General features: G+C 36.7%; 4 long non-coding RNA genes across 4 annotated transcripts; 2 read left to right on the top strand and 2 right to left on the bottom strand.

The window, feature by feature from the left end:
- Nucleotides 1-12282: 12282 nt before the first annotated feature.
- LOC110923579 lies at nucleotides 12283-14158 on the top strand. Its single transcript, XR_002584164.2, has 3 exons — nucleotides 12283-12369; nucleotides 12882-12948; nucleotides 13900-14158. It is a non-coding gene; the product is annotated as an uncharacterized LOC110923579 (long non-coding RNA).
- A 5105-nt stretch (nucleotides 14159-19263) lies between these two features.
- LOC110923649 lies at nucleotides 19264-21139 on the top strand. The gene is made up of 3 exons (XR_002584192.2): nucleotides 19264-19350; nucleotides 19863-19929; nucleotides 20881-21139. It is a non-coding gene; the product is annotated as an uncharacterized LOC110923649 (long non-coding RNA).
- A 7592-nt stretch (nucleotides 21140-28731) lies between these two features.
- Nucleotides 28732-39885, bottom strand: LOC110923166. The gene is made up of 3 exons (XR_002583778.2): nucleotides 39799-39885; nucleotides 39220-39286; nucleotides 28732-28990 (listed from the first exon to the last, which is right to left on the bottom strand). It is a non-coding gene; the product is annotated as an uncharacterized LOC110923166 (long non-coding RNA).
- Nucleotides 39886-42711: 2826 nt separating this feature from the next.
- Nucleotides 42712-51581, bottom strand: LOC110922503. Its single transcript, XR_002583210.2, has 6 exons — nucleotides 51075-51581; nucleotides 50263-50353; nucleotides 48001-48163; nucleotides 45288-45421; nucleotides 44475-44565; nucleotides 42712-42926 (listed from the first exon to the last, which is right to left on the bottom strand). It is a non-coding gene; the product is annotated as an uncharacterized LOC110922503 (long non-coding RNA).
- Between the last annotated feature and the right edge of the window lie 20508 nt (nucleotides 51582-72089).

The following is a 72089-nucleotide window of genomic DNA, read 5'->3' as shown; positions in this document are numbered from 1 at the left end:
GCAGCACGAGGTCGAGCGAATCGAATCGGATTTTGTATCCTTAGTTATGAAGAACCTCGATTGTCAAGCGTATCTTACTACGTTCAACACGTTGTCTCGTTTAGTACCTTACTTGGTGACCCCAGAGCCGCGTAGGATTGCTCGATTTATTGGGGGTCTGGCACCGGAGATAAAGGCGAGTGTTAAAGCTTCAAGACCTACTACATTTAGATCCGTAGCAGATCTATCCCTCTCCCTCACTCAGGACGTGGTTAGATTGAGAGCCATGAAGAGCTCTGAGGAGAACAAACGGAAACGTGAGGATGACACCTCGCGAAGATCTGAAAAGCGACATAGAGGGAACAACGACCACAGGAAAGGGTCGGGGTCTAGGAAAAGTGATCATCAGTCGGGTGAGAAACCCAGATGCAAGATCTGCAGGAGGCACCACTTTGGGAGGTGTCGGTTAGAAACAAAATCCCAGTCTTCGGAGAAACGATGTGGAATCTGCAAGTCCACAGATCATAAAGCTGTGGATTGCAAGAAAATGAAGGATGCAACCTGTTTTGGTTGCAACGAGAAGGGGCATATTCGGCCCAACTGCCCAAAGAACGCGAAGAAAGCAGATGATGGGAAGAAGACTAATGCGAGAGTCTTCAGAATGGACGCTAAGGAAGCAGTCCTTGACGACAACGTCATTACCGGTACGTTTCTTGTAAATGATGTTTTTGCTAGAGTCTTGTTTGATTCAGGAGCTGATAAGTCGTTTGTAGATGATAAGTTTTGTAAACTGTTGAACCTTCCTGTTAAAACCTTAAGTGTGAAATATGAGGTGGAATTAGCCGATGGAACCTTAGAAACCGCCTCGACTGTTCTAGATGGATGTGTTATATCCATTAGGAATCATTCTTTCCCGTTATCCTTGCTTCCCTTTAAGTTAGCTGGATTCGACATAGTAATAGGCATGGATTGGTTGTCGAGTAACCAAGCCCAGATTCTGTGCAATAGAAAGCAGGTGATAGTGAAGACTCCGTCTGGTGAGTCACTTACTATTCAAGGAGATACCCAGCATGGATTGCCGGAGCAAGTGTCCATGCTCAAGGCATCCAGGTGCATGCAGAAAGGATGTGTCATTTATATGGCACAGGTTACCATTGATGAGCCGAAGCCGAAGATTGAAGATATCCCTGTTATCTCGGAATATCCTGAAGTGTTTCCTGAAGAACTACCCGGTTTGCCACCGGATAGGCAAGTAGAGTTTCGGATAGATATCATTCCAGGCGCTGCACCTGTAGCAAGAGCACCATACAGATTGGCACCAACGGAGATGAAGGAGTTGAGGACGCAGTTGGATGAGCTTTTGGCCAAAGGTTTTATTAGACCTAGCTCGTCTCCTTGGGGAGCGCCAATCTTGTTCGTTAAAAAGAAGGATGGGTCGATGCGTCTATGCATCGATTATCGTGAGCTTAACAAGGTCACTATCAAGAATAGATATCCGTTACCCAGGATCGACGATCTGTTCGATCAGTTGCAAGGAGCAAGCTACTTCTCCAAGATTGACCTGAGGTCAGGTTATCATCAGTTGAAGGTCAAGGATGAAGACGTACACAAGACAGCGTTTAGGACTCGTTATGGACATTACGAGTTCCTAGTGATGCCGTTTGGGCTCACTAACGCACCAGCCGCGTTCATGGATCTCATGAATCGCGTCTGCAAACCCTATTTAGATAAGTTCGTCATCGTCTTCATTGATGACATTCTTATCTACTCGAAGAGCCAAGCTGGCCATGAGAAACACCTTCGTTGTATTCTCAAACTTCTGAATCAAGAGAAGCTTTATGCCAAATTTTCGAAGTGTGAATTTTGGCTTCGAGAAGTCCAATTCCTTAGACATGTAGTAAGCGAGCGTGGTATCCAGGTAGATCCCGCTAAAGTAGAAGCAGTCATGAACTGGCAGGAGCCGAAGACTCCTACTGAGATTCGCAGTTTCCTCGGATTGGCAGGATATTATAAGAGATTTATCGAGAACTTCTCAAGAATTGCTGCGCCCCTAACTTCATTGACTCGTAAGAAGATTAAGTTTGATTGGGGCCCTAAGCAGCAGGAATCCTTCGACATTCTAAAGAAGAAGTTAAGCAATGCTCCAGTGTTGACATTGCCCGATGGTATAGATGAATTTGTGGTGTATTGTGATGCATCACATACTGGCATGGGTTGTGTACTCATGCAGAAAGGCAAAGTCATTGCCTACGCTTCTCGACAACTCAAAGTGCATGAGAAGAACTACACCACCCACGACTTGGAATTGGGTGCAGTTGTATTTGCTTTGAAGCTATGGAGACACTACTTGTATGGAACCAAGTGTATAATTTATTCGGATCACAAGAGTCTTCAGCATCTGTTCAATCAGAAGGAATTGAACATGCGTCAAAGGCGATGAATGGAAACTCTCAATGATTATGACTGTGAGATAAGATACCATCCAGGCAAGGCAAATGTGGTTGCCGACGCCTTAAGCAGAAAAGAAAGGGTTAAACCGATCAGAATCAATGCCAAGCGCATTGAAATAAGGAATAATTTGAATGAAAGGGTGTTAGCTGCACAGAAGGAAGCTGTGCTGGAAGCTAACTATCCTGCAGAAAAGTTGGGAGTAACTGAGGAGCAGTTATCCCACGACAAGGATGGAATGTTACGACTAAACGGACGAATATGGGTTCCAGTATATGGAGGACTTCGGGATGTTATCCTCCAGGAAGCCCACAGCTCTAAATATTCCGTTCATCCTGGAGCTGATAAGATGTACCAGGATTTGAAATCAAACTACTGGTGGATTGGTTTGAAAAAGTCCTTGGCCGAGCATGTGGCCAAATGTTTGACTTGTGCGCAAGTCAAGGCCGAGCATCAGAAGCCGTCAGGTTTGCTCCAACAACCTGAAATTCCCAAATGGAAATGGGAAATGGTGACAATGGATTTTATCACCAAGTTACCAAAGACGAAAAAGGGAAATGATACCATATGGGTCATAGTAGACAGACTGACTAAGTCAGCTCATTTTCTACCCATCAAAGAGACGTATAGCTCAGATATGTTGGCTCAATTATACGTCGATAAGATAGTAGCACTACATGGTATACCTATATCTATTATCTCTGATAGAGATACTAGATATACGTCGCATTTTTGGAAGAGTTTCCAACAGTCGTTGGGCACTCGTTTGAATTTTAGTACGGCTTATCATCCTCAGACTGATGGTCAGAGCGAGCGTACTATTCAAACCTTGGAAGACATGCTTCGAGCATGTGCGATCGACTTAGGTGGTAGTTGGGATAAGAACCTACCACTGATTGAATTCTCCTACAACAATAGCTACCATTCCAGCATAAAGGCTGCGCCTTTTGAGGCCCTATACGGTAGAAAGTGTAGATCGCCCATTTGTTGGGCAGAAGTTGGAGATGTCCAGTTGTCTGGACCAGATATCGTCTTTGAGACGACAGACAAGATCGTTCAGATCCGTGATCGTTTGAAAGCTGCCAGGGATAGGCAGAAAAGTTATGCGGATCCTAAGCGCAAAGATTTTCACTTTGATGTGGGTGAAAAAGTGTTGCTTAAGGTATCACCTTGGAAAGGTGTAATGCGATTTGGAAAGAAAGGCAAGCTAAGCCCGAGATATATAGGACCTTTCGAGATAATCGAACGTGTCGGGGCAGTCGCTTACAAGTTAAACTTGCCTGAAGAGCTTAGTGCCATTCATAATGTGTTTCACATCTGTAATTTGAAGAAGTGTTTCGCTGACGATTCACTGGTTATATCGCATACAGATATACACATAGACGAAAGTCTAAAATTTGTGGAAAAACCTTTGTCGATTGAGGATCGACAGGTAAAGAAGCTTCGACGGAAGCACGTGCCTATTGTTAAGGTCAAGTGGGATGCCCGTAGAGGTCCCGAATACACGTGGGAAGTGGAATCCACGATGAAAGATAAATATCCCCATTTGTTTGAATAAATCTCGGGGTCGAGATTTCTTTTAAGGGGGTGAGGATGTGACACCTCGAAAAATTCCGTCCAATAATGTCTTGACACGTGTCATAAGGTTCCGTTATGTGAAAACATACTTTAGAGGGACTAAAAGTGACAAACAGTGAAAACTATGGAACGTAAGGGTCCAAAGTGTCAACAACGGATAAATAGACTCTATGATAACCCTACATAATGTTCATAACCTTTAACGGATGGTTCATGGATCATACGACGCGGGAATTGCACAAAAGTGAAGTATTTCAAACTATAGGGGCCAAAAGTGTCAACATGTTTAATTTATACCTCTGAGTGAACTTTTGGCAGACCCGAAGCTTTGTATAGCTAAAATATACTCACTAGAATATGTGGTAAAAATTTCATGAAGTTTCGTCAACGTATGAGAAAGTTATGGCCAAAACCGTACTTAAGGGACTAAAAGCGTCAACGTCGAATTTCATGGCTTTTCGGTTGAGCGCAAAGTTATCCGAGGACATTACCATGTTGGTAAAAGTCCTAAGGTTCTTAAAAACCAAGTTTGGGGGTTTACGGGTCGAGAAAAGTGGCCGAAACATCGCGTACAAGCTCAGGGACCATTTCTGCCAAAACTGAAGCAAGTTTGGCTGAACCAGGGTCAGGCGACCCGCCTGGTAAAGCCCAAGCGGGCCGCGTGGGGCTGCCAGCGACAGGAAGTTCGGATTTGGGTCGAATTGGGTCCGATTTTGAGTGGAATCCAGTTGTTCTTGCCTCCAAATGCTCCAATTAGAAGCCATGCATGGCTATGACTACAGTAAACCTCAAAATTACAGCTTTAAATCCGAATTCATCTCATTCTTGAGCATTTACAATTGTGAACAAGAGCTCTCAAGACTTACAAAGGTTCTCAAGACTTCCTGGAGCTAATCTGATCAACAAGGCCGACTTCTAGTGTTCATTAAACACCTATAGGACTCTTGTAAGCTTTCAATTCAATCTTTAATCTGTTATTACCTTGATTATTGCTAAAAGTCAAACTGGGTGTTCATAAGCTTTGACTTTCTGATTAAACGGGTTTCTTTCAGTCATTTCTCGAATTGAAACCTGTTATATGTTGGTAATATTATGGGAAACAAACCCTCTAAAGGGTACTCTCTGATTCCCACTACATGCATGCTAAATGTCGAGTCAAACCTATTTCTAAAAAGTCAACAGAAGCGATTTTTGTGAAAAATGACATGAATAATGATATAGATGACATGCAATCTGATTGATCATCATAAATAACTTGTAATACATATAAGAATGTGTTTTAATCATCATCAACTCGACAATCTATAGTATAGACACGAATCGGAACCGAAAGTCTTGTAAAACGATTATTTCGTAGACTATCGATTCGGATTCGTACATGCATGTTCGAGATCTGTATTGGAAAGTATTTTTGACTATTTTTATTTTAGTTAAACTTTCTGGAATTTTCTTTGATTGAGTCTATGCTTAGCCGATTCGAATGCATGCTTCCGATTTATGCATAAAGTTGACTATTTTGCCCTTTTCGATTTAAAACGGGATTTTTGGAAAAGTGAAAGGATAGAAATCTTTATTTCTAATATATGAACTTGCACCGAAAATTTCGGATCAGTTGGTGGTCCAGATTGTGAGTTATGGCCATTAGCGTAAAACTATATTATAAATTTACATAAACGGTCCTTTTCGCGTAGAACCCGTTTCTGGCCACGTTTTGATACGAAACTCTTTACCAACAGAAGTAATATAATATTCTGGGAATTTTGATGATTTTTAATTAATTTTTGGCTGAACGGATCCTAGATCGCCTAGTCATTTCGGCTTATGTCGGTTTTGACCGTTTTAGCCATAAAATGAGTTTTACACATCCTTTTGACCCGAAACCTTTTTCTACTGATTTCATATGACGAATAAATTATTTTAAGTATTCTGGAAATATAAAAATCTCAGATTTAATTTGAAAACCCGAAAACGCCCTTAAATCGCATATTTAGCGTTTTAAGCGCATAGTGAGCGTTATACTTGTTTTAAATATATAAGACCTATACCTACTGATGTGTTTAGCATATTTTCATATAAAAACAGTAAGTATAAGTATATGAACTCAGACTTCCAGTTTTGGCACTTTTAGCCCTTGCGAAATTACTAAAATACCCCTACGGTGCATAGTTTGGTTTTAAATGATAAATTTGGTATATGGGTCATACCCTACTGATATAATATGTTATATTAAGTATATTTACGGTATGAACCAGACCCGAAATTCAGATTTCTAATTTTACTCTTTTATTATCTTTTAAATGACCAAAATGCCCTTCTAAGGCATAAATTGGGTTTAAAAGTATTCCGGGCAATATAGAACATAACTTACTGATATAATATCATATTTTAAGCATGTTATCTCAGGGAACTTGCATTTGAATCATTGGTCTACCCGTATCGCCCTTTTCGCGTTCGGTTCGGTTTACGTAACTAGTTTGCGTAAATCGACCGAAACGGGTCAAACGATATCATTTTTATTTCAAAATCCAGAATGTATTTAGTATACCCATATTATACAAGTATTCAAACTTGTCGGGTCTAAATCACATTCTATCCGGTCTTTCGCTTAATCGTGCGTAAACCGTATCATTCCTAAAAGTAACCGGTCAAAGCTTAAGCTTAAATAAAAGGCCGTTAGGAATCTAATAGGTTAATTATAAACCTTTGTTCCAGATTAGGAGGCCCGGTAAAAGCTACCAACACTTATCATTTGTGACTTATACTTGCTCAGGTAAATACATTTTGACTTATTTTCCCTATACGGGCTTGGGGTACGGTATTTAAAATACCGCTTGATCGGGCGCACAAGTCCTGCGCCTTATAGGTGTACAGTCTTGAATAGCTTGTGCGACTTCGTTTAAACAGTTTTGTCTTACTTAAAGGCTTTGGGGGGTTATTGACCGTGTCCCGGATATCCTTGGCATTATCTTACGAGATGGCCACGACCAGAGCACGGGGTGTAGGCGTACACCCGACGTGTATAACTCTTTAATGTGGTGTGTCATTTAATCTCTAGCCCGGACAGCAGATCCCGGGCCACCAGAGATATAAGTGCATGTAATTCGTTCACAAGTTTATATTATATAATTATCCCAAGTTAATAAAAATATTTATGCCTTGTGCATTTAAATCAATTTTCAATCATTTTCAAAATGAGTCAGTCGATTTGTATTTACCAGTGTAAACTGACGTATTTTTCCCAAAAGGTTAAGTGCAGGTACTATACGGAAATAGGCTGGTTGTTTCCTAAGAGCGTCCACTAGGTCTCGCAAACTCGGACGACGTTATATCTGTTGAACTATTTTTATCTTATTTTTATTTGATCCGCCTGTGGATCCATTTCAACTACTGTGATATTTATTATTGCACTTTATTTAAAGTTGAAATGTCTCTATTCTGCTTCCGTTGTGCATTATTATATTGTGTTGATTGTCTATGACGATGCCAACTACGTCACTGTACCCCACACCGGGCCCACCGGTGACACGTGGAAATCGGGGTGTGACACTCATAAAACCCCGCAATGCGCGGCTATGCTTAATTATGGGAATTTTTAATGTCGGCCAGAATTAGGATATAAGTGGATCACATTCATTATTCTAAAGGCACTTTTCATATTATTATTGATTATTCAGCCGACATAGGCATATCATCACACAAAAAAGGGATTTCTTGAATAAAATTGTGAACATCACATGCAAGGAGGGGGTGGGCCGATATCTTGGACTCTTAGAGGATTTTTATTGGGCTGACTTTTGACACCCTTGTGGAACAAAAGGAAATCACGTGAAAGAATAATGGACACGCAATACATTGATTGGGCCGCTATATTCAAAAGGAGAATTTTATTTTGATAAGGGGATATATCATCCAACACTTTGACGGCTGAAGAGGGAGCACGCACGGAGAAGGCAGCTGCCTTCGGGCGGCTGTACATGGTTTAAGGCATGACCGTTTAGGTGGCTTTCTCCAAGCGTATGGTTTATAGGGTTTGATACTTTTCTTAATTTTATTCATGATTGGATTTGTTTTTTTACGTTGACAACGTTGTTAAACAATTTGATATGTTGGTTTCTTTGAACTATTTTTATGTGTTTTGAGTTCTTACTTTACAACTTGCTCGGTTGATGACAAAACTTTGTAGCTCGTTGGGTGACATAGAGTAGTTTGACTCACACTAGTAAATAGGGTAATTGAACTGTAAAAGATCTGATGACAAAGACCTATTTTTGATTACCACTTAAATTAACCAACTTTTCAGCACCATGTCTATGTGGTGTCCAATTAATGATTAAATTAAGTTTTGTGTAAACCTAGAATCTGAAACTTGGAGGACATTACCTTTATCTTTTTGCTTGTGGCTTCTGCCCGGATGAACAATTACTTTGTTTTTCATTAAACTTTGTTCACGGATTCTTTTTAACTGGTAAAGCTTGACCACTTGTGTTGAATTCTTGGTAAACGGTTTTTATATTTGAATTATTTGTCGTTTATCAAGCATATTGGCGATATACTTGCATCGTTAGCGGGTTGGTAAATTGGTGGGTAGTTGATATAAATAAACGGATTATTAGGTTGTATGGTGAATCTTAAAAACTATCCTTAATAATTAATCAAATTCATTAATTCCGAGGCCATGTCTATGTGGTGTTATGAATCTGTAAACAGGTTTTTGTGTTAAACTTGCAATCGGGATTCTGGGTGGAGGTTGCTTTTCTTTAATATATAATAAATCTCTAGTTAAACACTAACCACAAATTCCCCGTGGATACGATACCCTACTTACGCTATCTACGTAGTTTAATTAGGTTTTTGATTGACTCTGACGACAGTCATCAGGGTCCAAACTCTTTGATCCCCTCATAAGTTAAACTACTATTAAAACTTTAACCCGGCTACTTAGGACTGTATCCATGCTGACTCAGCCTACTTAGCCGAGGGTAACATCACCTTCAAAAGAGGGGCCTACCATATTATGCATTAATAACTTAATTAATTATCTTTCAATAATCCGACCCTTTAGGATTGTATCCTTGCTGACTCAAACTACTGGGTTGAGGGTAACGTCACCTTCAAAAGAGGGGCCTACTACAATAACTAAGATAATCTCTTAAACAGTGCAAAAGTGCCGAAATAATCAAAGGTTACACTACACACGAGTCAGATCCAAGTGATTCATCTTGTCTATCTGTTTTTATTTTTATTTTATTTTTCAGCATTTTAGTTAGTTTTATTTTTCTAGTTTAAAAACCTTTTTCTAACTTTTTGATTTGATTAGACGTTGAGGATAAACCGGTACTAAAAGCTCTTGTGTCCTTGGACGACCTCGGTATCTTACCAACACTGTACTACGCCCATATGTGTGTTTAGTGTTAGTAAATATCGTGTTTTATAAATTTAAAACTTGGCTAAAAAGTGTAAAAGGGCTTAAAATATACACCTAAAATATATTACACTACACACGCATTAATGTTCTAAAAAAATATACCTTGCACTTAATGGATGTTATATACACGTGATCTTCTTCTGCGCGTTCAGGACCAGGAGAAATCGCCAAGGAATCAGAAACATTAATTTGAGCGTTTTTGTCGGACATAATACTAATCTGTATCGAACTAAAAATCAATGATCGATGCTGGATAATGAATGGCCTGGATAAAAATATTATGCAAGTTTGTTGATATGAAAGAAGATGATGAAAGTCGATTGAATTGAATATGGACGTGGGTTTGATTTTTTGTTTGAACGATGCTAGGGAACCTACAATTCTGATGTTTTGATTGCAAGAATGTAGGGGTGGTTAGGATTTATATGGTAACTGTTATTGATTATGTATATTAAATTTAAATAATAAAATAGAGTTTAAATATCTAATTACAATCCTACCCTTATAATATTTAAACAAGATCAAGGGCCAAGATGAGTTCGTTTTGTTCATAAATAGGATTTGGTTCACAAATGAACCTAACCTATATATATATACATATATATATATACATATATACATATATATACATATATACACATATATATATATATATATATATATATATATATATATAGGGCTGAGTTCTTTTCAGAACTCTAAATAACTACAGAACTTTCAGAACTCCTAATAAACAATCATTTTATATATAAGTTTTTGTATTTAGGATCTTTTTATCATCTATTATATGTATTTCTTTGATTACATACATGTTAAAACTAGTTTACATATGTTTAATTGCCAAAATTATATATATGTGTCATAACTAATTACATATATGTAAAAAAAAAACTAGTTTACATATGTGTAATTATAAAATTACATATAAAACTGATAAAATTACTTTTAACATGTATGTAATCGTAAAATCACACATAATAAATGATAAAATTATCCTAAACCTAAAAATATATAAATAAAAAGATTGTTTATTAGGAGTTCTACGAGTTCTGTAAATATTTATGATTGTGAAATGATCCTAGCCCTAAATATATAAAGAGTGAATTGCAAGTTTTGTCCTTTATCTTTAGGCCATTTTGCAAGTTTTGTCCTTTATGTTTAAATTTGACGAGTTTTGTCCTTTATGTTTAAAAATCAAACATGTTTTACCCTTTGGGCCTTAAAAATCAAGCATGTTTTGTCCTTTATGTTTAAAAATCAAGCACGTTTTGTCCTTTATGTTTAAAAAATCAAGCACGTTTTGTCCTTAAAAATCAAGCACGTTTTGCCCCAAAGGGTAAAACGTGCTTGATTTTCAAACATAAAGGACAAAACTCGTCAAATTTAAACATAAAGGACAAAACTTGCAAAATGGCCTAAAGATAAAGGACAAAACTTGCAATTCACTCATATATATATATATATATATGTATGTATGTATAGAGAGAGGAAGGTTAACGTATATTACGGCTTAACGTACGTCACGTACGACAGGTAATTACGCATGTTCATTTTAAAATCACGCACGTTATAACACAAAAATCCAAAATCACGCATATTGAAACACAATAATCACGCATGTTATAGAACAAATCACGCACATTGTTGTACGTGAAATACGTTAAGCCGTAATGTACGATATACTTTTTCTATATATATATATATATATATATATATATATATATATTTTATTAAGTTATACCAATATTTTAGGTATTAGATATGTTAATCATTCCCAAAAAAATTGTTATTATTTCAAATATATCTTTAATTTATAATTAATGATGATAATGATATTTTTGAATTAAATCATACCAAAAGTAGATTTTTATGAATTTCTTTTTAGATTTACAATGATACGTAAAACTTTATTGTTCTTTAATGACATGTAAAACTTTATAATTGATGCAAATATGCAATGTAACAATTCTTTGATGTATTTGATGAAAATTATTTCATTACTTAATTGGCTAATGATGTAAAAAAAAGAAACTTCCTAAGTAATTGGTGACTCCAACGAGAGCTCTTAAGCGCTTTAGAACCCGGTTGGGTGTTGATTATTATGAGCAACATATTAAAAACTTGTAATATGATTATCGAGCTTACCTATTTGTCTTATTGTCTTATGCCAGAGCTCGCTCTTAGAGGAGCTAAATTGAGTTGTTGCTTTAGGCCTCCCATGTTTCAGGGCCTCCAATTTTCATTTAGGGTTTTTATAGTTTTGATAATATTTTATGCAAAGAAGAGGAAGAAAGAACAATATGGTTCTATATTTTCCGATTCATCTCTACTTTATGTAGTTTTGAATTTTTTTAAAGCTACTTCTAGATAGTAATGTATGTAAAGTTTGAGACGGTAATGGTAGCTTGTGATTTCTTTTATCATCTTCGGTAATAAACTGAACAAGGGATTTTTAGGGTTGATGTAATTTTATGTTTAATTCGTAGGATGAAGTGAGAAGAGGGGTTTTTGTAGAGGTATGGCTGAAGAAATAAAGGATGTTGATGTGTGAAGAAGGCTCTTTGTAACATCCCGAAATTTAAAAACTATATACTAGAATTATAAAATACATAATAAACAAGAATAAGCTAACTAGGATAAATAACCTAGTTAGTTAAAAATCTTGTAGTAACATTTGAATGAGTTAAAAGGGCCAAAAATATAAACTAGATAAGAGTGGAGGGACTAAAGTTGTTAAATATGAAACTCTAATTACTAAGTAGTAAGAAATCAAACCAAACACCTCAAAATTGAGGTTCTGGTCGATCAACAACAGAGAGGGGCGACACCCACACCTCCAAACCCTAACATCAACAAAAACTCTAAATTGAAGGCTCAAATCACGTTGTAATCAAAATCTGAACATAGAATTGTGATCTCCTCGTCAAGAAGGTCATAAGGTATGTCAAATTAGGTTATTTTGATACAAATCAAATTCTTACATGAGATTGAAATCGAAGGTTGAGCTTGATTATGTGTTGTAAAACATGAAATTGGAAGTAATGTGAAGTCTAGGGACAAACCCTAGATGTTTCTTGTTAAAAATCTTGCATGTTAGTTGTAGAAATCAAAATCACTATAGTGGGTGATTAGTAAGTTGGTAGAACTTGATAAACACTAGGATTAAGACTCTTGTTCTAGTGAAAATTGAAATTGTGAGATAATCTCTGAAATTGTTGATGTTAAAATATGTGTATAATGTTTAATTGAAGTTAATTTGAGTGATAAATTCAAGTTATGAACTTGGTTTAGATCATGTAAAAATCTGACCCGCAAGGTGTTTGATAAAACGCCTAAATGAGGATTTAAAATGTTAAAGATTGTTAAAAACGCAGATTTACATATGTAATGAATGAATGCGTTAAAGCTTATGAAAAAGAGTTCTAATCTTTAATGAATTGGACTCTTTTAGGCAAGGAATCCGGGACGTCGAGTGGACACGCCGGAGGTGATACCCGCGGAAAAGGTGCGCTTTGAAGGTACGCGACTTTAGTCTCGTCAAATTAAGTTTATTTACTTTGGTTTGAAATGTAATTGATGATGTAGAGTAAAGGATGCGTTTGATGTGTCGCTAAGTGCCGAAGTGCACTCGACTATCAAACGGGTCAAAACAAGAACTCGGTATTTAGTTGGGTTAGTCATTGAAGTGATGGTTTTCACTAAATGGCAAAACGGGTCAAAATGATGTTTTAAAATAGTCACGGAAGTAGCGACTTGAAAGTCTCATATCTAGATAAATGATAAATTGCACCATGCTAATGATTTGGTGATAGTGAATCTAAGTATAAGAACCCGGGATATGGGTCGAACAATGATGTTAAAGGAAAAAGGATTGTTGAAACGGAATGCTTGAATTCCGAACAATCAAGTAATAGTTTTAGAGGAAATGCAAAGCCAGGGAATTGGCATGAAAACACCAAGTATGTGAGCCCGGGTAGTTGGGTAAATATGTTGAAAAGGTTTTAAGAATGAAAAGAGATGCTATGCACTCATACTATTGGGTCGAATAACGGAAATAAGGAAATTTGGGAACCAAATTGTGGGTATCTCGGTTTCCGCAATGTAAAATTTACATGATTAAGTCCGAGGTTTTATTACGGACTCATAGCAAGAAGAATCGGTTAAATCGGATAAGCGAGTAAAAAGTTACGAACTTGTAAAGTTGAAAAATAGCAAAAGAGTAAATGTGCAGAGCCCACCGTAAATTACGGTTCCACCGTAATTTACGGTGGAGCTCAAACTGTTACGGTGAGAACCTCCTGAGTTACGGTAGAACCATAATCATTCCAGGTCCACCGTAAGTTACGGTGACACCGTAATTTACGGTGGAACCCAGGAAAAACTTGTATTTTAGGGCCACTCGTGTTGTCAAACTTGTTTATACATTATATATTAAGTCGAAACTAACGGTTTTTAGTGTTTGACTCTAGGTACAAATAAATCTCTCTCGGATGATGATCAAGCACCTTGTCAAGAACCGAACACGCAAACTGAAGCTTCCGCATGAATATAATTTTGTCTAAACTTTAAACATGTCATAAATACTTTTGGTTGATGGTGTTTTGAATCCTTTAGCTAGTTGTTAGCTGATTAGTAGGGATGGCTCTTAAATGAATTTTGTACCATCTTAAACATGTTTGGGAAATTACACTAGTATGTATGTTTTAAAACAGTAAATCCTTTTGTAAACTCTGATTTTATAAAGTATCATGAAACAATTCGATATATTATGTTAAATTATTAAGGGTGTTACAAGTTGGTTATCAGAGCTTAAGGTTGTCAACAAAAGTGTTCGGTTCAAGCTTGATCGATCGTCCGGTAAGAATTAACTTATTATGTTAACAAATTATGTCTTATATATGAATGGGAAGGAAATTAAAGTGCATGGGAAAAGTGTGTTAACACACTTAAACCCGGGAGGTGCACTAAATTTAAACAGTTAAAGCAAGTTGAGAACTTGACTAAACCAAAATAAAAGAAGCAATGTTATAAACGAAATGTTTAACGTTTAAATGTAAACATTTCAGTTTCAAAGATGACGGATAAAGGAAATGACGAAGCGGTGCCAAGAGTCACCGAACAAATGAGAGAAGTGATTGCTGAAGAGGTAGGAAAAGCAATCGAGAACAGTTTGTCGGGTTTCATCGATAAAATCCAAACCACGGTGTTATCAGTGGTGGATGAAAGGATAAAGAAATTGGAGGATAATGCAAGTTCAAACAAGGAGAAATTGGTAGAGCGTAAGGGTTGCTCGTACAAAGAATTTATGGCATGCAAACCACCACTCTACAACGGAGAAGTGGATCCGATAGTGTGTCAAAGGTGGTTAAGTGATATAGAGGGGGTATTTGAGAGAACCCACTGTGACGCAAATGACTTCGTGGCGTATGGCACGGGTCAACTGAGAGGACAAGCAAAAGACTGGTGGGATAATAAGAAAAAGGAAATCGGTAGTGAAGAAGCGAAAGCGATGACATGGGATGAGTTTAAGGTACCCTTCCTTAAACATCACAGTCCCAAGGCGGTTATTAATCGAATCAAAGAGGAATTTATCCAGCTTAGGCAGAAGGGCGAGTCCATTGATAAAATCACGGGAACTTTTCTTGACAAATTAAGGTTCTGTGATGAATTGGTGACGACCGAAGAGCAGAAGGTGTATTATTATTATAATATGCTAAGCGCGGAGTATCGGGAGTTCATGACTCCCTCAAAATACGAAACCCTCACCGAAATCATCAACGCCGCTCGGGAAAGAGAGATAGAGTTGAAGAAACAAATAGAGAGGGGTGAAAGAAGGACGCAAGTGGTTAATCCAAGTCCCACGAAAAAGGCACGCGTGAGTGACTCGTCAAAGAAGCAAGAAGGAAAGAGTAGCACGCCAAGCTGTAAAGTGTGTGGGAAAGGGCACAAGGGTGAGTGCCGGTTTAAGGACAAGCCGTGTCCTATATGCGGGAAGATAGGGCACACGGCTGTATTGTGCCCGGGGAAAGTTTCGGTATGCTACAAATGCTATCAGCCGGGTCACAAGAAATCCGAGTGTCCGGAATTGTCCGGAAAGAAGGAAGACAAGGGTGCGCACACTGAAGCACCAAAAGCAAAAGCTAGATCTTTCCAGCTAACGGCAGTGGAGGCGAAAACGGAACCTGATGTGGTCTCAGGTATATTTGCCATAAATTCAATTCCTGCTCATGTGCTATTTGACACGGGTGCGAATAAGTCCTTTATTTCACATGGACTTATTCGACATCCTTCCTTTGTACTAACAAAATTACCTATGCCTTTAGAGGTAGAAATAGGTGACAACAAAAGTTTCCTTGTATGTGATATATGTCGAGATTGTAAGATAAGCATAGATGATGAGGAATACCCGATAGATTTAATTCCTATGTCCATGGGAGAGTTCCAAGTAGTGGTCGGAATGGATTGGCTATCCCGACATAATGCGAAAGTCATGTGTTTCCGCAAGGAGATAAAACTAAAATCTCCAAGTGGAAAATCGATTATCATACGTGGTGAGAAGGAAGGAAAACCGGTTATGTGCTCGATGATAAAAGCTTACAAGCTCATGAAGCACGGATGTAGAGCATTCATGATATACGCGAATGAACCAAATAAAGGATCGTTAAGGATTGAAGACATGCCTGTAGTGCGCGAATACGCCGATGTGTTCCCGGAAGACCTACCGGGAGTACCACCGAAACGGGAGATAGAGTTCGGGATCGAATTGATTCCGGGCGCGAAACCCGTGGCCAAGGCACCGTATCGGCTCGCACCCTCCGAATTGCAAGAGTTAATGTCTCAAATTCAAGATCTTCTCGACAAAGGCTTTATTCGCCCGAGTGTGTCACCGTGGGGCGCGCCGGTGTTGTTCGTTAAGAAAAAGGATGGGAGTATGCGTATGTGCATCGATTACCGCGAGTTGAACAAACTCACGGTGAAAAATCGATATCCACTTCCAAGGATTGACGATTTATTCGATCAATTACAAGGTGCTAAATGGTTCTCCAAAATCGACCTTAGATCGGGGTACCACCAGTTGAGAGTCAAGGAGGAAGATATACCGAAGACGGCATTCCGTACACGATATGGACATTACGAATTCCTGGTGATGTCCTTTGGGTTAACAAATGCGCCCGCGGCCTTCATGGACCTCATGAACCGGGTCTGCAAGTCCATGTTAGATAAGTCGGTAATAGTTTTTATTGACGACATTTTAATATACTCAAAGGACGAAGCGGAACACGCAAGACATTTGTACGAAGTCTTGGAGACGCTCAGAAGGGAAAAGTTGTATGCAAAATTTTCAAAATGCGCCTTCTGGTTGCGAGAGGTGCAATTTCTTGGGCACGTCATCAACGCAAACGGGGTATTAGTAGACCCGTCGAAAATAGAAGCTGTGGCGAAATGGAATCCACCGAGAAATCCTTCGGAAGTCAGAAGCTTTTTGGGGCTTGCGGGTTATTATCGGAGGTTCATACAAGACTTCTCCAAAATTGCCATGCCACTGACCAAACTAACCCGCAAGGAGGAGAAATTTATTTGGGGTGAGGACCAAGAAAAGGCGTTTCAAACGCTTAAGGAAAAATTGACCCAAGCACCGGTATTGTCATTACCGGATGGAACGGATGATATGATAGTTTACTCGGATGCCTCGCATTCGGGGCTTGGTTGCGTTCTGATGCAACGAGGCAAGGTTATAGCCTATGCCTCAAGGCAGCTGAAAACTCACGAAAAGAGATATCCTACTCATGACCTCGAGCTAGCGGCGGTGGTGTTCGCCTTGAAAATATGGAGGCATTATCTGTACGGGGTAAGGTTCACTATTTTTACCGACCACAAAAGCCTAAAGTATTTCTTCGATCAGAAGGAATTAAATATGAGGCAAAGGCGGTGGTTGGAGACGGTAAAAGATTTTGATTGTGATATACATTACCATCCCGGGAAGGCTAATGTAGTAGCGGATGCATTAAGCCGAAAGACAGATTATGCGCCTATTCGAGTCCGATCGATGCAACTAATTGTGACATCGGGATTGCTCGACCAAATTCGAAAATCTCAAGGTGAAGCAATGAAAGAAGAGAATGTGAAAAAGGAAAGAATAGTAGGGCAGTTAAAAGATTTGGAGGACGGCAACCAAGGATTAAAAACTCGATTTGGGAGAATTTGGGTTCCCAATACATGTGGAGCCAAAGCACTTTTACTTGACGAAGCCCATAAATCTCGATATTCGATACATCCGGGGGCGACCAAGATGTATAATGATTTAAAACAAAATTATTGGTGGCCCGGAATGAAAAGAGATATCGTGAAGTACGTGGAGAAGTGCTTGACTTGTTTACAAGTCAAAGCAGAGCATCAAAAACCATACGGTAAGCTGCAACCCTTAGACATTCCAGTTTGGAAGTGGGAACAAATTACGATGGACCTACTGACTAAACTTCCAAAAACCAGCCGTGGTTTTGACGCCATATGGGTAGTTGTGGATCGATTGACAAAAAGTGCACATTTCATTCCGATTCGGGAGACTTATACATCAGAAAAGATGTCCGAAGTGTACACTAATGAGATTGTGACGCGTCACGGAGTACCGATATCCATAGTGTCTGATAGAGATACCCGGTTTACGTCTGATTTCTGGCGTGGTTTCCAAGAGCAAATGGGAACCAAGCTGTTTATTAGCACTGCTTACCATCCCCAAACGGATGGGCAAAGTGAGAGAACAATCCAAACGTTGGAAGATATGTTACGCGCTTGCATTATCGACTTTGGGGGCAGTTGGGATGTCCATTTACCCTTAGTCGAATTCTCATATAACAACAGTTATCACGCGAGTATTAAAATGGCTCCATACGAGATGTTATATGGTAGAAAGTGCCGAACCCCGATTTGTTGGGGAGAAGTTGGTCCACGGGGGTTAGCTCAGACTGATATAATCCGAGCTACAAATTGTAAGATCGACTTGATCCGCACACACTTAAAAGCAGCTCAAGATCGACAAAAATCGTATGCGGATAAACGAACGAGGCCAATAGAATTTCAAGTGGGTGATAAGGTAATGTTGAAAGTATCACCGTGGAAAGGGATAATTCGATTTAGAAAAAGAGGAAAGTTGAGCCCAAGATTTATCGGGCCATTCGAAATTGTGGAACGGGTTGGAAAGGTAGCATACCGCCTTGAGCTACCTGAGGAGTTGAGCGGGGTACACAGCACATTCCATGTGTCACATCTCCGTAAATGTTTAGCGGACGAAACTGCTCGTGTCCACTACAACGATATTGAAGTGGATAACAGCCTTAACTACGCGGTAAGGCCAATTGCAATCCTAGATCGTAAAGTGAAAAGTTTGAGAAACAAAAGGATCAACCAAGTGAAGGTTAAATGGGAACACCGGAAGGGTGCGGATACTACGTGGGAGTCCGAAGAAGAAATGCAACGGCTCTACCCTACGCTATTCGGTACGTAATTCGGTTTCGGGGATGAAACCCTCTTTAAGGGGGGTGGACTTGTAACATCCCGAAATTTAAAAACTATATACTAGAATTATAAAATACATAATAAACAAGAATAAGCTAACTAGGATAAATAACCTAGTTAGTTAAAAATCTTGTAGTAACATTTGAATGAGTTAAAAGGGCCAAAAATATAAACTAGATAAGAGTGGAGGGACTAAAGTTGTTAAATATGAAACTCTAATTACTAAGTAGTAAGAAATCAAACCAAACACCTCAAAATTGAGGTTCTGGTCGATCAACAACAGAGAGGGGCGACACCCACACCTCCAAACCCTAACATCAACAAAAACTCTAAATTGAAGGCTCAAATCACGTTGTAATCAAAATCTGAACATAGAATTGTGATCTCCTCGTCAAGAAGGTCATAAGGTATGTCAAATTAGGTTATTTTGATACAAATCAAATTCTTACATGAGATTGAAATCGAAGGTTGAGCTTGATTATGTGTTGTAAAACATGAAATTGGAAGTAATGTGAAGTCTAGGGACAAACCCTAGATGTTTCTTGTTAAAAATCTTGCATGTTAGTTGTAGAAATCAAAATCACTATAGTGGGTGATTAGTAAGTTGGTAGAACTTGATAAACACTAGGATTAAGACTCTTGTTCTAGTGAAAATTGAAATTGTGAGATAATCTCTGAAATTGTTGATGTTAAAATATGTGTATAATGTTTAATTGAAGTTAATTTGAGTGATAAATTCAAGTTATGAACTTGGTTTAGATCATGTAAAAATCTGACCCGCAAGGTGTTTGATAAAACGCCTAAATGAGGATTTAAAATGTTAAAGATTGTTAAAAACGCAGATTTACATATGTAATGAATGAATGCGTTAAAGCTTATGAAAAAGAGTTCTAATCTTTAATGAATTGGACTCTTTTAGGCAAGGAATCCGGGACGTCGAGTGGACACGCCGGAGGTGATACCCGCGGAAAAGGTGCGCTTTGAAGGTACGCGACTTTAGTCTCGTCAAATTAAGTTTATTTACTTTGGTTTGAAATGTAATTGATGATGTAGAGTAAAGGATGCGTTTGATGTGTCGCTAAGTGCCGAAGTGCACTCGACTATCAAACGGGTCAAAACAAGAACTCGGTATTTAGTTGGGTTAGTCATTGAAGTGATGGTTTTCACTAAATGGCAAAACGGGTCAAAATGATGTTTTAAAATAGTCACGGAAGTAGCGACTTGAAAGTCTCATATCTAGATAAATGATAAATTGCACCATGCTAATGATTTGGTGATAGTGAATCTAAGTATAAGAACCCGGGATATGGGTCGAACAATGATGTTAAAGGAAAAAGGATTGTTGAAACGGAATGCTTGAATTCCGAACAATCAAGTAATAGTTTTAGAGGAAATGCAAAGCCAGGGAATTGGCATGAAAACACCAAGTATGTGAGCCCGGGTAGTTGGGTAAATATGTTGAAAAGGTTTTAAGAATGAAAAGAGATGCTATGCACTCATACTATTGGGTCGAATAACGGAAATAAGGAAATTTGGGAACCAAATTGTGGGTATCTCGGTTTCCGCAATGTAAAATTTACATGATTAAGTCCGAGGTTTTATTACGGACTCATAGCAAGAAGAATCGGTTAAATCGGATAAGCGAGTAAAAAGTTACGAACTTGTAAAGTTGAAAAATAGCAAAAGAGTAAATGTGCAGAGCCCACCGTAAATTACGGTTCCACCGTAATTTACGGTGGAGCTCAAACTGTTACGGTGAGAACCTCCTGAGTTACGGTAGAACCATAATCATTCCAGGTCCACCGTAAGTTACGGTGACACCGTAATTTACGGTGGAACCCAGGAAAAACTTGTATTTTAGGGCCACTCGTGTTGTCAAACTTGTTTATACATTATATATTAAGTCGAAACTAACGGTTTTTAGTGTTTGACTCTAGGTACAAATAAATCTCTCTCGGATGATGATCAAGCACCTTGTCAAGAACCGAACACGCAAACTGAAGCTTCCGCATGAATATAATTTTGTCTAAACTTTAAACATGTCATAAATACTTTTGGTTGATGGTGTTTTGAATCCTTTAGCTAGTTGTTAGCTGATTAGTAGGGATGGCTCTTAAATGAATTTTGTACCATCTTAAACATGTTTGGGAAATTACACTAGTATGTATGTTTTAAAACAGTAAATCCTTTTGTAAACTCTGATTTTATAAAGTATCATGAAACATTTCGATATATTATGTTAAATTATTAAGGGTGTTACATAAATGCAATTTAATGCATTGTTAGTTCTACATGTTTAAACAGATCTAAAAATATTTGAAATTTTATAAATCAAATTTTGTTAGTTCTACATGTTTGATGACTTATATTGAATAACTGTTAATAATTCTTTTTTTACTCTATTTAGTGCATTGTCTAAAAATTACCATATTCAGTTATGTATTTTGTAAATTTGAAATTTGAAATATGTTTATTTATGACAAATTTCTAAATCAATTTCATTCATTGTTTAATTTATAATTATCATTTATTAACTTTCTAATTTAACAACCTTGTAACTTAAAAGATTTTATTATGGTGGTAATGTATTTATGGAGCAAATTAAGACCTATCAAGTTAGTATTTGACTGAAATTTTATTTTAAAACATAGATGTTATGTAATATGAAGCTCGTTTTTATTAAATATTTAGTTATTAATATTTTTGAAATTTTGAATTTGAAATATGTTTATTAATGACAAATATCTAAATCAATTTCAATCATTCTTTAATTTGTAATTATCATTCATTTAAAAGATTTTTTTTATTGTGGTAATATAATTATCTAGCAAATTAAGATCAATCAAGTTATTATTTTATTAACTTTTATTTTTGAGTGAAACATGTTATATTATATGAAACTTATTTTTATTAAATATTCAGTTATGTGTATTTTTTAAATTTGAAATGTCTTTATTTATGGCAGATTTCTAAATCAATGTCAATCATTCTTTAGTTTGTAATTATCATTTATTAACATCCTAATTTATGCAACTTTAAAACCAATCAAGTTATTATTTATATAAATATGTAAATAGATTTATGTTGATAATCAAACATAACATTTATAATGTGTCGGATTTATAGTAAATAAATATGACTTAATTTTGTTTAAAATAACGCATAAATAATCAGTTAAACAATAATGAATTTCCAAAATAAACAAAAATTACTTCTCAACAAAATTACAACTTTAGAAATATTACATATTTACCAATGATTTTCAAATTTAATTAAGATTTCATTTCTGGAAAATATATATATTTTTCATTGAATTATACCTAATATAATAACCATAATTAATCTATTTCTTAAAATGTATTACTTAATATATAATGAACTTCAAAACATTTTTTTACATATTGATTGAGGAGAACACAACCATTTATAAGTTTATTTTATAATACAAATTGTTTGTTTATGAGGCATATTTTTCTTTAAGTATTTTTATGGAGTCGTTTAATATGTAATAAACATTGTTTAATACATGTTTTTTTTACAGTTTTTGTCAATAAAGTTAAAATTTATCTGAAATACAAGTGTTAATTCAAAACTATTATAAAACAATATAATGTTTGAAAATATTTCTTTTTATTTTATTCAACAACTTAATTAGATTAATATAAATTGATTTTTGCTTCCCGGGAAGTTATGGTAGTCTTTTTGTTTTACAATTGTTGTATACATAATTTAAATTGTCCAACCTCGTAAAGTTTACGAGGAATAATCAAGTTAATATATATATATATATATATATATATATATATATATATAATTTGAGGGCCAAATCCATGGTTTCCTTTTTCACTTTGTCGGAACACCCTGAACAAAACCAATTTTTTGGCCGAGTTTCCTTTATGTCACAAGTAATCTATAGTCAAAAACTTTTTTCTTTTCGCCTGTATATAATAGTATTACACATTCGTGTTAGGATCAGAGCCTTCCCAAGAACTTCCAAAATAGTTTAGTTCTCGGGCGACAAAAAGAATTGGACCTAAAATTATGGTTGATGGAAAATTAATTAAAAAAAATAAAACCTTGCTGGTGGAGCCAACACTTGGACTTGAGACCTCAACATTATCTTAAGATGGTTTTTTTCCACTCCACCACCAACACATTTTTGCATAATAAATGGATGCATATACTAAATATGGGGTAAAATGCAAACTTATACCAGTTGTGGAAACTTAGAGAACTCGGCTTTACGAAATGTTTTTTCAATTTTTTTTACCAAAAATCTTTAAAAAACAAGTTTTCCAAAAATAACTTGTTTTTGTTCATTTACGGTAGCCATAAATGCTGTAAAAAGTGATGTCATACTTATGTCATCAGCTTTTTACGACTGCTGTAAGGGGCCGAAAAACACCACTTCGAAATTTTTTTACGGCAGTCCTTCTAAACATTTTAATCTAGAGGTGTGGAAAAATGGGGGAAAAACTCGCACGGGAAGGCCGAGTTCTCCTTCGAGTTGGTGTACGTTTCAACGTGAACTTTTTTAAGCAAGTCAGATCAAATATAATACGTTTTCATGCTTATTTTATGTACATTTTGCACTTGGTCTACGTTCCGCCGTAAATTTATTTTTAAATCGAATGAGGTCAAATATAATACATTCTCATTTGACTGTATAAATTCGAGTTACTTTACATTTCGACTCTTCCGTAACGCGCTAGGGGTAAAATGTACATAAAATAAGAGAGGGGTCTACACACGATGAATTGATCAAACACAGAAAAACAAACGCCATGTTCTCTAGAAACCACTCACTTTAAAATGCCAAAAAAGGTTAGTTGAAATAACCACAGATGGCAAAGCTTTCACTGAATGAATTCTTCTCTGAGGGGGTTATCTCTATAATCTTTTGCTAAATGAGAAGGACAAATATTCAAGAAAAAGAGACTGATGACATGTCATCATCATGTGAGCTTTGTTCTTGATGATTATATGCATGGCATGAAGGGATCAACACAAGTGTAAAATGCTGTTTTGGACTCCATTATTATAAATAGCATTCAAGCAAGAGTTGATCTTTAATGACATGCCACGAAACGAGAATATCAGACCAAAACACAGGATGCCACTAACAAGCTTCGTTTAAAAAAGACGGCGTTTATGTAGGAAAGTTGGCATCTAGCTAAAGTATTCAGAGGTTTAAAACGCCAAAACAAATTCAAGTAGAAGAGGCTGATGACAGTGAAGATTCAGATGGGAAATTAGATTATCATTTTTAATTTTTTTTTCTCTTTCACTTTATATTGTTTTGTTATCAAATTATCTGTTGTTTTGTTATCTAATTCTCTATTAATAAAATACATTATTATATAAAGCGCCAACAACTACAAACGCCAAAACGTTAGTAGTATGAAAACTGTGAGAACGGGTTCTGGCAAAGCACCTTGTCAATGTATTAAACGCCAAAAAAATTGACTAAACGTCATAAAAAACATTTGGTCTTATTGTAATCTTATGAAAATATTAATGACTCGTAGTAAATTATTATACAACGACACAAAAAGCCAAAAAAATTGACCAGAAAACGCTATAACGCCAGAAAAATCTATGTAACACAAAAATAATTAATTCAACGCCAAATATTTAATGAATACAATTAACGCCAAAAAAATCTTAGACGCAACATAAATTGTGAAAATAAAAGAAGATTGAAAAGACAAAAAAAAAACCCTCACGCCCTGATTGTATCCCGCGCCACGTGGTGGGCCAGGATGTATTCTCACCGTACTCACAATTTTGGGCGTTTTCTCCTGATCCCGTACCTATATATGTATAGGACATACAAAAACAAGTAGTTACATGCATTGAATGTTAATATTCTATCTCTGAAACCTGTAAAATTTTGGTTAAAAAGAATAAAAAAAGGGTCATGCTTAGCTAAGTTGAAGTAAAAACCGATGAAGCTGCATGTGTTCAGTATTCACTACAAGCACGTTTGCATTAAGTGAAATCTGTTGCCCGTATATCTTGCAAACAATAAATACATTTATTATAACCATGTGCAGTGTCAAAAACTTGTAATTCCATACCAATATAGTAAAATACAAACATTCAACTCAAAACATGGAATGAAAAAGCAGTAATATACGTAGAGTTATTAGTCATATCATTAGAGGTATGCACACTAGTATAAATAGGTCCTGAACCCAAGATTAATCTAACGGTAATTAAAGATGCCATGCATGCATTAAGCCCCTCAAACCTACTTAATTTTGAAATTATGAAATAATGGATTATATAAATCATCTAGTTAGACATTGCAGCAGGGGCGGACCTGTAGTGTTACAAGGGGTAACCTCCGTTGCCCCTTGACGCTCTGGTGACGTTCCGACGGTAATGTAAATTCTGAAAAAATTTGACGTGTTTTTGATCTCGTTACCCATTTTTAAACGTTGCCCCTATGCGAATTTTCTAAATCCGCCACTGTATTGCGGGACAGGGTTTCAAGGCAATTTATTTTTCGAGATACAATGAAGGAACCTATGTAGTATCTGTAGGTTAATCTTGATGGTTATGGGTCAACATGAAGTATAAGTATAGTCACATGTTTTAGGCTATGTGTTATTAGGGGTGTGAATTGTTGACACGACTTGAAAACATGACACGAACCTAATAAGAAATTCATTGGTTTTGGTTTAGTCTAAACGGGTTTGGGTCAGAATGAACGTGCGAACATGTTTAGCTAAACAGGTCGGATTTGTATCAACTCGGTCAGGTTGGCGGGTTGACCTATTTAACCCATTTATATTTTTTTTACCATATGTTTTATGTCATAAATTAAAATTGGTGGGTATTTTATGCTATAATTATTACTTAAAAAGAGAAATTGATATAAGATTTTTTTATCTAAAGTATAAGTGTATTAAATACATTTGTGAATTTTTTAGGAAAATTTTAAGTTTAATATATTAACTAGTACTTAGACCTGCAAACATTGCAGCGCGAATACATTGCAAACATCGAATGGATTAGTCTAAAGGTTATGTGATACGTACACCATATGAAAATGTACGCCTTGGCGTATCCGATTCAACTCAATAGCACTACTGTTGGATCAAAATGTAAAGTTGTCAAATTTTTACAATCATAACGCATTTATACGTGACCCGACTCATACTTAGGAAGCGTACAAAAAACATAAAACGTGTATAGAGTGAAAACTGACACATGTACTCAGAAGACATATTCACACCAAGGGTTGACATTTTACCCCTAGCGCGTTACGGAAGAGTCGAAATGTAAAGTAACTCGAATTTATACAGTCAAATGAGAATGTATTATATTTGACCTCATTCGATTTAAAAATAAATTTACGGCGGAACGTAGACCAAGTGCAAAATGTACATAAAATAAGCATGAAAACGTATTATATTTGATCTGACTTGCTTAAAAAAGTTCACGTTGAAACGTACACCAACTCGAAGGAGAACTCGGCCTTCCCGTGCGAGTTTTTCCCCCATTTTTCCACACCTCTAGATTAAAATGTTTAGAAGGACTGCCGTAAAAAAATTTCGAAGTGGTGTTTTTCGGCCCCTTACAGCAGTCGTAAAAAGCTGATGACATAAGTATGACATCACTTTTTACAGCATTTATGGCTACCGTAAATGAACAAAAACAAGTTATTTTTGGAAAACTTGTTTTTTAAAGATTTTTGGTAAAAAAAATTGAAAAAACATTTCGTAAAGCCGAGTTCTCTAAGTTTCCACAACTGGTATAAGTTTGCATTTTACCCCATATTTAGTATATGCATCCATTTATTATGCAAAAATGTGTTGGTGGTGGAGTGGAAAAAAACCATCTTAAGATAATGTTGAGGTCTCAAGTCCAAGTGTTGGCTCCACCAGCAAGGTTTTATTTTTTTTAATTAATTTTCCATCAACCATAATTTTAGGTCCAATTCTTTTTGTCGCCCGAGAACTAAACTATTTTGGAAGTTCTTGGGAAGGCTCTGATCCTAACACGAATGTGTAATACTATTATATACAGGCGAAAAGAAAAAAGTTTTTGACTATAGATTACTTGTGACATAAAGGAAACTCGGCCAAAAAATTGGTTTTGTTCAGGGTGTTCCGACAAAGTGAAAAAGGAAACCATGGATTTGGCCCTCAAATTATATATATATATATATATATATATATATATATATATATATATATATATTAACTTGATTATTCCTCGTAAACTTTACGAGGTTGGACAATTTAAATTATGTATACAACAATTGTAAAACAAAAAGACTACCATAACTTCCCGGGAAGCAAAAATCAATTTATATTAATCTAATTAAGTTGTTGAATAAAATAAAAAGAAATATTTTCAAACATTATATTGTTTTATAATAGTTTTGAATTAACACTTGTATTTCAGATAAATTTTAACTTTATTGACAAAAACTGTAAAAAAAACATGTATTAAACAATGTTTATTACATATTAAACGACTCCATAAAAATACTTAAAGAAAAATATGCATCATAAACAAACAATTTGTATTATAAAATAAACTTATAAATGGTTGTGTTCTCCTCAATCAATATGTAAAAAAATGTTTTGAAGTTCATTATATATTAAGTAATACATTTTAAGAAATAGATTAATTATGGTTATTATATTAGGTATAATTCAATGAAAAATATATATATTTTCCAGAAATGAAATCTTAATTAAATTTGAAAATCATTGGTAAATATGTAATATTTCTAAAGTTGTAATTTTGTTGAGAAGTAATTTTTGTTTATTTTGGAAATTCATTATTGTTTAACTGATTATTTATGCGTTATTTTAAACAAAATTAAGTCATATTTATTTACTATAAATCCGACACATTATAAATGTTATGTTTGACTATCAACATAAATCTATTTACATATTTATATAAATAATAACTTGATTGGTTTTAAAGTTGCATAAATTAGGATGTTAATAAATGATAATTACAAACTAAAGAATGATTGACATTGATTTAGAAATCTGCCATAAATAAACACATTTCAAATTTAAAAAATACACATAATTGAATATTTAATAAAAATAAGTTTCATATAATATAACATGTTTCACTCAAAAATAAAAGTTAATAAAATAATAACTTGATTGATCTTAATTTGCTAGATAATTATATTACCACAATAAAAAAAATCTTTTAAATGAATGATAATTACAAATTAAAGAATGATTGAAATTGATTTAGATATTTGTCATTAATAAACATATTTCAAATTCAAAATTTCAAAAATATTAATAACTAAATATTTAATAAAAACGAGCTTCATATTACATAACATCTATGTTTTAAAATAAAATTTCAGTCAAATACTAACTTGATAGGTCTTAATTTGCTCCATAAATACATTACCACCATAATAAAATCTTTTAAGTTACAAGGTTGTTAAATTAGAAAGTTAATAAATGATAATTATAAATTAAACAATGAATGAAATTGATTTAGAAATTTGTCATAAATAAACATATTTCAAATTTCAAATTTACAAAATACATAACTGAATATGGTAATTTTAGACAATGCACTAAATAGAGTAAAAAAAGAATTATTAACAGTTATTCAATATAAGTCATCAAACATGTAGAACTAACAAAATTTGATTTATAAAATTTCAAATATTTTTAGATCTGTTTAAACATGTAGAACTAACAATGCATTAAATTGCATTTATGTAACACCCTTAATAATTTAACATAATATATCGAAATGTTTCATGATACTTTATAAAATCAGAGTTTACAAAAGGATTTACTGTTTTAAAACATACATACTAGTGTAATTTCCCAAACATGTTTAAGATGGTACAAAATTCATTTAAGAGCCATCCCTACTAATCAGCTAACAACTAGCTAAAGGATTCAAAACACCATCAACCAAAAGTATTTATGACATGTTTAAAGTTTAGACAAAATTATATTCATGCGGAAGCTTCAGTTTGCGTGTTCGGTTCTTGACAAGGTGCTTGATCATCATCCGAGAGAGATTTATTTGTACCTAGAGTCAAACACTAAAAACCGTTAGTTTCGACTTAATATATAATGTATAAACAAGTTTGACAACACGAGTGGCCCTAAAATACAAGTTTTTCCTGGGTTCCACCGTAAATTACGGTGTCACCGTAACTTACGGTGGACCTGGAATGATTATGGTTCTAACGTAACTCAGGAGGTTCTCACCGTAACAGTTTAAGCTCCACCGTAAATTATGGTGGAACCGTAATTTACGGTGGGCTCTGCACATTTACTCTTTTGCTATTTTTCAACTTTACAAGTTCGTAACTTTTTACTCGCTTATCCGATTTAACCGATTCTTCTTGCTATGAGTCCGTAATAAAACCTCGGACTTAATCATGTAAATTTTACATTGCGGAAACCGAGATACCCACAATTTGGTTCCCAAATTTCCTTATTTCCGTTATTCGACCCAATAGTATGAGTGCATAGCATCTCTTTTCATTCTTAAAACCTTTTCAACATATTTACCCAACTACCCGGGCTCACATACTTGGTGTTTTCATGCCAATTCCCTGGCTTTGCATTTCCTCTAAAACTATTACTTGATTGTTCGGAATTCAAGCATTCCGTTTCAACAATCCTTTTTCCTTTAACATCATTGTTCGACCCATATGTCACACCCCCAAAATCCACCTGCGGATAACACCCGCTTCGAGGGCGTGACTGACCAGGATCCAGCCACCAATTATACTGAGCATTTAATTAATAGTAGAAATATTTAAAATCCGAAGTAATTAACAACATTAGAGTTTAGATTCGGTAATTAGTTTAACAAAACAGCGGAAGCATAAACCAAAATAGTTTTAAAGACAGTTCATTGATCAAAACAGTTATCCCAACACACGGGTTTGACGAACACTACACTTCCCCAAGTAGCAGCTCCTGAATCATTGGTTACCTGCAAAGCATGCAGTAAGGAGTCAACAATAATGCTGAGTGAGTTCACTAGTTGTCCAGTTTTAATTACCAAAAACTTGTTTCACCGGTTAATTTATCCGTTTATACATGCCCTGGGGAGCTACCCCAAAAGTTAGCGACTAAACTGTTTTTCCAATACCGAACACTAGGTAACCGTTGCGTATCCGCAGGATGCCCCGATGTCAATGTTCTATCATCATTGACGGATTTCTGAGTACATTAGTTCACGCCCGTCCCAAACCAGGGCACGGTGTGAGGCTGGTAAACACCTAAATAGCGCTATCAACTAATAACCCGCTCGCCTAACCCGGCGACTAATCGGTATTTGTAGTAGGGACTTGAGTGATAGAGTTTCGTTTAGTGCCGTTAGTTGCAATCCGTATAAACAGTAATTAACCAAAAGGTTTCCCAATACCCGGGAAGGAAAAGTAAGTTTTGTTCCCATAACTAGGGAAGGTATGTAAATGGTATCCCCTTTTACCAGGGGATAGGGTTGTTTTAGTCTCGTGTCCCAAACCACCGGGACGCATGCTTTTAAGTTGTGAACTCACCTTGGGTTGCTCGGTAGGTTTAGGTTACTTGTCAATCACGTTGGTCACCACGTCCTAACATGGTTACCGGTATAGGTCAGGTTCGGTATACAAGTATTCACGTAAAACTTACACATAACTAACATGTATCAAGCATATAAGTAAACAGTGGGTTAATGGGCCGGCCTAAATAATTAAGCAGTCAACAGCAACACATAGTTCATTTAACAGATAGCCCAAGTTAACACAGAATGGCCCAATAACCAGAATGGACAGCCCACTCGCAACCAGCTGGTCTCGAGTCGCAACCAGGTGGTCTCGGCTTGTCACGCTGTGGTTACGAGTCGTAACCGTGGTCTCGAGTCATCATGTTTTGGTTGCAAGTCGCAACGGCGTGATTTCGAGTCGCAATCTCGTGGTTTCGAGTAGTCATGCTGTGGTTGCGAGTCGCAACTACGTGGTCTCGAGTTGTCTTGCCTTGGTTGCGAGTCGCAACGACGCGGTTGCGAGTCGTAAGCTGTCCCTTTCACGTACACGTGATGATGCAGATGCAACAGTCCGAAATTGTACCATGTATTCAGACCCAGATTAGGAAACAACCAATAAGGTTTCACTAACACTTTTCCTAAACTGACCAGCAATGAAAATAGATCAAACTTTGCCATTTTTACATCTTCAAGTCATATTCAAAACAAGTTCATCTTATGTTCATCATTTTCTAGGGTTTTCATGCCAACATAAACACACATTTATGAACCGAAAATCACATATTTCTAGCAAGATCATCATGCAAGAACAAGAAACACACATGTTTGTAGCCGAAATCTCATATTTAACAACATCATTTTGCAAGGACAATGAAGCATAGATTGGTTAGCCATGAAAACTCTTAGACTACCATTTTCTAACCATTTTTAAACATGTTACCACATATTGTCAAGCTTTACAAACCAACCTAAGAATCATGCATCTTGTTTCTAACCAAACATTTCTAGTTCATTTATCACACATAATTTCTACACACAAAATAGAACACTAACCGGTTTGAGAAGAAGAAGCCGTAAACAAGGAAAAGAACCGAGAAGATGGAGTGTCCGAGTTAGTGGTCTTGACCGAGTCCTTGTCCGGGATCCTTGCTTGAACCGAAAATTGAAAGGGATTGGGGTGTGTTGTTGAGGGTTTCTAGTTGAGAGAAAAAATAGTAGAAGTGTGTTTGTGTGTTGTGTATGAAATGAGGGAAAGTGGGGAAAGATGGGGTATATATACCAAGGGATGTTTCGGGTTGGGCTTGGGGTTTCGGCCCAAACCGGTTACGGCCCAAAGGCCCACTCGCAACCGCCCGGTTGCGAGTCATGGTCTCGACTCACGTACATTTATATATAATACGTACATTCAACACACATTAAGCAAATAAAGATCACGTTTCCATTTAATAATATTTATATACACAAAATATTACAAGGTGTTCGTTCGGAAAAACCTCGAGTGTCACATTATCCCCAAGTTTTAAGAACTTTCGTCCCGAAAGTTGAAGCAGCCACTGCCAAGCTAGCGTGTTTTAACGGGGTGTCACATCATCCCCCCGTTAGTTTGGAATTTCGTCCCGAAATTCGGTTGTAGCTTCAGTGCTGGGGTTTTCGTTTGGGAATAACTGGGGATACTTGGACTTCATCTGGTCCTCCCGCTCCCAGGTAAGCTCTGGGCCGCGACGTGAGTTCCAACGAACTCGAACAAGAGGTATTCTAGTGCTCTTGAGGACCTTAACATCCCGGTCCGTGATTTCGACAGGTTCTTCGACGAATTTCAACTGTTCGTCGATCGTGAGTTCCTTCAGAGGAACTACGTGCGTCTCATCTGACAGACACTTCTTCAGATTCGACACATGGAAAACGTTTGTGAACTGCACCGAGTTCTGCTGGTAAGTTCAGTCTGTAGGCCACCCTGCCTATTTTCTCAAGGATTTCGAAAGGTCCAACGTACCGTGGGTTGAGTTTGCCTCGTTTACCAAAACGAACCACACCCTTCCAGGGTGAAACTTTGAGTGATACCCGCTCCCCAACCTGGAGCTCAAGTGGTTTCCTGCCCTTATCGGCGTAGGCCTTCTGCGTTGTCGTATTTGAGCAATCCGCTCAGTAGTGTCTATCACATGTTCTGGACCAGTGATTTGACTATCCCCCACCTCTGCCCAATAAAGAGGTGACCGGCATTTACGTCCGTACAATGCCTCAAACGGAGCAGCTCTAATGCTGGTGTGGTAGCTGTTATTATACGAGAATTCCACGAGTGGCCGATGCCTTTCCCAGCTGTTGCCAAAGTCGTTTACACAAGCGCGAAGCATGTCTTCTAATGTTTGAATAGTGCGTTCGGACTGCCCGTCCGTCTGTGGGTGATATAGATATGCTGTGCTCATAACTAAACGTGAGCCAAAAGACTTGTGCATTGCTTGCCACAGTTCCGAAGTAAAACGTGCATCTCGATCAGAGATGATAGAGGTGGGCACCCCGTGCCTCGAAACCACTTCCTTGAGGTATATCTTCGCCAGAGTGGAGAATTCATCTGTTGTCTTCGATTGCCAAGAAGTGTGCGGATTTCGTGAGTCGATCCACGATCACCCAGATAGTGTCGTTTCCGCGCTGTGATCTAGGTAGGCCAGTAACGAAATCCATGGAAATTTGCTCCCATTTCCATTGTGGTATCTCTGGTTGTTAGAGTAGGCCTGAGGGTTTCTGATATTCCGTCTTGACTCGCGCACAAGTCAAACACTTGCTGACGTAAGTTGCTATGTGGGCCTTCATGCTAGGCCACCAATACGTAGTCTTAATATCGTGGTACATCTTATCCGAACCAGGGTGTACTGAGTAGCGAGATTTGTGCGCTTCTTTCATCGCAAGTTCCCGTAAGTCGCCATAGAGTGGGACCCAAATGCGTCCTGTTACATAATAAGCACCGTCTTCCTTCTGTTCTAAGCGTTGCCTTGACCCGCGTAGGGCTTCAGCTCTAACGTTCTCTGGTTTCAGTGCTTCTATCTGAGCAGCTCGTATTTGCGAAGGTAGACTAGAATGGATCGTGAGTTGTAAAGCTCTCATGCGTTTAGGCGTAGTGTCCTTCCGACTGAGGGCGTCTGCCACTACATTGGCCTTGCCCGGGTGATACCTGATAGAGCACTCGTAATCATTCAGCAGTCCGACCCATCGTCGCTGTCGCATATTCAGTTCCTTCTGCTTGAATATGTGTTCTAAACTTCCGCGGTCGGTGTAGACGGCGCACTTGGTTCCGTATAGGTAATGCCGTCATAACTTAAGTGCGAAGATCACTGCTCCCAGTTCCAAATCAAGCGTTGTGTAGTTCCTTTCGTGCGTCCTAAGTTGTCGAGGGGCGTAAGCAATAACCTTCTCGCGTTGCATCCGTGTGTAACTGGGATCCTGATTCGAAGCATCATGGTATACCGCTAGATCACCCGTACCCTAGGGTGAAGATGATGCTCAGTGCATTACAAAGTTGGGATTCGAAAGCTGAAAAGACGTCCTCCTGTTTTGGTCTTTCACGAACACAACACCCTGCTGTGCCAACGAGACTTAAGCTGTGCGACCTTCGAAAATCTTGTGATTAAGCTGCGATAGTATCTAGTGGGACCAAGAAACTCCTGTATCCTCGAAGGGATCTTTGATGTTGATCAGTTCCTAACAAAATGGATCTTAGCGAGATCCATGTGTATTCCCACTTCGTTGTTTGATAAAAAGAAAATGTGTACTTCCCGAATCCTGAAGTCATACTTAGGTAGACTTCGCACGTAGACGCTCCTCCCCTAGAAGCTCTATAATGGAATACAAGTGTTGTTCAAGGTGCCCCTTTCTCCTAGAAGTGATTCAAAACGTACTAGATAAACACAGTTGCAGTGTGATCCATAAAGCAGCTGGTGGGTTGTTCACCCCAAAAGGTCATGGAATAATTCATCCGGTGTCTCCTGGAAATGGCCTTATTGCGTTCACTATGCCGTTTTAGGAACATCCTCCCTCTGGACTTCCATCTGATGTTAGTTCGTTCGCTACTCAATCTTCACATTGGAGCATGACCCATGTAACTGGTCAACAGGTTGTCAATACAGGATCGAGACAAACGGTTATGGGCTGTCACCTTGATGAGTTCTTAATAGTCAGTATACACAAGAAAAGGCCCATCTTCCCTAGGATAAGTGAGGCTCCCCCAAAGCGAGGAACTAGACCCTACAAAACTCCTGTCCAACGGTTCCTGTAGTTGCTTTGATAGGCCTTGCGACCTTCCTGGCGCAAAATGGTAAAAAGTACAAGTAATCAGGGCTGCCTCAGACGTGAGATCAAACTGAGATTCCGCCTAACAAATTTTCGGAAGAAAAACTGAATGTTCCTCGGATAGCACGCCGAGAGAAACAACGAACAACTGGTGGATCCTCGATCCACTTTTCCTTAGCCTTAACATCCGTAGCGGTTGCTAACACAGCGGAGTAATCCCTCTGTAGACGCTTCTGGCCTTCACAGCTGAAATGGCGCTAACTATTGAACTACTCTGACGCTTTAGAACAAATGCCGATTCTCCACACAAAGTTTTCTCCTCACTGGGTATATTCGCGTGATTCCTGGGTAACCAATTCACACTAACTACTGCGTTGTAACCATCGAGTGTGGTAGAAGGAAGGTCGACATCGGACACTCGTCCCACAAGGTCGTGTTTACATCCTGACGAACTCTTGAGATTCTATTTGACTTGCCATCAGTCGATTCCACATCTGGTTCAGTTTCAAGAAGTATCAGGGTCAAGCAGAACAGAGATGAAGCAAACAACTACCCATACCAGCTACCATGTTGCTACTATGCCTGGCGTCGCCGGCGCCAATCCTAAATGCCCTTCCACGAGCATCATTTCCAATGTTGTTGTTACGGTTGCGAGGATTTCCATTACCATCATCATTCCCTGGTTGTTGCCCTTGATGTTGTCGCGACTGTTGTTTCTGATGTCGTTGCTTGGAATGGTGCGCTACGATCCTTCACTGACAAGTCCACCTTGTCACGTTTCCGTGCCGCGTCCCAAGGTGTACTTATTGAGCTGGCCGTTACGCATTTCCGCACCATTGTCAATTGTCATCGCTTATGGCCCGACTGATTCGTAAGAGCTGGCTCCTATGAGCCGCTGACTAGGGTTAAGGGTTCGATTGGAGTCAATTCGCTGATGCTCGTTGTCGGTGACTAGGGTCGTTCGAATGCTGAAGCCAGTAAGGTACTACGTCTACCCTCTTGACTGAGTAATACACGGTATGTTGAGATAGTGTTGCAGAAGTGATCGCACTTCGGGATTTAAGACGTCAACACGTTAAGTTCCAGTAAGCGAAGAAAGGTGAGAAGGATATAGACCAATCGTTGTCGTTTCAACACCCATCCCGGGGATGTTCGTACAGGCACCTAATGTTCTACACAGTTTGCTAGGCGTTCATATGGGTGTTCAGGTACTACTCGATAGCATCGAGGTTCGAAAGGGGTGCAGGGAGAAGTGAAAAGATCGTGTTCGAGTAGGAGGCAATCATTGCTACGGCTCCTATGAACTGTTGTGTCTCTCATCATACAGATAACGAAACGGAACCCCTTTTTCACTTGTTAAGCCTCACTGGGACTCACATCCACCCCACTATATTATTATGTGTGCACCCACAATAATATTGTGATTTGCATGTTCATCTCAGCTCCTCTTAACTCATGTCAAATGGTTCCCCACACTCGAGTAGATTTCAAAGAGTATCGAGTAGTGTAAGTCATGGAGGTTTAGGGAATTACCACCCTATCAATCACATGATACGAGAAAGTGTACATAAATTCATGTTGGTGTGCTAACGTGCAATCACATGCAATATCGTATGTGGGCTTTCACTAGTTAGGCATACTAGTACGTATAGCGAAACAGGAAACATAAAGTAAGCAAACAAGTAAACACTGGTCCGAGCTATGAGGTCAAAAGTGTTGAGCCTTGCACTTGGAGTGTAGTGTCGTCACGAGTCACGGGTTATAGTCTGGTTTTCTCCAAAAAGATTTACCCCTTTTTTTTAAAACCAAGTTCACTATAACCAATGGCTCTGATACCAATCTGTCACACCCCCAAAATCCACCTGCGGATAACACCCGCTTCGAGGGCGTGACTGACCAGGATCCAGCCACCAATTATACTGAGCATTTAATTAATAGTAGAAATATTTAAAATCCGAAGTAATTAACAACATTAGAGTTTAGATTCGGTAATTAGTTTAACAAAACAGCGGAAGCATAAACCAAAATAGTTTTAAAGACAGTTCATTGATCAAAACAGTTATCCCAACACACGGGTTTGACGAACACTACACTTCCCCAAGTAGCAGCTCCTGAATCATTGGTTACCTGCAAAGCATGCAGTAAGGAGTCAACAATAATGCTGAGTGAGTTCACTAGTTGTCCAGTTTTAATTACCAAAAACTTGTTTCACCGGTTAATTTATCCGTTTATACATGCCCTGGGGAGCTACCCCAAAAGTTAGCGACTAAACTGTTTTTCCAATACCGAACACTAGGTAACCGTTGCGTATCCGCAGGATGCCCCGATGTCAATGTTCTATCATCATTGACGGATTTCTGAGTACATTAGTTCACGCCCGTCCCAAACCAGGGCACGGTGTGAGGCTGGTAAACACCTAAATAGCGCTATCAACTAATAACCCGCTCGCCTAACCCGGCGACTAATCGGTATTTGTAGTAGGGACTTGAGTGATAGAGTTTCGTTTAGTGCCGTTAGTTGCAATCCGTATAAACAGTAATTAACCAAAAGGTTTCCCAATACCCGGGAAGGAAAAGTAAGTTTTGTTCCCATAACTAGGGAAGGTATGTAAATGGTATCCCCTTTTACCAGGGGATAGGGTTGTTTTAGTCTCGTGTCCCAAACCACCGGGACGCATGCTTTTAAGTTGTGAACTCACCTTGGGTTGCTCGGTAGGTTTAGGTTACTTGTCAATCACGTTGGTCACCACGTCCTAACATGGTTACCGGTATAGGTCAGGTTCGGTATACAAGTATTCACGTAAAACTTACACATAACTAACATGTATCAAGCATATAAGTAAACAGTGGGTTAATGGGCCGGCCTAAATAATTAAGCAGTCAACAGCAACACATAGTTCATTTAACAGATAGCCCAAGTTAACACAGAATGGCCCAATAACCAGAATGGACAGCCCACTCGCAACCAGCTGGTCTCGAGTCGCAACCAGGTGGTCTCGGCTTGTCACGCTGTGGTTACGAGTCGTAACCGTGGTCTCGAGTCATCATGTTTTGGTTGCAAGTCGCAACGGCGTGATTTCGAGTCGCAATCTCGTGGTTTCGAGTAGTCATGCTGTGGTTGCGAGTCGCAACTACGTGGTCTCGAGTTGTCTTGCCTTGGTTGCGAGTCGCAACGACGCGGTTGCGAGTCGTAAGCTGTCCCTTTCACGTACACGTGATGATGCAGATGCAACAGTCCGAAATTGTACCATGTATTCAGACCCAGATTAGGAAACAACCAATAAGGTTTCACTAACACTTTTCCTAAACTGACCAGCAATGAAAATAGATCAAACTTTGCCATTTTTACATCTTCAAGTCATATTCAAACAAGTTCATCTTATGTTCATCATTTTCTAGGGTTTTCATGCCAACATAAACACACATTTATGAACCGAAAATCACATATTTCTAGCAAGATCATCATGCAAGAACAAGAAACACACATGTTTGTAGCCGAAATCTCATATTTAACAACATCATTTTGCAAGGACAATGAAGCATAGATTGGTTAGCCATGAAAACTCTTAGACTACCATTTTCTAACCATTTTTAAACATGTTACCACATATTGTCAAGCTTTACAAACCAACCTAAGAATCATGCATCTTGTTTCTAACCAAACATTTCTAGTTCATTTATCACACATAATTTCTACACACAAAATAGAACACTAACCGGTTTGAGAAGAAGAAGCCGTAAACAAGGAAAAGAACCGAGAAGATGGAGTGTCCGAGTTAGTGGTCTTGACCGAGTCCTTGTCCGGGATCCTTGCTTGAACCGAAAATTGAAAGGGATTGGGGTGTGTTGTTGAGGGTTTCTAGTTGAGAGAAAAAATAGTAGAAGTGTGTTTGTGTGTTGTGTATGAAATGAGGGAAAGTGGGGAAAGATGGGGTATATATACCAAGGGATGTTTCGGGTTGGGCTTGGGGTTTCGGCCCAAACCGGTTACGGCCCAAAGGCCCACTCGCAACCGCCCGGTTGCGAGTCATGGTCTCGACTCACGTACATTTATATATAATACGTACATTCAACACACATTAAGCAAATAAAGATCACGTTTCCATTTAATAATATTTATATACACAAAATATTACAAGGTGTTCGTTCGGAAAAACCTCGAGTGTCACACCATATCCCGGGTTCTTATACTTAGATTCACTATCACCAAATCATTAGCATGGTGCAATTTATCATTTATCTAGATATGAGACTTTCAAGTCGCTACTTCCGTGACTATTTTAAAACATCATTTTGACCCGTTTTGCCATTTAGTGAAAACCATCACTTCAATGACTAACCCAACTAAATACCGAGTTCTTGTTTTGACCCGTTTGATAGTCGAGTGCACTTCGGCACTTAGCGACACATCAAACGCATCCTTTACTCTACATCATCAATTACATTTCAAACCAAAGTAAATAAACTTAATTTGACGAGACTAAAGTCGCGTACCTTCAAAGCGCACCTTTTCCGCGGGTATCACCTCCGGCGTGTCCACTCGACGTCCCGGATTCCTTGCCTAAAAGAGTCCAATTCATTAAAGATTAGAACTCTTTTTCATAAGCTTTAACGCATTCATTCATTACATATGTAAATCTGCGTTTTTAACAATCTTTAACATTTTAAATCCTCATTTAGGCGTTTTATCAAACACCTTGCGGGTCAGATTTTTACATGATCTAAACCAAGTTCATAACTTGAATTTATCACTCAAATTAACTTCAATTAAACATTATACACATATTTTAACATCAACAATTTCAGAGATTATCTCACAATTTCAATTTTCACTAGAACAAGAGTCTTAATCCTAGTGTTTATCAAGTTCTACCAACTTACTAATCACCCACTATAGTGATTTTGATTTCTACAACTAACATGCAAGATTTTTAACAAGAAACATCTAGGGTTTGTCCCTAGACTTCACATTACTTCCAATTTCATGTTTTACAACACATAATCAAGCTCAACCTTCGATTTCAATCTCATGTAAGAATTTGATTTGTATCAAAATAACCTAATTTGACATACCTTATGACCTTCTTGACGAGGAGATCACAATTCTATGTTCAGATTTTGATTACAACGTGATTTGAGCCTTCAATTTAGAGTTTTTGTTGATGTTAGGGTTTGGAGGTGTGGGTGTCGCCCCTCTCTGTTGTTGATCGACCAGAACCTCAATTTTGAGGTGTTTGGTTTGATTTCTTACTACTTAGTAATTAGAGTTTCATATTTAACAACTTTAGTCCCTCCACTCTTATCTAGTTTATATTTTTGGCCCTTTTAACTCATTCAAATGTTACTACAAGATTTTTAACTAACTAGGTTATTTATCCTAGTTAGCTTATTCTTGTTTATTATGTATTTTATAATTCTAGTATATAGTTTTTAAATTTCGGGATGTTACAATTTAGTGAAGAATCTCTAATTGAAACTATTTTCATACTTTAAAAAAGGCAATAATTAAAATCCAAAAACACTTTAATATAACTGCATATCATTTAGCAAAAATAACGGCACATTTATTGCTTTCAACAGATATAGTTAAAAATCTAACAAAACTAAAAAACGAAAAAAAATTGCAGAATTGTAAATATTTAAAATTTAAACTAATCTTTAACAACCACGGATGCAAATTTGAAAGATCTAAAACATAAATATTGTAATTATTCTAAAAGTAAACAACCATGAATGAAAAAATTGAACAATCTAAAAAATATACATTGTTGTATTATTATAAGAATAGATGAATGAATGCATCTTGGCAAACAAAAAAACTGGACACTAAAAGAAACAAATATAGATAAAATATATACAAACATCGAGTCAAAAGATAAACTGCAAAAAACTGATACTTAAATACCTACAACTAAATATAGGATTTGCAACACAAAAAAAAAAAAATTAAACTAATAGAACATAAAAAACTTTAACAACATTGAACAAACCTATTTTTCGATTGAAGAATAGACTTAAGATTGTTACATCTGATTTAGTGTTTCAACATAAACAATAAAAACAAAGACATTAGTAACTTGGATTAAGGAAGAACACATAAAATCAAACATTGTGATTGTAGAAGGAAAAAAATGATGAAGGATTCGATAGTATTGATTTAAATAACAAAAGAAAACAAAAATCAAACATCAATAACTTCGAATCTATATAATATATAAACAACACGAATATATAACACACTTGTATTTGTAGTGCTCGAACCTAAGAATATAGAAGAAGAATGATGATGTTAATATGATGAAAATCAATGTTTGATAAAGGCTACATAATAAAAAACATTCACATATAATATAATGGATCAATAAACTTACTTCAATTTCGTGAGATTGTTCAAGTAGATCAAGAGGAACAGGAAGAACTTAGTTAGGTTAGAGGGAGAGAGAGGGAGAAGCGGAGTTGTGTCAATGAAAAATTGAGATTACGATCTCAATAATTGACATCTTGCAATTTATATTAGATCCGAGTACAAAAGGTGGGTATTCAGATTCGATAAATCTGACCCGAATAACATTCCGATCTCGTCTCTAAATAGCTTAATATAATTTCCTGCCCAAATCACATTGAGCTTATACCACAACATGCCAAGTGTTCCAAATCATTTTCATTTATTATATTATATAGATATAGATTTGTTATTTGCATGTGGTGCCCAAATTCAGTTTTTTTAGTTTACGAGAATGGGGCTTTGTTCTTTTATTTTTTCTACTCAACGACAATCAACATTTTCATCACTCATCACTAATTCTGCTATCATCTCAATGGAAGTTGTGCGATGATCCTTTTCTTAAATTTGATGAACACACTCGATTAGGGCATATGCTGCTTGCGAGATGTTTAAAATATTTTAAACAATTTAATCAGAATATGTTTTGATATGTTACTCAGTGCATTTAGAGTGTATCACAATGTTAAAAAAATGTTTATGCATTAACAATACACTATTTTTGTTAAAGTAAGAGATTTGGAAAATCTTTGGTGTCCATTTTTTGGTATGAAAAATGATATGCGTAATCTGGATGGGCTTGTGATTTGGCATTCCATGAGATTCAAAAATCATGTATTTGGTTTATTGTTTGTATAAATTTTGTAAAAGAAATATATTTATAACATATATTTGTATATAGAATAAAAGAAAGAAAGACGATTTATAATGCAAAACAACTCAAGTGTATTTGTTTTCCCCATTTGTTTTTATTCTGATTATGCATGCCATTTATGTTAAAACGGCACGAGTGGCATATGGTTTAAGTTTTAATTAAATTCATGAATCAACACATCCTTTCCCTTGTTTATTCCAACGGAGATTCCATTTTTGTCTTATATAACTGATGGGAAACGATGCATCACTTCTACGCACAATATTTGAACCGACATGATATGGTTTGAAGAGGCACCACATCAATTTCACAACAAGCTGAAGAGGCACCATCCAAATATGATTTCAACCGACGTGACTTTTGTTTAAAAGGAGCATAAGGGTTGGTTAGGAAATTGTGTATATATAACTACGGAAGGATTGTCACTTTTTTTAAGGGATGCGATATATTTAAAATTAGTTTGATGGGTTATGACTTTTTCAAGGGTGTGATATATATAAAAGTTATGACTTTTTGTAAGGAGTAATATATTTAAAATTAGTTTGAAGGGTTGTGACTTTTTGAAGGGGTGTGATATATTTGAAAACCCTTCATCCAAACCATTTTGTCTTTATCCAAACCATTGTGTTTTATTTCTAAAATGATAAGGTGTGAGTAAAATGAACTAAAGGGTGTGACTTTTAAACAAATGGGACATAATCCAAGTTGCTAATTGTATAAGGGTATAATTTATTTTCTCTTAATCTGATTGCTAATAGGTATGATTGGATATCGTCACTGTAACACCCATGCTATTATTAAGCGGTTTTCGTTTAATATAATACAATTATAATATTAAATACGCATTTTATGTAAAAATGCGACCTATCAAAAACTTTGACAAGTTAACGTTCATACAAAATTAGAGTATTCAAAATATAGTATCAAATGTTTACAACTTTCATTTTTAAACTAAACAAAAGAAAGATATCGCGGAAGCTTCATTAAGGATGTGTTCGGTCCACTTCGTTGCTTGATCGGCATCCGGATGGTAACGACATTCACCTAATGTCAAAACCAACTTAAAAGTTAGTTTTGATAATCATAGAAACAAGAATAAACAAGTTCCAATGTCAATTAAACGAAATAAAAAAAAATAAAAATTCAGATCTAAGTCTCTCGCGCCACGCGAGAGATTTCTTTAATTCGTTCGCGAGCCGCGACAGGCACCGCGTGTCGCGCCAGCATTCACTCATCCCCTCGCGTGCCGCGGGGGAGTCTGTTTTCCAGCGGGTCCATTCTCTGGACCTGCATATTTGCCCAGCTCCATTTTTACAAAAATAACAAACTTCTAATTGCCATAACTTTTATCCACAAGTCCGTTTTGCGTGATTCTTTTTCCCACGCGTCCGTAATTAAATTACGGATCCGTTTATCACCTCGGTTTGTATAAAAATCTGAATTATAAGCTATTGGCTTATAAATCCTTTATATGATTATTCGACCCGTTTGACTATAACATCACGCACTTGTTTCTAGTTAATCATAACACATACACAAAGTATTTAACTCAAAATCTTTATTTCATATTTGTAACTTTTGTGAATTACGCAACCAATACCCAAGTTATGCGCGTAATTTGTTTTGACCCGTTTAGAGAATTTAAACTTTTAAGTTTAAATTTCGCTCATTCTTTTCACCCATCATTTTCCCAAATCCTTTATGTTGTAAACCAACTTTTGGTCAAATATCGTGTCAAAACTCGATGGTTAAGACCTCGAAATAATTTCTGCAAGTAGCGGAACTGTTGCTGTCAACAACTAATTTATTGACAAAACAGCCGCGAAAACCTCGTCATACAACTTTATAAAAATCTATAAAAATTACCGAACATCCTTTATGTTGTAAATCAACTTCTGGTCAAATATCGTGTCAAAACTCGATGGTTAAGACCTCGAAATAATTTCTGCAAGTAGCGGAACTGTTGCTGTCAACAACTAATTTATTGACAAAACAGCCGCGAAAACCTCGTCATACAACTTTATAAAAATCTATAAAAATTACCGAACATCCTTTATGTTGTAAATCAACTTCTGGTCAAATATCGTGTCAAAAATCGATGGTTAAGACCTCGAAATAATTTCTGCAAGTAGCGAAACTGTTGCTGTCAACAACTAATTTATTGACAAAACAGCCGCGAAAACCTCGTCATACAACTTATAAAAATCTATAAAAATTACCGAACATCCTTTATGTTGTAAATCAACTTCTGGTCAAATATCGTGTCAAAACTTGATGGTTAAGACCTCGAAATAATTTCTGCAAGTAGCGGAACTGTTGCTGTCAACAACTAATTTATTGACAAAACAGCCGCGAAAACCTCGTCATACAACTTTATAAAAATCTATAAAATTACCGAACATCCTTTATGTTGTAAATCAACTTCTGGTCAAATATCGTGTCAAAACTCAATGGTTTTCATCACTTTCACTTGTTCCGACTCATATTATTCACGTCGGAACATCAAAATTCAATTACGGATTTTTCTATATTCATTTTCAATTCACATACCAAGTATTCTATAAAATAAAAAGGGTGTAAGCAGTTACTTACTTCGTTTTCCTAGCCTTGCTCTTTTTCCGCGTACTCGATTCGTTTGACCCGCTTCTTTCCCAAGCCTCCACCTAGCTTGTGAAGTGTTAATCTATCATTATAATTCGCAAGACGGTTAGATTAGCCATTATCACATACGACTATTCCAACTTACGAATTTTTTATGTCGAAACCACTATTCGACTTCATCATTGGATAATTTTGGCTTTTAAAAGTCAATTACCCTTAATCGTTTGAAATGCATATTTGCGTTCAATATCTCATTTAGGCGATTTCATTAATTATTAAAGACACTTCATTTACTAGACGACATTTACGGGTTTTCTTCTCTAAATGAAACCCCTTTTTATCATGTTATTAGGCATTCCTACGGATGCCTAATCAAATCAAGTTCTACCTACAACCGAGTAGACGCGCGATTTCACTTAGGCATTTTGACAAACACCTAGTAGGCATAATTTTTTTACACATTTATAAACTAGTTATTTCTACCAAGTTTCACACTTTTTCCCAATTTTTATGTCTAATCAACATTTTAAATCCCAAATCTAACTTCAGGGAGTTCTATTAACACAATTTAACCATTATGATTCTAGGGTTCATCATGTTTCTACAAAACCCATTTAGCACATAATCGGGTAATCATGAATTCACTATTATGAGCATCAATTCAACAAGTAAATGACTAGGGTTTACTCCTAGACATAGAATCATTCCTAATTTCACCCAAACTTTGATCATGCAAGCTAAAATTTTGTTTATGATAATTCACCATGAATTCGAAACATCACCAAAAGATGGAATTCGACATACCTTGTGATTCTCTAACCCGAGTGATCACTAATCTTAGCTTGGTTTTCGATTTGGGACTGATTTGTCCTTCCAATTTCTTGATTTTTGGCTAGATAGGGTTTGAGCAAAGAGCCCCTGTTCGCCCCTTGTGTTGTCTGCGACCAAAACACTGTGTTTTGGGTTTTTGGTTTTAATTAATAAAAACTATTTTCTCTTTTACCCCTTTTAGTCCCTCAAGTTTCTAGAGTTAACAAAAGGATTATTAACTAAGTTTTCTTTATTGTTTTTAAGACACATATTTAACTAGATTGATATTCCTAGTTACTTTGTGGGTTCGGGGAAGTCATAACCCGTTTTATTTTTAAGTCCCGTTAACTCGGATATTTTTATATACTTCGTTTTCTCAAAGTATTCGTCCTCTTTCCAATTAATATTAGGTTTATTTAATTAAATTCCTAATATTTACCGGGTTAGTTTTTTTTTGTTTACCATTAACGGTATTTTACCCGTCGTTACCATTAACGTGGTTTGATTACCAAACCCGTTTTTGGGGTGTTACAAGTCTACCCCCCTTAAAGAGGTTTCGTCCCCGAAACCTTATTTACGTATTTCATTGGTTTAATCAAACGAACCAGGTTTCTTTTCCAACGCATCGGTTTATTTTGGTCAAAAGTTTTCATTTATATTGACACGTATGTCTATTATATGTAAGGCCTCGTGGGCCGTTACTTTCAGCTTGATTCCGTCATCTTCAGTGATTATTTATTTTGGCGGTTAAACTTGTTAGTCACTGGTTACATTATACCCCATCACCCCGGTTTACTATATCACCGACATCGGCCTGTTGCGTGTTTATGATTTTATATCTTGTAACTCACGTTATATTCTATGTCACTTTTGTGACCGTGATCACATCACGTCATGTTTAAGTCTATTTCGACTTTTCATTTTTTTTTGAAATTCTTTCTTTCGAATGTATCGTTTTACACCTATCGGTGTTAAGACCTATATCCTTTAATATTAACCTTTTCCTAATTTCTCTCATAATACCTATATTTGTTAAAACGTCATTTCTTACTAAAACTAAATTTTAGTTTAACGTTTTCTCTTCACCTTGTTTTATATCCTTTTATTACTTCTAGGGATTTTAAGTCCGAGGATTTATTCTTTTCCGATATTATTTAATTCGTGGAGTTAAAATTAGTTCCCACACTTAACTCAACTGACCCTTAGGTTCTTTTACTTAGCCTCGTAGGCTATTTCTTTAGATTTTTCACCTTTTTAAGGTGAGATGTTAGCAGTTCGTTTCTTTCTACTTATGACCCAAGAGTCTTCTTGGTCCCGTAGACCTTAACACTACGTTTAATCCCATAGGTTATGATGATCCCGTTGATCATCTTTTATTCGTATTTATATTCAAATGTACATATACTTATATAGCTTCAAGGCATCCCTTGTTATGTTTGGAATCATTTGTTTCCGCTTTTCGAACTTTAGTTGGCCTTGACCGTAGTCTAAGGCTTCATTCATTTACTTCCGGACTAACCTTTCGACCTATGACTTCTGAGTTGCTTACGCGTCAGTTTGTTCTACGCTCACCGTTTTTCCCCAGTTCATAATTTTATTTCTTTTAAACTCATTACATAGGTTCATTAATATTTCACGCTTTTATTTATTCGATTCGCGCTTACTTACTTTAGCAAGCGTCATCATATATTTAATTCGTTTGACTTGTTCGTATGGAATTTCATTGCTTATAAATGCCAAATTTCATTCTTTATTCAACCCGTTCAACTTTAAAATAGTTGAACGTAATTTATCAAAATTTCTATTTACAGCCTCTTATCGTCTTTTAGTCATGACCCGAAACCCGAGTCTTTTGACTTTCCATCCGCGTTCCCGTCTCTCAGTCTACGCATGCGTTTAATTTCTCACCCATCAACCGGGTGTTTTACCGAAATCGTTATCATTGCAACCCTTCTGGTATGCATTAAGACTTCGTTTCAGTTTACTTGGTCGTCTTAGCGAAATCCGTCGCTTTTATTCGACCATGTCTTTTATTCTTTACGTGACCACCATTGGCGGCCTTATTAATTATGAGTGACAATTATCATCGTTATCCTTGCTTTACTACGACTAAAGTTAACAACCTTGATTATCTTTTCGTGTGGGCAATACCTTTGTTTTTATGACCCGACGGATCATCTATACTTTGGTTTTACTTGCCCATTTTGTCAACCATGGCTCTTTCGTCCAAAATGACTTATTTTTATAAATTTTCCTTAGGTCATTTATTTATAACATCATTTACATTGATCTTTGTCCCTTCTCTTGGGCACATTATTCTAATGTAATACGCTTCCGTCACCCGGCTGTGCGTTTACATTATTATCAAGTATTTTGTTCATTTGTTTCATTTGGGTACTTTTTAATTTTCCCATTCACCCCGTCCTTACTACATCAGATGTAAGTATGTCCATCATAAAAGTTCATGGTACCATGTGTTCACTACTTACTTGGCCAGAGTAAGTGATCAACACCCGATATACATAACCTTTTATAATTTTCATATTACACCCCATGTAAGTAACGCCTCTATTTAGCTTTCTTGGGAAAATATCCTGGATAGGTATTTTATTCAGGTTTTCCAAGCTCTTAATTTACATATGCAGCAATCATCCTCTACATGTTTGTTGCATATTGCTATTTGTGCAAATAAATCTAAAATGTGCACCTGGTAATGCTTGCCCTAACGGGCTTCTCTTTCCGTTAACCATGTCCGCGAACGCTACGCGATTTAAGTCCTTGATGAATATGCTCTGCTTGTCATACCTCGGACTGTTCCTCTATCATATCCGTAATTTGTTCGACCCTCGTCATCTTCAAATGCGAGAGTCCTTCAATTAAAACATTCACAAAAGTTAGTGATGTCGACATCAATAATCGCCCGTATTATAGTACAAAGCTTTTCCACTATACGTGTCAACACACGTAATTTCGTTGACTATGTCTATTCTTTACCGATTTGATTGGTGTAACGTGCATTACACGATAACTCTATGTGTTGTTCACAACACTTTAATCATACTAAACCTTTAAAATACATGTATTTACCGGATTTGCGACCAAGCCTCGAACCGAACACACTTTACTCTTTAACCGTGAGCTCTGATTACCAACCTGTAACACCCATGCTATTATTAAGCGGTTTTCGTTTAATATAATACAATTATAATATTAAATACGCATTTTATGTAAAAATGCGACCTATCAAAAACTTTGACAAGTTAACGTTCATACAAAATTAGAGTATTCAAAATATAGTATCAAATGTTTACAACTTTCATTTTTAAACTAAACAAAAGAAAGATATCGCGGAAGCTTCATTAAGGATGTGTTCGGTCCACTTCGTTGCTTGATCGGCATCCGGATGGTAACGACATTCACCTAATGTCAAAACCAACTTAAAAGTTAGTTTTGATAATCATAGAAACAAGAATAAACAAGTTCCAATGTCAATTAAACGAAATAAAAAAAAATAAAAATTCAGATCTAAGTCTCTCGCGCCACGCGAGAGATTTCTTTAATTCGTTCGCGAGCCGCGACAGGCACCGCGTGTCGCGCCAGCATTCACTCATCCCCTCGCGTGCCGCGGGGGAGTCTGTTTTCCAGCGGGTCCATTCTCTGGACCTGCATATTTGCCCAGCTCCATTTTTACAAAAATAACAAACTTCTAATTGCCATAACTTTTATCCACAAGTCCGTTTTGCGTGATTCTTTTTCCCACGCGTCCGTAATTAAATTACGGATCCGTTTATCACCTCGGTTTGCATAAAAATCTGAATTATAAGCTATTGGCTTATAAATCCTTTATATGATTATTCGACCCGTTTGACTATAACATCACGCACTTGTTTCTAGTTAATCATAACACATACACAAAGTATTTAACTCAAAATCTTTATTTCATATTTGTAACTTTTGTGAATTACGCAACCAATACCCAAGTTATGCGCGTAATTTGTTTTGACCCGTTTAGAGAATTTAAACTTTTAAGTTTAAATTTCGCTCATTCTTTTCACCCATCATTTTCCCAAATCCTTTATGTTGTAAACCAACTTTTGGTCAAATATCGTGTCAAAACTCGATGGTTAAGACCTCGAAATAATTTCTGCAAGTAGCGGAACTGTTGCTGTCAACAACTAATTTATTGACAAAACAGCCGCGAAAACCTCGTCATACAACTTTATAAAAATCTATAAAAATTACCGAACATCCTTTATGTTGTAAATCAACTTCTGGTCAAATATCGTGTCAAAACTCGATGGTTAAGACCTCGAAATAATTTCTGCAAGTAGCGGAACTGTTGCTGTCAACAACTAATTTATTGACAAAACAGCCGCGAAAACCTCGTCATACAACTTTATAAAAATCTATAAAAATTACCGAACATCCTTTATGTTGTAAATCAACTTCTGGTCAAATATCGTGTCAAAAATCGATGGTTAAGACCTCGAAATAATTTCTGCAAGTAGCGGAACTGTTGCTGTCAACAACTAATTTATTGACAAAACAGCCGCGAAAACCTCGTCATACAACTTATAAAAATCTATAAAAATTACCGAACATCCTTTATGTTGTAAATCAACTTCTGGTCAAATATCGTGTCAAAACTTGATGGTTAAGACCTCGAAATAATTTCTGCAAGTAGCGGAACTGTTGCTGTCAACAACTAATTTATTGACAAAACAGCCGCGAAAACCTCGTCATACAACTTTATAAAAATCTATAAAAATTACCGAACATCCTTTATGTTGTAAATCAACTTCTGGTCAAATATCGTGTCAAAACTCAATGGTTTTCATCACTTTCACTTGTTCCGACTCATATTATTCACGTCGGAACATCAAAATTCAATTACGGATTTTTCTATATTCATTTTCAATTCACATACCAAGTATTCTATAAAATAAAAAGGGTGTAAGCAGTTACTTACTTCGTTTTCCTAGCCTTGCTCTATTTCCGCGTACTCGATTCGTTTGACCCGCTTCTTTCCCAAGCCTCCACCTAGCTTGTGAAGTGTTAATCTATCATTATAATTCGCAAGACGGTTAGATTAGCCATTATCACATACGACTATTCCAACTTACGAATTTTTTATGTCGAAACCACTATTCGACTTCATCATTGGATAATTTTGGCTTTTAAAAGTCAATTACCCTTAATCGTTTGAAATGCATATTTGCGTTCAATATCTCATTTAGGCGATTTCATTAATTATTAAAGACACTTCATTTACTAGACGACATTTACGGGTTTTCTTCTCTAAATGAAACCCCTTTTTATCATGTTATTAGGCATTCCTACGGATGCCTAATCAAATCAAGTTCTACCTACAACCGAGTAGACGCGCGATTTCACTTAGGCATTTTGACAAACACCTAGTAGGCATAATTTTTTTACACATTTATAAACTAGTTATTTCTACCAAGTTTCACACTTTTTCCCAATTTTTATGTCTAATCAACATTTTAAATCCCAAATCTAACTTCAGGGAGTTCTATTAACACAATTTAACCATTATGATTCTAGGGTTCATCATGTTTCTACAAAACCCATTTAGCACATAATCGGGTAATCATGAATTCACTATTATGAGCATCAATTCAACAAGTAAATGACTAGGGTTTACTCCTAGACATAGAATCATTCCTAATTTCACCCAAACTTTGATCATGCAAGCTAAAATTTTGTTTATGATAATTCACCATGAATTCGAAACATCACCAAAAGATGGATTCGACATACCTTGTGATTCTCTAACCCCGAGTGATCACTAATCTTAGCTTGGTTTTCGATTTGGGACTGATTTGTCCTTCCAATTTCTTGATTTTTGGCTAGATAGGGTTTGAGCAAAGAGCCCCTGTTCGCCCCTTGTGTTGTCTGCGACCAAAACACTGTGTTTTGGGTTTTTGGTTTTAATTAATAAAAACTATTTTCTCTTTTACCCCTTTTAGTCCCTCAAGTTTCTAGAGTTAACAAAAGGATTATTAACTAAGTTTTCTTTATTGTTTTTAAGACACATATTTAACTAGATTGATATTCCTAGTTACTTTGTGGGTTCGGGGAAGTCATAACCCGTTTTATTTTTAAGTCCCGTTAACTCGGATATTTTTATATACTTCGTTTTCTCAAAGTATTCGTCCTCTTTCCAATTAATATTAGGTTTATTTAATTAAATTCCTAATATTTACCGGGTTAGTTTTTTTTTGTTTACCATTAACGGTATTTTACCCGTCGTTACCATTAACGTGGTTTGATTACCAAACCCGTTTTTGGGGTGTTACAGTCACCCCTAATGGCGTGGTGGTCAGGGAGTTAGATTTAGGATTTAGAATTAGTTGAGGTCTCGGGTTCGATCTTTACAGGTGTGTAACTTGGCCATTTAAAAAAAAGTAAGATTAGATTTTTGGATGTTTATGTAACTAAATTTTATTCAAACTAAAGGTGTAGGGCATGTTGTGTTACACCCCTTTCTAAGACGGAAGCACGAGGTGTGATCTGAAAGGTTCTCATTGCATACAAATAGTAAACATACTACATGATGGTAAAATAACTCCATATTCCCTTTGATAGTTCATCAACCAAATCAAAAGTTAAGCTTAAGTTTACAACATGACATAAGATAATTGTTTGAAAAAGTCTACAACACCATTTCAAAAACAAATATCAAGGTTTTGTTCATTATATCTCCGTAGAAGGCGGGATATAACAAACAAATCCTACAAAAAGTGGCAACAGAGCATCGACACATAAATTCTTGAAAACAAAACGACCATCTTGAGTAAGGAGACCGCACATACATCCACTTAGTTACCTGAAATACATGTAAGTTTTGAAAATCGTCAACATAAGTTGGTGTGAATTCATGCAGTTTTCGTATAGATTGTTTGTATACTTGTATGAAAACATGATATGTACTTTGTAAAACGTATCTGTAAACTGTGCTCTGTAAATGTAAGGAATACGAGATCGCTAATGTTTCGCGAGGACATTAGCATATGTCATGACATAGGAAGCATCCAAACCATAGGCATTTTTCTGTCGATTTACGACTCGATGCACAAAAGCACTCTAGGTAAAATGTGGCCAAGAGTGTGGCTGCCTGAAACCCATTAGATCTAACCTTTTGTTCCGCAGTCGAGGTATATAGTTGATTAATGGTGCTTAAGTCTCACCCTATTCGTCACATGATCTATGCGTCATTCCTTAGTTTTGTTTCTACATATCACAGTACATGTATTTTTCCCAAGTTTAGAAAACATAAAAAGGTTTAAAAGTGGGGACATGAACTCACTGTTTGTGTATCTTGCGTCGTAAACTTCACGTTAGTCATTAGACTTGTGACACACGAAGTTCAAGTCACCATCTTAAGTTAAGTATTTGTTTTGTGTATGTTCATCGTTTGTGAGGTTCGTGCCCTTGTTTGTCGGGTCTCGCCCATTCGTCGTGTTCTTTGTATTTTGAATTTGTATTGTTCTCTTGTAAATATATATTTTACTTCCAAAAAATGTATATTTGTTTTTGTGATATGTGAAGGTCATTAAGTGTTAAAAATAAACTATATTTTTAATTTATCCAAAATATGTTACTTATATTATTTTTCAAAAATAAACATAAGTATTTTGTTAAATAATATTTCCAATATTATTTTTGTGCAAGTATACTTAGGAAAGTATACTTGTATCTTTATGTAAATACTTGTGTATTTTACATTATTTGCCAAAAATCAATACTTTGATTTTTAATACTTTCCGGAATTATATTCCTTAAAAATAACATATTTTTAAGACTTGTGTGAAATATATATATTTTGTTATTTTCCGATTTTTTGCATAATTTCCATTACTTGGTAATAGTTATATATATTTGTCCAAATATATATTTAAGTCCAATATTGTCCAAGTCCAAGATTTGTTAAGGAATATATTTATATAAATATATTTTTTTTGTATTTATCCATATACCCTTTCATAGGTTATTTTGTATGATTATTCTTAGGCATTTGTTATGTATTTTTATGTGTATTTTGTTGGTGATACTCCTTGGGAGTATTTAGTGTATTTTCATGTTCATAATACACTACTACATATAATACACATAATATACACTTAGCACAAAATTTGGTGATCACTAAATATATATATCTTCCCTAAAAATATACATACTTACTATTGATTTTAACTTGAAGAAATCCTTATTTCTTAGCTTGTAATTTTCTACAAAAATTAGGAAACCTTGATAAATATTTTTAGGTGAATTTTTAGGGAGTAAGTTTCACCAAAACTTATATTTTTCTAAGTGTCAAAATTTTATAAAAATTTTGACATAGTTTCCCCTAAGAATGGAGGTTTCCCATATTTTCAAAACATGTGTTTATTTTCTTTTCATCATAAAAATCAATTTCCAATCAAGATCACAAGTTACATATACTAATTCATCATGTAAAACCTTATGATGAACTTGATTTTTGTTAAAAATGTGTAGTCTTTTGGATCTACACTTTACATACACCATTCTTCCAAAAACAAGGGTCATGAAGACTTTTCTCATGAACTTTTTATGAAGTTTAGTTTCATAAGTTGATTATCCATAAACTTTATCACTTCAAGATTACAAGAATCATACTTTAAAACTATTTTTCAAGTTCATATAAAGACTTTTCAAGTTCATCTTCAAGTTTAACCATGGATCTTTCAAGATCCATGCTTAAACTTGTTAGATCTAAGCTTCTAACAAGCTTTAACATGATGGATCTAAACATAAACACAATATTAACAACAACAACAACAACTTCATAACATACATCAAACATCACTAAAAACAATTGTTTTTCTTTAGGTTATGTTAGATCTTCATATCTTCATCATTTAAAGTTTAGTTTCTTAGATGGTGTATCTTGTACATAACACTAACATGAAGTAAAATAGAGTTTAGCATGCTTACTACTAGCTCTAGTGGCTAGGGAAGTGGCACAAACAAGATGAAGATGGAGATATAAGAAAATGAGAGGTTAAAAGCTCCTCCAAGTGGTCCTTTAGCTTCCTTTGCTTCAAGCCTTCTTAGATCACCTTCTTGCACCTTGATATAACCTTGGATTGCTTGTAAGATGATTGAAAATGGTGGATGTGTGGGTGGCTATGTATGGCCGAGAGGAAGAAGAAGAGAGGAGGAAAAGATGGTGTTTGAAAGTTGAGAAGATGATAATGTTTCTTAACACCTTAGGTCATGTTCTTATTTCCACAACACTTGGTTACCCATAGGTTCTAATGTTTAATAACTCCCCAACATTAGAAATATTAAATTCAAAAGGTTGTGGGGCCCTTGGGGCCGAGGTTTATGTTTAAATTAAGTGTGTTTATGTGTTTTTTTTATTATTAAGGCTTTTTATCACCAATACTAGCTTTATATCAGGAAAACAATGCTTCTAGTCTAGTTTTGATGTTTTGGGTAGTGTCAGGTTATTCGTTCAGTTACCGGTTCGTTAAAGTGCTAAATTGCGCAGTTTTACTAGGAATGAAGCACCTTTTGTGACAGTTTTCATTCCCAACACTTTACAAGTTATTATGGACACTAAAACATAAATTCTGCATGTTATTTCTTGGTTAAATGCTATTTTTGCTGTTTTTCTTTAGAAATCTGCATTTATAGTGCATTACGGGTACTTTTTAGTGTCTGTTTTAGTTTCCGGAAAGTGTTTATGTTAACCCTTGTTCCTACACTTGGGTTTTAATGTGTTTTTGATGCTGGACCTACATCTAGGCCCTAAATCTATTGTCTGATTGTGTTCTGCAGTCATGCTGCCGCAAGTTGTCTTACCGGTGAGTTTACTAGTCTTTCTGACGCAACGCTTAATGTAATGCACAATGCGATATTTGAAGTATAAAACATGCATGAATTCATATGTAAAGCAAGTAAGCACATAATGTTAACATCTAAGCACATAATTGCAGGAAATAATTGTTGGTTCATGCTTTCAAACCCATAAAAAACAGAAGATACGGAAAGCCAAAACAGGTTCAGAACAGTTGATCTTCATAAGCAGTGCTTGAACAAGATTCTCCCCTTGACAGTGGTTTACTAACACCTGATAGACTACAAGCACTGATCTGCACAACAACTATTAACCAAAGCACTGATGAAGTTTAAAGTACTAAAGCTCTATCTACTGATGTCCTCCAAGTACCGGTGAAGGCCAAAGTGCTGTCCATTACAAGAACTGATCACTCAATGAAGAAAGCACTGCTGCTCATCATCAGTGCTTAGACTACAACAGTGGAACGAGAATCAGTGGTTTATATAATCAGTATCTATGTAATCAGTATTTATGTAATCAATGGTTGTACTTAGAGTTTGTTAGGAGGTTAGATGTCACTTTCATGGTGACATCAGCAAAGATGCTCAGTGGTTTGGGCTGTAATATAAATAGAACAGTACTCTGTACTGTTATGTCAGCTCTTCCTTCCTAAGTCATTATGTACGAACAAATCACTGAGCTCAGGCTGATGGGGAGTCTTGTGCATGCATGCAAGTCGTAATTGATTATTGTAATTAGATACAATCATTCGATTCAATGGAAAACATGTTTTCTTAAACTTTTCTTCCTTGATTGTGTTTACAAAGTTTGATTATTATTTCCGCTGCAATTACTACATATTTTTTCTTTCATTTTACATCAATTAATTCAAACAAACACAATCTAAAGAAACTCAGATCCTAACAATTGGTATCAGAGCTTTGGACAGTCAAATTTGAACTAACAGTCATTTTGACGTAAAAGTTCAGCTCAAATTCATTGATACTTTTAGTTGTTCGTATTTAGTTGAAAAACAAAGTAAGGTATAATCACGTATAAAAGTTGATTATTCAAGTACAGTAAAACAACCAGATGACGTCACAATCACAAGACACTCACAGCACCGGGACACTTTTCAAACCACCGATGCTTGTCAGATCCGAGTACAATATCTGTGAACGTCGGATGAGTCATGTCCTGGCACAACAAAATACCGGCTGTTGGAAGTCAGTCATCTATGGACAACATGTTTCACAGGTGCCTAGTACTGAAGATCACAAAGGCTTTGTGCCTAAAAGCCCTGAAAACTATTCTGAACAAGATTTTCAAAAATTTGAACTAGATGCAAAGGCTTTTAGCATAGTAGCCTCAGCTCTTCCTAATGACATTTATGCTGGACTATTACACTGTAACAGTGCCAAAGAGCTATGGGATGCCTTAAAGGAACAGTTCGGTGGTACAGAAGAGGTGATAGAAAATAACAGGGAAGTGTTGAATCAACAGTATGAAACATTTTGCCATGTAAAAGGAGAATCACTAACACAGCAATTTGAACGTTTTAGTTGTCTCATTAGTGAATTGAAACTTGTTAAGGTTGAATTTGCAAAATCAACTCTAAATAGTAGGTTTCTAAGGTCACTTCCTGAAAAATGGGACACAATTGCTTTGTAACCAGAAATGCAGTTGGGTTCAAAGAATTAAGTCTGACTCAACTTCATGGTCGACTCCTCACTTATGAGAGAGAGTTGAACCAGAAAAAGAAGTTACAAGAGTCTGAGAAGGTTGCTGATGACTATACATTTGGTAGCACAACACTTCTTGGTCAAGAGGATTCTGGTAGTAGTAAGGATTAGAGTTATGATCATTATATTGACATAACTGCTGGTGAAGCTTTCAATAACTCTGATTCTTACTCAACTAACTATGCTTTCACAGCTAGTAGTGAAAACCAAAGTTCAGATAACTTATCCTTTGAACTCAATGATTTCCAGCACTTTGATCCAACTGATCTGGAGGAAATGGATATTTTGCATTAACTTGCACTGCTAAGTGTTAGAACCAGCAAGTTTTATAAGAGAACAGGGAGAAAATTTCTAGGGTTACATGGGAACTTGAAAGTAGGGTTGGATAAATCAAAGATAAAATGCTACAAGTGTAATAGGTTAGGTCATTTTGCTAGAGAGTGTAGGAGTCAAAACAATGGTCCAATCATCACACATCCTAGTCCTAGACCTCAAAATAACCAAAACACTGTGCATTATTCCCAATATGCCCCTACTGCTCATGTAAACACTACTCATTATGCACACCATGTAACACCTGTTCCTGTGCACTATGTCCAAACCCCTGTTCCACAGATACAGTATGTCCAGGCCCCAGCTCCTCAGGTTCAGGTGCAACAAGCTGCACCTCAGCAAGCTACCCAAACATCTGTTCAAGCAGATCAGCAAAGCTTCTTTACCCAAGGCTTTGTTGATTGGAGTAGCTTGCCTGAAGATGTATCTGATGAAAACTTTGCTCTATATGCTAAGAATGATGTTTCTAGTGATGAATTCTGTTTTGCAGCATTAGAGTCTATTCCAGAAGGGCTGGAAATTGAAGAAGGGGGATCCAGTGTTGAAACAGTGGATGCAATTGCTGAAGCAATGGTTACTGCTGTTGTTGGTGAACACCTGTTGAAAGACAAACCTAAACCACTGATGGAGCCATTGTCTGACCCATGGTCTGTTGAAGAAGAGGAGAAGAAGTCCAAAGAAAGTGAGAGTGTCTGTGACTGTGCCATGATGGCTGCAGCAAAGGTATTACCTCAGGTCCTCAAAAACCTATGTTCAGACAAATGCATCATAGCATTTGCTAATGTTAAAGAGGTGCATGAAAACCTTAGAGACAAAATCTTAAAGGATGAAATACAATTTGAAAAATCTGCTAAAGAACTGAAAATCAAATTATCTGAAAAGGAAAATGAAATTTGCAGCCTCAAGCATGAGCATAGCATAACCAAGGACCAACTCCAGGCCATGATAGAGAAATATCAAACATGTAAAAAGGAGTTGGAATCCACCCAAATCACATGTGAAAAATGGGTGGAATCCTGCAAAGGTTATGAAGTTATGCTTGAGAACAGATCAAAAGCAATGTAAAATTTGGCATAGGTTTTAGGAAAAATGACTAAGTTGAAAACACTGTTGCAAATGAGTCTGTTCAAAACACTGTTGAGATAATACCAACAAACAAAGATGGTCAAGAAATAAAAATAACTGATAAAAATGGTAACAAAATTACTCTTGAAAAACCAGAGGGTCCTCAACCTCTGAGGAAATTGAGAAATACCAATTTAAACCCACTTGGTCAGATGAGTATGACATCCTTGAGAATTTCAAACCAATGGATTTTTCCACAGTGGATGGTGTGAAAGCACCAAAGGCCAAGGTAATTCCTCTTAAGGACATCCCAACAGTGGTTCAAAACTCTGTTGCAAAGGAGTCTGAAAAGAAGAAAAGATGAGAAAAAGTAAAAAATTTGTTTTGTGACTTTTGTGAAAAGAAAAATCATTTAACAAAAGATTGCTTTCACTTAAAAGCCTATGCCATTAAAAGGACAAGTACCATTGTGCCTTCAAAAAGCTGCACCATCTGTGAAAAATCAAACCATCTCACTCATAAGTTTGTGTACCTTCAAACCTTTGAGGTTAATAAGAAAGAATACACTGAAAAAACACCCATAAGTTCATCAAATCAACCAATCAAGAAACAACCATTTGTGTTTGTCCAAACAACTGTTACAAAACAGCTGAACAAAAGCATTGTTCCAAGAGATGTGCAAGTGACAGATGCACCACCTGCCAACCAATTCCAAAGAGGAAAAAGTCAACCTCCATACCAAAGGGTCCCACATGTTTATGAGGTTTACAAAAAGCCTTCTAAACCAAAAGTGAACAAACATCCCTTTGGATATCAACACCTGATAGGAAATGGCACACAACAGTGGTTAGAGAGAAATGCTACAAAAGCTGTTCAAACCCCTGAGCTAACAACTGTCCATGTTCCTATACTTGACTCTGACACTGTTGTGACCCCATCTGAAGCCTTATTGGCTTTGGAGACCCTCCTGAACTAATTATTTACTTAATGTGCAGGGAGCTTCTGCATGCTTAGATAGTCTTTGGTATGTAGATAGTGGAGGCTCCAGGCACATGACTGGATGTAGAGCCCTACTCAAAGAATTCAAAACTCATGGAGGGGGTGATATATCTTTTGGTAATAATAGTAAGGGAAAAGTGTTGGGGTCTGGAACAGTTCAGTCTGGAAAAGTCAAGTTTGAAAATGTCAATCTTATTAACAATCTAAAATTCAACCTCCTTAGTGTCTCACAAATGAGTGACAAAGGTTATGGATCATTCTTTACTAAGGAGAGTTGCAAGATTGTTGGACCAGAAATGGTCAACAAGATTGAAGAAATAATAAAAATTGGAAAAACTCAACTTGTTGCTCAAAAGAGTGGCAATGTTTATGTAGTTGATTTGTCAAAAGAGAGCCCTATGACTGATGTCTGTCTGTTCTCAACTACCTCTATGTCACACCCCAATTTTTCCACGTATCACCGATGGGCCCGGTGGGGAGTATCGTGACGTAGTTGATATCATCATAGTCAAACAACACAATTTAAAATGCACAGCGGAAGCAAAAGGTAAATACCGTTTCCCTTATGCAACTGTCAGGTGTACGCCTACACCCCGTGCATAAGACGTGGCCATTTTATAATATAATGATGCCAAGGATATCTGGGACATGGTCATTAACGCCTAAAGGCCTTTATTTCAAACAAGGCAGATTAAAGCGGGTTACCTCAATAATTTAATCACAATACGATTAAACATTCAATACCCGACCAAGCGGAATTATTATAATACCGTATCCCAAGCCCGTATAGGGAAAATAAGTTAAGAGTATTTACCTGAGCTTAAAATGCAATTTATACTCAGCCGTATATCCTAATCAGCAAGCACAAGTACTTCTACTGGGGCTCTTAATCTGGAACGAAGGTTTTTATTAACCTATTAGATTCCTAACGGGTCTTGTTTAAGTATTAACTTAGACCGGTTAGTTTTAAGGAAAGGTTTATGGTTCAAACGCAAGATTAAGCGAAGACCGGATTAGAATGTTGTTTAGTCCCAACAAGTTTGAATACTTGTTTAATATGGGTAAACTAAACATATTCTGGATTTTGAGATAAAAATGATAAGGTTTGACCCGTTTCGGCTAATTTATGCAAACTAGTTACAAAAGCCGATTCGAACGCGAAAAAGGCGTAACGGGTAACCACAAGAGTCATGAACAGGTTTCCTAAGTTAATATGCCTTAAATATGTTGTGATATCAGTAGGATACCTTCCATTATCCCCAAGATGATTTTAAACTCAAACTATGCCTCGCAAGGGCATTTTGGTCATTTTAAAGTTTATAAAAGAGTTTAAATAGTAATCTGAGTTACAGGTCTGATTAAATCAGTAAATATACTCATTTTAATAAGCTATAACAGTAGGGTATCACTTATACGTGAAATTTATTAATTATAACCATACTATGCACCGTATGGGCATTTTGGTAATTTCACATAAGTCTAAAAGGCCAAAACTGGAAATCTGAGTTTAAAACTTTTGCTTATTGTTAAAATAAAAAAAATTACCGAGAAAATCAGTAGGCATCAACCCTTATATCTTTAAACTAGTATTGATACATACTATGTGTTAAAAACGCTTAAAAAGGCGATTTGGAGCCATTTCCGGGTTTTGTATAGAAAGCTGATATTTTTATTATTCCAAAAGGCTCAAAATATTTTATTTATCATATTAGATCAGTAGAAAAAGGTTTGGGGTCAAAAGGATTTATAAAACTCATTTTATAGTCCAAAAGGGCAAAACCGGCAATTACCGAATTAAAGCTAGAACCCTATGTTATGCTCAGCCTAAAAATAAATAAAAATCTTTAAAAATCTCAAAATATTATTTTATATTAGTAGGTAAAAAGTTTGGTTTCAAAAATTAGGTTTAGATAGGCTTTATGCTAATTATGCCGTTAAATAAATAAAAGGCTTTCTAATTACGCTATTGAGCATAACTCCTATTCTTGACCTCAAACTGATGTCAAATTTTAGGGACAAGTTTATAAATCCGTAGTGAAGGTTTCTATTCTTTCACTTTTTCAAAAATTACATTTTAAGGTTCAAAGGGCATAGCGGTCAACAATTCGGCATATAACGGAAACTTGCTAATGAATAGGATAACTAAGGATCCAAGTTGTATAACCTCAGAGGGTTATACTAACCTATAACATGGTCCTAAAGGAATCCTAAGGAATATCTAAACTAGGCTAATTCGGGTCAGAACTGAAAGTCAAAGCAAAAGTCAATTTTTGCGACTTTCGGTTCTGAACCGGGTCTATACTTAGAATTGTCGGGTTGAATCATGCTTAAACATGTTCAACTAATATTTACCAAGTTATTAAAGTGACAAAACTAATTTTATGACTTTTATATTAGTAGTTACAAATTTATTTAAAACTAACCCGTTTGACTTTCATTTGACCCGACAATTTAACTAAGTAAACGTCGTAATTAGGAGGCGCCCTTTTGAGGGTAAATCACCTACCTAATTACGGTCACGTAGCCATGTTCATTGCGAATCATGGCTTAGCCATTTAAAAGTCAAAGCGTTTATCGAAACGCTTGACTTTTCGGCTATAACCGCTAAAAATTAAACTAAGCATGAAGAGATTACTTACTAAGAGTCCAAAGGGCCGAATAAAGGTTCCCAAAGGATCAGGTTCCTCCTAGTTGAGAGTTATGAGCAGATTTTTGGGAAGTGGTGTGCATAAACAAAGAAACCCACTTCTTATTTATAGTGTTTAGGTTTTCGTAGGATCGTGACAAGTGTCGGGATGATATAACCAGATCAAAACAGATGTCAAGCGGTTTATTAAATCAGGTAGCATCCCCTAGTATCTGTTATGTGAGTATGGCAGCTGGTACAAAACCAGCAGCAAACATACTTCCAGAATTTACAGAATTGGTCCCTGTGAGCATATAACTGCATATAACAGCCCTTTATAAACCCGTATATCTTATAAAAAGACATATTTAGTCCCTCTGACCTCTGAATCAGATAGTTACAGGTTTAAAACAACTTTTGAAGGTTGTTAAGATCAGAAACAGTTTACTGAATTACAGTTTCAGTCCCTGCATATGTTAAATGTAATTTCTGACACATTTAAAGCCCGTTAAGCCATCTTCAAGGCTCTACAATGATGCTTAAACATAGGGGACACGAAACATGCTCAAAAATATGCCGGATGTCGGCTCGTTTGGTCGTACGGTCACGTTGTTAGGCTAATTACGACGAAACACGGACGGACGCAAAAAACGAACCAAATTACGCGAAGAATGGAATTTTATCATCCTAAGCACTAAAATAAAATATTTTAGTGCTTACATAAATTTTTGGGGGTCCGGATATATCCAGAATGTGAGATATGCGCGAAAATGCAAACTTGTGCACTTTTTGACACTTTTAGTCCCTGCATGACATAAAAGTTTATTTTTGCGCACAAAACACCTCTAAGCCTATATCTAAGCTATATAAAAGATAAATAGGGTATGTTTAACTCATGGGCATATTCCGGAAGGTCCGTTACCATACGAATCGACATACTTTTGCAGTTTGACGCAATTAGTCCCTTAATTGCGCAAAGTAGCGCGAAATGTCGTTTAATAATATCCAAGCCTTCCATGGCCCATAATGGGCATTCCCAAGCATATACTTAAATATTACTATGCTCCCATTCGCTTAAATGGTCACCGAAAGGCGTAGATTCAAAAGTCGACACTTTAGGCCCCTCTATTGCGCAAACTTGCGCATCTCATCATTTAATAGCATTGAAGCCTTATTTTATCCATGTTAGGTATTTTTGAAAGTATTATTAAACATCACGATGCTTCGGGTTCGCTAAAAGGTCATTCAGAGGTATAATTAAACATATTGACACTTTTAGTCCCTCTAACTTGCAAAGTTGCGCGTAACTTTACTTATAGGCATAAAAACCTTAGACGGCCATTATTTGGCATTCCCGAGAGTATAATTAAATATTATGAAGCTCCCGGTTTGTTAAAAGGTCACTCAGAGGTAAGAATTAACATGTTGACGTTTTTAACCCTTCATTGCGCAAACTTTCAATTAATTACGCAAACGGCTACACTTAATCATCAAGTGGCACATTTGTGATTATAAACATCGTAAGAGGCTATTTAGAAACTTATTTTAGGTATGCTAACACTTCCAGTCCTTTTATAATCAAAGTTTTTCGATTTTTCGAAAAATTAGTCCCTAAATTTCAATGTTTAACCTCATTAGGGTTTATTACACGTGTCAATACTTCATTGGACGTGAATTTACGAGGTGTTACATCCTCACCCCCTTAAAAGAAATCTCGACCTTGAGATTTGCTAAAGTAATGGAAGTACTTTTTGTCGCATAATGGACTTCACTTTCACAGCTTATTTGGGCCTCTAGAGGCATCCTAAATGACCTTCATGTTTTCTTTCTTAGATTCTAACCCTGATGATCCTTGATCGATACGGGTTTCTTATCATATCATAGATACGCATATCATTATGTGATAATGCTTCTTGACTTATTGGTGAAATACATCTTTAAATCATTAGTGTGGGTCATATTGCGAGTTCCACCACATTCCATAAATAGGTGTTAGTTTAAAAACTATTGACCTTTAATGTATTCGATTTCCTCGAATGATCCTATATATAGTCAGAGCATAACTAGCCTGATAGTTAACAAATTGGCACACCCTTCCAGGGTGATATCTTTTGTTGAACTTTATTCCTTAACAAGAACTTAGGAGGGTTGCTATTTTCATTAATCCTTGATTTTCTGCCAATACTGGCAACTTACAGATGATCATGGATTTGTATGTTGTTTCTAAGGCAACTCTCAGATCCTGATAATTGGACTTACCAATCCTTTGTCTAACAATAATTGTTTAACATTCCATCTATACAAGGTCTCCAAAGGAGCAGCCTTGATACTTATATGGCAACTATTATAGAAAAGCTTATTTTAAGGTGAGAGGGTTATTCCAACCAATGCTTAAAACTAATCTCGAGGAATAGCTAATCCTTACAGTTAGTCGAACAAATCGACGATCCTGGGCAGCTGATATTGATTCTTAATTGTTGCCTAAACAGGGTTGCGGTAATCAATGCATAAGCAAATGAACCGTCTTTCTTATTTAACAATATCAACTCTTAGACTATTGAGTTAGGATATATGAACCTTTATTTTAAAACTTACTTAATCAGGGTTTTGGTTCTTCCAATTATGGCACTATCCGTCATGGAGATTTAATCATAATATAGTCCTAATTGGGATATAAATCTTAACTCTACTTGCCTATCAAGAGGTAAACAGGGTAATCTTAGGAGAAGATAATCGAGGTACAAGGAGGTTATAGAGATTTTCCATATCTCAGGCTCCAGCTCACCCATTATTGCTTGTGTCAAATGAGTGACACATTTATGTTACAAGTCCACAAATCCCTTAATCGGGAACATTTACTTGGAGAATTCCCTTCTGGATATCTTCTTTGAATACCATTAGTTGGCTTTAGTACCATATGACTATCGGGATATCTTGTGGTCCCATGCATTAAACCTCCATACTGATCAGGCATGGAAGCAATCTATGGAACTTATTAAAATACACCAATCCTCATATGGCGCTTTTGTCGTACCATCTGGTATTCGCAATCGATAGAGATCAAGAGATATCAATTTCTTATGATGACGCACTTCATCTGGAGAGAGGGTACACTGGAATTTCATGACTGAAGACTTTTGACAGGAGCAGAAGAAATGGTTCCTATGATTTTCGCCTGTAAGTTTTACCTTACACTTAATATTTAGAGTTCTCATGGGAGTCTTTAAGAGTTTGTTATACTTACCATCTATGAAGGATTGATTGGTATCCGACATAAAGCAGAACTCCTAGCGTTTTATTCAACCTCATATTTTATGCTTAGGGTTCTAATAGGCAGACTTAATAACTTAAAAATCTATTCCACAAACGACTTATCTGCAACTACATCAAACATTACCTTTGCACATACATCATGGATAAGGACGTACCGGTTATAACATTGTCATCTTGTAAGGCCTCTTTTGCATCCATCTGAGAGACTTTAGCGTTGGTCTTCTTATTTCTTTCAAGCTTCTTAGCATACCTTGGGCAATTTGATTTGATATGCCCTTTCTCGTTACAGTTGTAACAAGTCGCCTCTTCTATCTTCTGGCATTCCAATGTTTTATGCTCACTAGATTTGCAGATCCCACAAGCTCTAGGCTGCGATTGGGATTTTGGTTCGTACCTGCACTTCCCATAGTGGCGCTTCTTGCAGGTCTTGCATTTAGGTTTCTGGTTGGACTTTTGTTTGTTCTTCTTTTTAGAGCTCTGGGAGTTATCTTCCTCCCTTTTCCTTTTCAGTTCACCCATTACATTAGAGGCACGAACGAGATCCTTGTCGTGAGTAATGAAGGGTGGTCTAGGTTGAGATTTGGAGCAAGTAGCCTTGGGCTCCTTGATCTTTTTCACAGCCTTCTTCATGGCTTTTCCAACAGTTGCGTCTATCATAGTCTGAAGAACATCCTTGGAAATTCTAAGGTTCACAATTGTAGTATCATTAGCATGTGTCGCATCATCCATAACACGATCAACGGCTGTCTTATCCGAGTTTGTCATACTCGATATTTGATTCCTAACACCAAATAAAACAATTATTTAGTTGCAATCCAACAACCGCTACTCATCATCCTGATGCCTTAATATATACCAACCATGGTATCGTTAAACCATACAGGTTAATATAGTATGAACATTCTCAATGAACATCATTTAGATATGTATATATATCAATTATACTTAGCCTAGGCCATAAAAGACCATAAATGGCAATTAAGGTTTGGACCTAGTCCATCACCTGTTTGACAGGGGATCAGTTGTCACGTCTGTCTTGATCATATTGATGATTTTGGATAGCTCGAAAGCTTGACATTAGGATACTGGATAAGAGTGTTTCTTAATGGATATAAAGCATCCATCTAAGGTTGTTGAAGCAGTCTCTAAATGTTATCGGCCAATTCTACCTCGTGTTATAAGCCTAAGATCCTAATAGGCGGATACAACATCTTACAATATTTATTGTCCTCAATAGAATTTTCTGTGCCAGAATCAAATAATCCCATATAAGCATCACTGATAAGGAAAAGTACCTTTTACAATGTCATCTTTCTATATCGCCTCCTGGTGTCCATCTGGAAGACTCATGCGTTTGCTTTCTTGGCTTCTTCAGACTTCTTCTTATTCCTAGGGCAATTAGTCTTGATATGCCCCTTCTCGTTGCAACCATAACAGGTCGCATCTTTCAACTTTTTGCAATCCAAGGTCTTATGCTCCTTGGACTTGCAGATTCCACAAGGAAGAGGCTGAGACTCAAATCTACATTTCCCCAGGTGGTATTTCCTACATGTTTTGCACCTTGTCTTTTCACCCGTCTGCTGGTTACCCTTATTAAACTCGGAACTCTTCCTATGATCAGAGTTCCCCTTTTTCTTCTTATCGGAGCGATGAGAACCCTTATCCTCCTTTTTACGCTTCCCTTCTTCAGAAGCTTTTGCAGCCTTGTTTCTAACTACGTTGAGTGTAAGAGATAGCGACAAATCTGCCGCTGACCTGAATGTAGTAGGTCTCGATGCTTTCACGCTTGCCTTGATTTCTGGGGCTAGGCCCCCAATAAAGCGAGCTATACGCTTTGGTTCTGGTGTGATCAAGTAAGGAACCAAGCAAGACATAGTATTGAAATTTGTAAGATATGCCTGGCAATCTAAGTCCTTCATGACCAATGCCAAGAAATCGGTTTCAATTTTCTCAACTTCATGTTGAGGACGGTAATTTTCCTTGATAAGAGCAACAAACTGATCCCATGTTTGATTATACAACGGGATTTTCCCAGTAGCCTGGATTAGCGACCTCCACCAAGCTAGAGCTTCTCCTTTAAAAGATTGTGAAACAAACTTCACAATGTCTTGCTCTGCACATCCGCTAATATCAACAACAGTGTCCATCTCCTCGAGCCACGTCATGCAGTCAATGGCTCCCTTTTCTCCTGTGAAGTCTCTGGGCTTGCAGGAGACAAAATATTTATACGAACAAGTTTTAACATGTGGTTCTTGATTAAGCACAACCTGTCTAGGCGGAACACTCCTCTAATTTGACGAGTTATGAACATCGTCCTCCTTTGAATCATGTGCTTTAGAAGGGGGTTTACTACGAGCCACAGATAGAGTCTTAGAGTGTGTATCACTCGATTCATTATATTGTCTGTCAAGAGCTCGAGTAACAGCATTATCTATTAATGCTTGTAGTTCCGCACCAGTTATATTAACTCTGGTAGCATCATTATTCTCCCTCGGGTGGCTGTTGACCTCCTCTGATCCAGCCATGTAGCTTGATTGCTACATAAATATTGACAATGATTTATTTAGAGGTTGTTATGGAATCATCATTTTTGACGATTCATCCACCATGGTAATATAAACCATATTGGTTAATTTGTTAGTTCTATTTAATTAGTATTTTCGTTATAGTTTATCCTAGTTATAAAACATTAAGGATATTAAAGTGGCGCAAAAGGCCTAGTCACAAAGACAGCTTTTAAATTTATAAGCCAGGATTTCGGAGAATCGAGGCATTTAGGTTTGAACATATTTCATTACCTTTTCTTGACAGAGAGTCAAAGACTACAACTGTCTTTTGTCTCAAAGGACGTTAATTATAGCCCGTGGGCACTTCATCCTTAAGGGATGATTATATAAATAAGGGAAATTGAAATATCCCAATTTAAAGATGACCTATGTGATTTTATCATATAACAGTTTGTCAAAAATGTTAACATGCTTTCAGATGTTAACAAGAATTTGAATCATTGAATAGGTGTTACCATCTCGGCCGTGTCTGAAATGACAGGTAGGCTAGGTTTTACCTTTAAGATTCTTTTTTATATATATATTAAGAGCAGAACAATCCCAAATTGAGATGTTAATAAGGATCTGAATCTACTTGAGGAACTGCCATCTTGGTCCGGTTCTTAAAATGACACATGGGCTAGGTCCTGTCCTTTTTAGATTTTGCCATTTTATAATAATGGTAGATCTTGTAATAGGAACGTTATTTTATATCTAACCGTTCCATTTAAAATTTAAACAGGTACATGGTTACCCTAAACGGGACTTCTAACAGCACTGACTCGCCCATGCAGGGGCTAATCAGAAAAATAACAAAGGAAACAATTAAAGGACAAAAACGAATCAGGAGTAGTCCTAAGTTCTTTGTCTAGACTCAAGAATGTGCAACTGTGTAACTGAGATTAAACACAAAAGGCTAGTGTTTAATTCACTCAGTGTTGGCTCTGATACCAACCTGTTACACCCCTATTTTTCCACGTATCACCGATGGGCCCGGTGGGGAGTATCGTGACGTAGTTGATATCATCATAGTTAAACAACACAATTTAAAATGCACAACGGAAGCAAAAGGTAAATACATTACAATCCGATTCAAAAGTAATATCAATTATTACAACGGAATGTATGTTGGATCCACAGGCGGATCTTAAAACAGAAAGATAACATTGTTCAACAGACTTTAGGCATCTAAAACTTGCGTGATTCCCTATTGACGCCCTGAGCTCTCAGCCAATTACGTATAGTATCTGTCACTTAAACTTTTGGGAAAATACGTCAGTTTACACTGGTAAATACAACTTAACTGACTCATTTTGAAAATGTTTTAGAAAATTGATTTGAATGCACATGGCACAAAACTTTTATAACTTGGGACAATTATATAAAAATAATCTTGTATACAGATTTACATGTTCGTTATACATGTCACACCCCCAAAATCCACCTGCGGAGTATCACCGCTTGGGAGCGTGACTGACCAGGATCAAGCCACCAATCATATAGAACAATGTATATAGTTAAATTAATAGCAATTAAACCAAATCAAATCCATATGAAAGGTGTTTCCAAAACATAAGTAAGTTATCACTGTTTAGCGGAAGCGTATAAGTAAAACCCAATATAAATAAGTATGTAATGTCATAAAGTGTTCAACAAACAATCACGGTCCAAGCCCACAACGACCAGCTCCTCCCTGTGCAAGCTCCATGTATCTAACGACCTGCAAGGCATGTAACAGAGGATCAACAACTAGTTGAGCGAGTTCACAGAAAGTAAATGCGTAATAGTAAGTTTGTTTGTAACATGTGGCTCTACTGGGCCGATAGTACGTTCTATTGGTGGGGGCTTCCCATGTTGTATAACCACTAGACTATTCGTAATCATAAGTGTTCTTCACAACCGAGAACAGTAGTACGTACAAGCTTTACGTAGGTTTACGTAAGTATCCTTCACAACCGAGGATAGTAGTAAGTATAAATACACGTAGGTTTTACGTGAGTATCCTTCACAACCGAGGATAGTAGTAAGTATAAGTATACGTAGATTTTACATAGGGGTCCTGCACAACCGAGGACAGTAAGAAGCATATGCATATGTGGGCTTTACGCATGTGACCTGCACAACCGAGGACAGTAAGTAGTATAAGCATACGTAGGTTTACGTATGTGTCCTGCACAACCGAGGACGCTGGTATGGTAGTCTAGTGGTGGTGTTAGTATGAATCTATTCAACCTTATTCCTTCAATCCCATTCCCAACCCTGGGAAACCCATGCCTTAGTAAGGGTGTGAACTCACCTTGGGTTGCTCGGTATGTTATTGCTTCTAGAGTTAATTAATGTTTAAGTCCGTTACACACGACCTAGGATATATTGCACATAAATCCAAGATAAGTGTTGACGTTCAATTAGGGTTTACAGGTTCTTGATGCTCAAACAGTAACTTAAAGAATCATATTACACAGTAGCATGCAGTTATAGTATCATACAGTATACAGTGTTTTGAATTCAGTATTGTAACCATTATAAGTATCTCAAACTATAATAGCATCAACAATAGTCACACTAAGTATCACTGCGAAGAACCTCGGACTATCAGCATGTAATCAAGGTAACACTATATTTAAATCATGAAAGTCGGAAACAACAACACAACTAAAAGGTCAGGCAACAATTCCAAGCCAAGAAATTCGGACCAAGGGTTATCAAGCATGAGGGTTGAACTAGTATACACAACAAAAGTGGATTATGTGCATGTGTGGCCAAAAACTCGGACCCAAGGCTCCCCCCTTACAAGATCGGACAGTGTTATCCCCCCCCCTAACGAAACTCGGACATGTATCATCAAAAAAAAAAAAAGTCGGACTCTACTTCCACTTAATGAAACTCGGACATGGGGAGGGGGGGGGGTTTCCCCTTCACAAAGTCAGACTAAGGGTCCCCCTCACAAAACCCCTTTACTACATTAAAGGTCGGACTCTTTAATAGCCATCAAAGTCGGACAACTTTGAACTCACAAAGGTCGAACACTTGATGCTTATAAGAACTCGGACATCATCGTTTAACAACAAAGATCGGACCACTTGTTTACTTGTGTAAAAACTCGGACTAGGTGTTTATCACAAAAGGTCGGACCTTGCTTCACAACTAAAAGTCGGACCAAGCCATTAACCAAAACTCAGAATCGATTGGACAACTACGATACATCAATTAAACAGTTACGTTTTTACATAATCAAGAAACCCTAATGTCACTGTATTGTATTGCAGGAATCAAAACAATCATCAACCATTCTATCATTACAGTCAACTTACATTCATCAGGTAATTTCACAACAGATACACAATCGATCGTAAACCATTTACCACAATCAGAATCTTTAATAATCACAGAACTATTCTATGAAGAACTAGGGTTTGACATGCATCGATCAATCAACGATTAACAATAAACAATGATTAAGCATGTACCTTGGATTGATTCTAAACAGAAAGAGGATAATCAAGCGTGATTAAGAACTTGTGATGATGATGATTGATTTCCAGAGAGAACCAAAGAGAATGAAACTACGTGCTTTGTTTTGTGTGCAAATGATTAGTGAAAAGGGATTAGGGTTAAGTATCTCTAGGATTTCACTAATTACCCTCTACCCCCCTAAGTATCATATTTTACACATGTACACCATCTCATAACAATTTCATAGTTTCACCACCAAGTTCATATATTTACCAAGTCTTTCACAATTAACAAACAACCATGCACAATCACATAATACGATTCATTGCATCAAAACGTATATAATTTTATAGCAATTAATTGTGCAAATAATCAACTAAACAATACAAGAACGTGCAATAAATGCGAAATAGAAATCTTGGAAATTCGAGTTGTCACACTATCCCCAACTTAAAAGAAATTTCGTCCCGAAATTTAGCATGCGGTTACTGAGGAAGCTAGCTAAGTTGTATCGTTTACTGGTTTTCTTGGGGTGTCACATCATCCCCCCGTTGATTTGGAATTTCGTCCCGAAATTCCACAGTAGTACCTTCAGTCTCAGTAGTGGTTGCATTGGTCCCGAATAACTGGGGGTACTTTTCTGTCATCTGGTCTTCGCGTTCCCAGGTGTACTCTAGGCCACGACGGGAGTTCCAACGAACTCGAACAAGAGGGATTCTCTTGTTTTTGAGGACCTTAACATCCCGGTCCGTGATTTCAACTGGCTCTTCGACGAACTGCAACCGCTCGTCGATAGTGAGTTCCTTAAAAGGAACTATGAGGGTCTCATCTGACAGGCACTTCTTCAGGTTCGACACGTGAAATACATTGTGAACTGCACCGAGTTCAGCTGGTAGGTTTAGCTTGTAGGCCACTTTGCCTATTTTCTCA

The sequence above is a fragment of the Helianthus annuus genome, chromosome 17, assembly GCF_002127325.2.
Source record: "Helianthus annuus cultivar XRQ/B chromosome 17, HanXRQr2.0-SUNRISE, whole genome shotgun sequence".
In the NCBI taxonomy this organism is placed as follows: domain Eukaryota; kingdom Viridiplantae; phylum Streptophyta; class Magnoliopsida; order Asterales; family Asteraceae; genus Helianthus; species Helianthus annuus.
The sequence above is the reverse complement of the archived record's forward strand: the minus strand, read 5'-3'. Positions and strand labels throughout refer to the sequence as shown.